General features: G+C 43.0%; 4 protein-coding genes across 4 annotated transcripts in view; 3 read left to right on the forward strand and 1 right to left on the reverse strand.

The window, feature by feature from the left end:
• Positions 1–1729, forward strand: part of LOC128474289 (transmembrane O-methyltransferase homolog) — a 3527-nt gene extending 1798 nt beyond the window's left edge. Inside the window, exons 3-4 of the mRNA XM_053456592.1 lie at positions 218–414; positions 1386–1729. Of these exons, the coding sequence (XP_053312567.1) occupies positions 218–414; positions 1386–1706 (518 nt within the window). The 3' untranslated portion in view covers positions 1707–1729. The remainder of the gene's footprint in view (positions 1–217; positions 415–1385) is intronic.
• A 4482-nt stretch (positions 1730–6211) lies between these two features.
• On the forward strand, positions 6212–11409 carry LOC128474299 (folate receptor alpha-like). Its single transcript, XM_053456604.1, has 5 exons — positions 6212–6291; positions 8374–8509; positions 8764–8952; positions 9290–9425; positions 10375–11409. The coding sequence occupies exons 2-5, from the start codon at positions 8378–8380 to the stop codon at positions 10659–10661; spliced, it is 744 nt and encodes a 247-aa protein (XP_053312579.1). The 5' UTR covers positions 6212–6291; positions 8374–8377; the 3' UTR covers positions 10662–11409.
• Positions 11410–15101: 3692 nt separating this feature from the next.
• On the forward strand, positions 15102–50106 carry INPPL1 (inositol polyphosphate phosphatase like 1). The gene is made up of 28 exons (XM_053456603.1): positions 15102–16523; positions 27786–27849; positions 32174–32324; positions 34163–34268; positions 35344–35484; positions 35634–35724; positions 35805–35894; positions 37616–37714; positions 37893–38037; positions 38277–38383; positions 38481–38583; positions 39349–39545; positions 39962–40079; positions 40359–40455; positions 41611–41749; positions 42409–42508; positions 42848–42936; positions 43152–43233; positions 43456–43545; positions 43659–43772; positions 44403–44491; positions 44936–45023; positions 45501–45656; positions 45792–45876; positions 46227–46373; positions 46587–47346; positions 47538–47671; positions 48507–50106. Exons 1-28 carry the CDS (start codon positions 16348–16350, stop codon positions 48595–48597), a joined length of 3849 nt encoding a protein of 1282 aa, XP_053312578.1. The 5' UTR covers positions 15102–16347; the 3' UTR covers positions 48598–50106.
• Positions 50107–54799: 4693 nt separating this feature from the next.
• PHOX2A (paired like homeobox 2A) lies at positions 54800–58391 on the reverse strand. Its single transcript, XM_053456605.1, has 3 exons — positions 57946–58391; positions 55862–56049; positions 54800–55285 (listed from the first exon to the last, which is right to left on the reverse strand). The coding sequence occupies exons 1-3, from the start codon at positions 58166–58168 to the stop codon at positions 54851–54853; spliced, it is 846 nt and encodes a 281-aa protein (XP_053312580.1). The 5' UTR covers positions 58169–58391; the 3' UTR covers positions 54800–54850.
• Positions 58392–67320: the final 8929 nt, after the last annotated feature.

The following is a 67320-nucleotide window of genomic DNA, read 5'->3' on the forward strand; positions in this document are numbered from 1 at the left end:
TTTATAAAGAAGATCCTACTGAATGTAGAAACACAGACATATTCTAGATTGTAAGCTCTTTGAGCCGGGCCCTCCTCACCTGTTGTCTCTGTGAGTCAAATTGTTATGTTACATACTACTTGTTATGTCCTGTCTACCCATTGTACAGCGCTACGGAATATGATAGCACTATATATAATAACAATAATCACATGGGAATATTTCTTTATGAACCCAGGGAAAATTCTGGACCGTCTGATTTATGAAAACGCCCCACTTAATGTACTGGAGTTAGGCACATACTGTGGATACGCCACCATAATCATCGCCCAGGCTTTGCCCCTAGGCGCGCGGCTCTATACCGTCGACGCCAATCCCAGGAAGGCGGCTGTGGCTGAAAAGGTCATCCGATTGGCCGGCTTTGATGACGACACGGTACGTTATTTTAAAAGGGGTGATGCCAATGATGTCATGAGTGAAGAGACTGTATTCATACTGAAATGTTATAAAAAAAGACAAGATAACTCACAGACACAGCCAAAAATATATTCATTAAATTAAAATAACAATCATTAAGAGATATGATCAGCAATTACAAGCCAAAAATGTGGCCAATTTTATTTAGCTGAGATAATTGCAGACCTTAACGATAATGCAAATCTACCTGTGCGCAGACAGGAAAAACCTTACATTTTAATGCTTGAAAACATGAATGCTTGAAAACAGGAAAAAATATTAATTGCTCTGTATTATTAAAGGAATGTGTTTCTTCTTAACTTACCCGTTGTACAGCACTGCGGAATATGATGGCGCAGTGTATGCACAGGTGTACTAAATTATGGGTGTACTAAATTTTTGTTGTTGGACGTTCAGGTTTTATTACTGAAAGAAACCAGAGAATAGTAACAAAGCAGGGCAATAAATGTCACAGGCAGACGTTTTATGTCTAGTGATACTAGTAAAGTAAACAGGAAAGTTGGTTTGTTATTAGATACAAAACGTGGACCTCTAAGGGGAGATATATTTATCTCGTGGACCTCTAAGGGGAGATATATTGATCTCGTGGACCTCTAAGGGGAGATATATTGATCTCGTGGACCTCTAAGGGGAGATAATGATATATTTATCTCGTGGACCTCTAAGGGGAGATATATTTATCTTGTGGACCTCTAAGGGGAGATATATTTATCTCCTAACTGGGAAAATGAGAAGAGACCAACAGAAAACAGACGGGAGATGTTCCGCGGTGAGAGCTGTAAAACTGTGGAATCCACTGCCTGGAGAAGACGCGACTACGTAGCGATAAATAGAGATAAATGATTGAATTTGCACTTTTTGTTAGGGTATACACCAATTGTGTGTCACGTTATATAGCATAACCCTGTATACTATGCCATTATCTGCAGGTGGAGCTGCTGGTTGGTCTCGCAGAGGAGATTATACCCCAGCTGAAAGACAAACATGGGGTGCAGAAGCTGGACTTTATCTTCATGGACCACGGAAAACGCTGTTACCTCAGAGACCTTCAGCTTTTAGAGGAAGTGGGACTTCTTCAGGAAGGGACCATCATCCTGGCGGACAACGTGCTGTTCCCGGGAGCCCCCCACTTCCTGCAGTATGTGAAGACCTCCGGAAAATACCAATGCAAAATACACCGAGGCAATCTGGAGTATTTCCGCTACATCCGGGACGGGATGGCAGAGCTGACTTACACCAAACTGACATGAGACCCCGAAATAAAGACTTTTCACGTAAACCCGCCTTTTCATTGAGCTTGTCGGTGATCCCAAAAACCATACAGCTAGAGATTGGGGTATAAATTGCCGAAACCACAAACATGGCAGTGTTGCCAATAGGGGTCTTGGCATCTTCCTAAAGTTTTGCCCATTACTGCCCCGTTCCTTTCTATCTCTGCCCAGAATCCCCCTATTCATTCCCCTACATTGAATTTAGTGACAAATTTAATTTCCCGCCCTTTCAGTTCAGACAAAATTCGAAGGGCTTTTTTTTTATTCGGAAATAAAATTTGTTACCCAAAAATGAGTCAGCGTGTGAGAGAGAGTGCAGCTGCGCGTCTGACAGGAACGAGGGGGAGCGAGCACGCCGTGCCTTCAATGGACGCTGCCCTAAATTATAATATAATCCTTGCTTGTTTGTAGAGGTAAAAAGAATGCGGGAGCCAAAAACCTATCCCCTATCACTTCGGCTGGGAAGCTGTTCCACTTATCCACCACTCTCTCAGTAAAGTAAATCTTCCTGACATTAAATAAAACCTTAAAATACAAGTAAGAAAATCTCAGGGGTTCTGTGGACCTCAATTTTCAAAATGTTATTCTGCGCTACTGCTGGCTCGACTAGAAGACTAACGTTGCCTCACTCAAATATAATAGAATCCTCGTCTGACCACAGGTGTTAAAGTATGAGACGAAGCTGTGAAGCCGTCACGGGGAAATGCGTGATGAGCGCCCCCCGCAGGCTGATTACAGGTAATGTGTAATGAACAGCGATCGGGATCAATTTGAAACAAATAATTCAAAAAATACTTAAGAAAAAAAATATTTTTTTAAAGAGTTAAAAAAAAGACTAACTAAAATTAAAATATAATAAATAGACTCCAGTGATGTCACCGTGACATCATAAGGGGTACTGTCCAGTTTCAAGAGAGATTCCTGAAGTTTTTAAAGACTTAAAAAGGGATCTCTACAAAAAAGTGTAATAATAAAATAGATTTTTTGTTAAAAATTAAGAACATTTAAAAAAAAAAAAAATAGGTGCCGAACCACCTCATGCCCCTTCCACTAGAAATATACCTTTTAAAAAAAAAAATTTGCACATAAATGGGGGGGAATATCAGTGGGACCTAATTTGTGGAAGAAATCCTAAGTAAATTTGTAAAAATGTGGTGTTTTCTCTATTTTTTGCTGTTTTTTAAACTATACAAAATAAAAGTTGTATAACGAGAAAGCCCCATCTGTCAGAGAAAGCAATATATAATTTGTGTGGCTACACTAAACACAGAAAAAAGGGAACCATGGGTGAACAAATATATGCTAAAAATGGCAAAAAAGCTCCCGTCGCAAAAAAGTGTCACGAAGGGGTTAAATCTTGTATTTTAGTGCACAGATTTTTTTTTATCAGCAGGAAATAAAACATGGCCGGAGACCCCCTTATAAATAAAGTGTAATGTCAGATCATTTCTTGTGAGGGGTTAATAATAATAACAATTAAAATAAATCTAAATAAATAAAATCATCAGAGAACACCGAGGCCTCTAAAAAGAAAAACCTTTAAAAAAACTTTTTAGAAATTTAGAAATCTAGAAAAAGATGGAAGGGGGCAGTTTTGACGAGGAGGCAAAGTGGGTAATGTAACGGAGATTACACTGATTTTTCACCTTCCTGAAGATCTCTCCATCCGGCCCATGCTCCCTACTGCCCACAAAAGCAGGACGGGGGGGCCTTACAAAAAATTACTGCAGTTTTTCTGAAGTAATACTGCAGTTTTTTGGACATGAAAAAACTGCAATACTGCACTTTTACTGCAGTATTACTGCACATTTACTGCACTTTTTTTTTATATTGCAAACCTACAGTTGTACTTCAATGTGCTGCAGCTTTATTGCATTTGTACTTCCGTACAAAAATAACTGCAGTACAACTGCAGTACAGTGAAGTACAAATGCAGTAAAACTGCAGTAAATGTGCAGTAATACTGCAGTAAAAGTGCGGTATTGCAGTTTTTTCATGTCCAAAAAACTGCAGTATTACTTCAGAAAAACTGCAGTAATTTTTTCGTAAGGGGGGGGTCAGCTATAAGGGACAGTGCCTAAAAATCAGGACTGTCCTGCGAAACCAAGGACCTTTGGGAGGTATGTTCTTGGCACCAAGAGACTCTATATAAAGAGTCAGAGGTTTGCCAGTGCCTTAGTTACTGTCAGTTAGGTTATCTTGGTATTTTTCTAGTGGCGGCATAGCTTTGGTGGAGTGCAAGGCATTCCGGTGCTCGTTGGGTTAAAGGGAAACATGTTGGTACCGAGCCACAGAACTGCTTATCTCGCTTAACAAAAAGTTACTCTGCCCCCTGAGAACACCGCTCCGTCCAAAGGTACAAGCCGCGCACTAACCGCAGCGCACCGACAACCCGCGCTACCGAGTGACACGAATCAGCCGGCAGCCACCGGGTACGCAACCAAGCCGTATATATATCTCCCTGAAACGCTGCACCGACCCCTAAACTAACAGGCAGGGCCATAACCAGGGGGCGAGAGGGGCAGCCGGTGAGGGCCGTGCTTGAGATTCTCCCGTACCTTCTTCAGGAGGTAGATGAAGGGCGACCATATTTTACTTCTGCCACATACATAAAAAAACACTTTATATTATTTTATATTAATTACTAGGACGCCCAATCTATTACCAGACATGAGCAGATTCAGAGGATTAACCCCTCTATTACCAGACATGAGCAGATTCAGATGATTAACCCCTCTATTACCAGACATGAGCAGATTCAGAGAATTAACCCCTCTATTACCAGACATGAGCAGATTCGGAGGATTAACCCCTCTATTACCAGACATGAGCAGATTCAGAGAACACACATTCTCTCTTTCTCCTTACACTGAGCTCTGGTGTGAAGGAGAGACTACCAGGAGAGGCTTCTGAACTCTCAGCCAATCAGGAGACCTCCTTCACTCACCTGGAGCATAAAGTTTGTGGGACCCTAGGTGATCACCCTCGGTGGATGAGACACCAATGCAGGATAAAACCTCTGTCAATGCCCCTGGTTACGGCTCTGATGCCAGATCATGAAAAAAAAAGACGATTTGGAACTTTTAGGTGAATTGTTATGTCAAAAACAATACATTTGGGACCCGTGTAAGAGGTGGAAGCAGCAAACCCAGCTGGAGTGAAAATCACGTCTGCAGGTTTGCGCAAGATCTTCTTCTCAGAAAACATTTCTCCGGTTAGAAATCCTTATCTCTCCAAACCTCATAAACCCTGTCTGTTCCGCTGAAGAATTGATGACTGTGCCCTTTCCGGATCATTCTATCACCATCGGCGCCCATAAGAATAAAAATAATAATATTATCAACCCTGCTTGGATGGACTTTATCATCGTTATTATCACGCAGGGTCAGCTTAGCTCCTTCCACAGCAGAAGCTCAATGGGGTGGTTCCCTTGACGATGCATACTAAAATCAGCGAGAGCTGAAATGGTCTCCTCTTTGCATTCTCTCTCTTTAGTGAATAAAGCCCAAGGATGTTTATTCACTAAGGCAGGAGCTGGTAGGAGAGTTTGCAGGATAGCTGTGGATTTAACCCATTTCATTGCGAAACATCTTGAAGGTCCATCCCTGGCAGGTTTCTTGTGACATGGCCCTGAATAATGCATGATTCAATCGGGAAAGTAAAATTGGCACATTTCACTATGCCTTATACAGCGCCAACAAAGCCTTTCTTGCCGCAGACGCTTGTACCTTCCTAGCGTATAGTGATATTAGTCGAATCCAAACTCTCCTGCCATCTTTAGTGAATAAAGCCCCATGTTGTAGTTTACTTACAGCCTCGACGTGCTGTTTTGGCCCTTCATCAGCAAACTATCCGATCTTTTAAAAAAGAGGGACTGCCACTCCTAAACAGGGACACTTGGCGAACAGGTGCAACAGGTGTGAAAATATTCTGCAAAAAAACTCATTATATATATATATATATATATATACTATATATATATTTGCTATATTGAGTGATGTTATTCCTTGATTATGGGAGGGGGAGCTTTAAATCCTGCACACAGGTGATAAACGAATCCCCATAGGCAGCTCCATACAGACGATTAAGAGTCCTCGGGATCACCAGGTAATCTCCACCAAATAAAAATATATAGAATTTTAATTATAAATACAAATAATGGAAGTTACCGAGCCGCCAGACCAAACACATGGTAACAGCGCTACGGAATCTGCAGGTGCTATATAAATAAATGTAACGGCTATAACCAAGTCTGCTAGACTTGGTTATAAGTGCTAAAGTTTTGGGACAAATTTATATATATTTAATATCTATTATAACCCAGTGAGGGGTCTAATCTGAATAAATGCCATATCGGGTTAGAATGATATAATATATAAGTATAGATTGTCTGCGTTTCACTCATGGTCGGGGTTGTTCCTTAATTGGAATCATCTAATGATTAATAGAGAGCCCATCGAGACCTTTGCTCTTGCCTAGAGGTGTAAAAGTCAAGCATTTAACCGGTTTAAAGCCCTTTCGCTCCTAAACGGCTTCACGGTGAAACCGCGGCGTCTTGGACACGGTAAGCGCCAACTTTTGGGGTAAAAAGCATGGAAAAAAACATGTAACAGATGTGTGGTTGTCACCACAGTCAGGAGCCATATGCCTGTCCCATGCATGTTTACATTTATTCGCTGTGTTAACCTCTACCACTTCTTCTGGGAAACTGTTCCACTTATCTATCAAATTGAAGTTGTTGTTTAATTGTTTCAGAGGGTGAATAGAGTACATATCTAATAGATTACTATTTTGTGCGAGTAGGTTGTACCGCGCCGGCCCGGACTGGGCATCTGTATACTGGGGAACTCTCTGGATTTTACCCCGGAGGCTTTGGGTGAAGCGCTGCGTCTCCGGGTCACTAAGGGGAAACTCTGGGTCAAGGGAGCGGCGTAGAGGCACTCCCTGCCGCCATTAAAAATAGTGTGCCCAACGTCAGCTGGGACCCCCTTGCATCCTGCAAGGTGGGGTAAGAGAAGTTCCTAGGAAACAAAGTTCCTAGCTCCATTCCCAAAGCTTTTTTTTCTTCTCCAACTTACCACCTCTTCTGATAGAAAGTGACCTGAAGCAGGGAATACTTTATCTTCTGAATGGAATAGCATGGAGATCGGCCATTAAACTGGTTCTTTTAAACTTAATTTTGGAGTTTGAAGGAGGACTGCGGCTTCAACTCCCTCCATTCGCTAGTCATCATGAAGCGCTCACAATGGTGGGTTTCTCCACGACGTAGGTCTGATCTGGCCCTGTATAATGTATATTTCAATGTGTAATAAGCCATTGAAGAACTCTCTGTGAATTACCTATACATTATACAGGGCCGACCAAGCTCTTCCTGCAGCAGAAGCTCATTGGGGTTGGCTCTTCATGATGTAGCGAAGTATAACGTACGTTACTGTGTTACCCGGTCAAAGGTGTGTGCGCACTTCGTGTTATTCATCGGCTCCTTCCGTAAGAAATGCCTATGTAAGCAATTTTGGGGACCTGTGGCAAAGAAACGCACAACAGTTATATAAGAGTTTATATAACACGAACATTCACAAAACAATAAAATGCTTTTCTCCCAACAATACCCCAAATATAAGGCACAATCGCACCATTGATGTGTTGAGTACGGGCTAAAAAAAGGGAAACAATAATCTTGTATTTAAAACAGAAGCATCTTGTATCTCCTTATTGCCTGCTGGTATCTGTGACTCCGAGAGGGAGCCTGGCGGTCCTGACATCTCTGAGCTGATCGGTTCCTTTAGGCTCCTTTTGTATTAGGGGCAGTTGAAAGGATGTCCTGCCTCATTGGGGTGGAATTTGGAGGTCTTCCTCCGGTCAGAGTCCTCCTCATTTTCCCTTAAGAGCCTTGATGCAGGGATGGCTGGTCCCCGTTGTCCTCATATTCAGGTTCCTAATGTTCAATCCCTACATTCTTCTTGTTAAGGACAAATGATTTTCTGCCGGTATCAAGGTTATTGTTCTTAGGATAACCACTGGTAACTGAGTGTCCAGGTACTGGTTTTCTAGTCAAGGTTGCAACAATGGCCAGTAAGTCTACATCTAAACACTATTGTTTGCCCATTCATCCAGTAGAGCGTTTGTGAGGTCAGGCACTGATGTTGGACGAGACGCCCGGCTAAAAATCTCCGTTTCTGTTCATCCCAAAGGTGTTCGATGGGGTTGAGGTCAGGGCTCTGTGCGGCCGCTCAAATTCTTCCACCCCAAACTCGTCCAACCATGTCTTTATGAGCCTTGCTTTGTGTGCTGGAATAGAAAAGGGTCTTCCCCAAACTGTTCCCACAAAGTTGGAAGCAGAGCATTGTCCAAAATGTCTTATGTTTTGGATCTTACAAACGCTCTACTGGATGAATGGGTAACAATTCCCACAGAAACTCTCCAAGATCTTGTGGAAATCCTTCCCAGAAGAGTGGATATAGCAGCAAAGGGGGACCGACTACGTATTAATGTCTATGTGTTGTGTTAGAATATGATGTCATCAAAAATCACTGTTGGTGTAATGGTAAGGTGTCCATATAGTGTGTGTGTATATTATTATAAATGGCATATATAGTATTTTTCTGTGTGTTTCAGTAATAATTCTCATCTTATTTTCTACTTGTAGAGCCATGCTGCGGTGGTTCGTCCGAATGGTCTGTGTGCTGGGGGCTGCCTATGCAGCTAATCAATATCTGGATGTCTGTATGGATGCGAAACATCACAAGTCTGAACCAGGTCCTGAGGACGCGTTACATGGACAGGTGATACTAAAGCTTTCTGTACCTTTGTTAGATAAATGACTTCTTGTGAGGTTAGAACCGACATCAAGTACCCCTCTCAGGGGCAGTTTGTAGAATCTTCACGGTCGGCTCCAGGCGGTGATTGAATGATATCCGAGGAGCCCGGTGGGTGCTTTATACATAACTTTTATCTTACCTGGATTTAATGTTGGTGGGGATCTGTACCCCATGGACCTTCGGTGTAGTTTTAGGTGAATGTTTTCCTCTACCTTTAGTGTACTCCTTGGAAGGAGAAGTCCTGCTGTACGGTCAACGTCAGCGAAGAGGCTCACAACGATCAGTCCTATCTGTACAACTTCAACTGGAACCACTGTGGGGCCATGTCTCCAGAATGCAAGAAGCACTTCATACAGGACACCTGTTTCTATGAATGCTCACCTAATCTAGGACCCTGGATCCAGCAGGTGAGCCATGTGGGCTGTGGACTATGCAGCAGATACAGGACATTTAAATAAATCGCCACCATAGGTCACATGGAGGTCACATGATGGTTGGGTGTCTACATGCTTTTGGTCATGTAGTGTGATTTGTGTGACTTTCCCCAGCTCAAACGCCAGACTGAGCTGATGCTTCATTAGCATTGCCATAAAGTCCGTTACTCCATAGACTTTCATTAGTCAGCATGTCCAGTTGGGTGATTGAGACTGAGCCATTCTACCAGTTTGAGGCTCAAATACCATATTGAGAACTCGGACAAATGGCTGATACGCAATGTTTCTCGCTTCTGCGTTTCTCGCTCAGGTTGATAGTGGTTGGAGGAAAGAACGAATAGTAGATGTTCCCCTGTGCAAAGAGGACTGTGAGACTTGGTTTGATGATTGTAAGATGGACCACACCTGTATGACAAACTGGCACAAAGGCTGGAACTGGACAACAGGTGAGTCTGCCAGATACTCGAGCTTTATATGGACCACCCCAGTATGGAAGAAACTCGGCCTACAGGTGGGATATGGTTGTGATTCGGGGATGAGGACTGGTTGTGGGGTTAGTTCCGGTTACATGTTGGGGGTGGTAAGTAGACAGTAGTGGTCTGAACCAGGGCAGGGAGTGGATATGACCAAGTGATGCTGTCCTGCATGAAGATGCAATCCCAGGGTTCCGGAAAAGCGGTGCTTCACCCCCGGTCTATGCTGGCCAGTATAAAAGTTCAGCTGTGCGGATGGAACTGACCAGTGGCCTTAAAGTACCGGAGTCATCAAGTTATCCCCAATCTGGTCCTGGAATTGTGTACTGAGACCCCCCACCACCATTAATAGACTTGGAAAGGGTGATATGGGATGAGGACAGAACCCTCCAGCTCACCATGGATAAACTTTATTTTCCCATGAACAAATCCTGACAGTGTTTTAAAAAAAAAATAATAATAATAAAAAAAAAAAAAGTTTGTGTAGCTAACAGGACAGGATGATATGGAATGCTGTGGAGGTTAAAATCAGTCGCACTTACTTCAGGAGGCCACTGGACATAAACTGCCAGAGCCAACCTGTCAATGGTCAAGCCCTGGTATCCCCTCATGATGAACCCTTTAAGCTGCTTTTTTTTCTTTTTTTTTTTAAAGAAAAAACGTTTTATTGACGGTTTAATATTTTTAAACTCTGCTTATACTGTTTCTATGCACATTATCGGGGCTTTTAGGATTGTAGAACCCTGCGGTACCCTCATAGCCAGCAAATATCCCGAGCTCCTAGAAAAGAGGGGCGTCAGGGGAGGAAAGTGGAACAGAGAGATTTGGGTCATTATGTTATGTTAGGGTATGTTATATGATGACGTCTTGTCTTTCAATCTCAAGTCATGTTTTTTTGTTGTTGTTTTTTTTTTTTTAACAGGGGCAAACCAGTGCCCGTTAGGGACACAGTGCAAGAAAATTGGAGAAGTCTTCAAAACGGCCAAAGATTTTTGTGAGAATATCTGGAGTAATTCCTACAAGCACACAACGTACACGAGAGGCAGCGGCTTGTGTCTGCAGCTTTGGTTTACTCCAGCAGAAGGGAACCCCAATGTGAAGGTGACCCAGTATTACGCCAAGCTCAAGGGCTCTGCCGACATGGCCGAGCGAAGCCTACTGCTGCCCTTTGCTCTGCTCGCTTCTCTAGGCATTCTAAACATGCAATGAACTTCTCTTTGAGCTTAAAGTAACACCAGCAGAGAGTCTTCGCTATTCCCGAGTGACGTTCGTTTCGCTGCAACAATCAGAAGAACTGAAGAAGCTCTCACAGCTTTATGGAGATGCTGAATCTGGAAGCCCATTGACCCAATGTCCAGTTTTTGGACCTTCTGCCACTACCAGAACTTTGTGTCCACTGTGGAAGTAGGATTAGCCATTCCTCATTCTATACGTACTGACCTGGACTACTAAACTTATCAAAATAAGATCAGCTCTGTGCATATAATATATGTAATAGTTGTATCCTCTTCACCAAGGGTCTTCTGACTCAATATTCACCTTCACGCCTTTTCCCATTCTCTCCAACTAGGTAGATTAATTGGGGATCTCTCCATAGAGGGAAGAATTCACTAGTTATAGGGTCACGAATCCAGTATTTATACACTATAGATGGGGCAGCACCATGTTTTTTTTATTATTATAATATCATCTCTGCTTCTAGCAGGAGTTCATTTGCATATGGGGCTAAGAAGGGAACCTTTATGCATTGGCATTATATTCTGCTGACACCACACAGATAATGTTTATTTTTTTATGGCCTCTGTCCCAATCAACGTGCACAAACTGCTTGTGGGATCACTAGTATGCATGCAGGTTACTGTCACTTATTAACCCGCCTGTGATCACCAGTGAAGAGTAATTAAATAAATACAGGCTGGAAACGTGAGAATTGATAATAAAGTAAATAAGTGTGTCATTTCTGGTCTCTCCGTTGATTAACCCGATTTTGCTCAAGAGCTGATTTTTTGGTCCTTTAAAAGAAACTGTCAGGTCATTCATTTCTTGCTCGCGCTTTGCCAAGAGTCCTTGTTTATGGGGACGGTGTTTTGGCCTTTGTCTTGGGTAACGGCCCCTCTGTCTTGCCTCTGTTGGGTCAGGTAACCATATAATCAATGGGGTTCTGTGCTGAGCGCCTCAAGGTGACTGTCCAGGGCCGTGGCCATGACCTGGCTGCACCCGCTTCCACCGCCAGTCACATCGGCCTCTTGACGTCCCCATTTCGACTCCTGAAATGTTGGGGGGGGTTGTCACTGTGTTCTATAGCAAATGTTTATTTCCATTTTAAGCAAACTCTGAGGGACAATGGGCTCTGGTTCAATCTAGCTGCTACGGCTACTGGTCAATACAATGAACCTTTAACCGCAGACGCTCATGCACAACGTATATCACAAGGTTCCAGTTTAAATTCCTCCTGCTGCCCTGCACGATGCATTTTTTTAATATGCGTCACTGGTTAAACAAGGAACATAGTCAGCCTGGTAGCAGTGAGAAGCTGCCTCAGCTCTTTGACCCCTTCAATAGCAGAACAGAACTCTCTGGAGGCTAGAACTCCAACTCTGTGACTGTCTCTAACGGGGCAACACTGCCAGCTAGTGGCTGAACAACATGCATGGAAACAAGGGCAGAGCAATGCTGGTTGGGGTCCTGGGGTAACACCGTTACAAGGGCCCCTTCAATATATATATATATATATTCACACACATCACATAACATGTGCACTAGCAGGCCCTTGGCCCTGGGACAATCATGCATACATGATTCCACCGACCTCTCTACAATGGTTCTATAATTATGGTTCTAAGCAAGTCCAAGTAAACGGGAAATTTGCCTTGTCAGCCAAAAGTTCTGTTGTCTGTGTCGTCTCAGAAAATGCATGATTTTATGGTTGCTATTTGAGCAGCTATGCTCATGTGCGCTATGGAATATGATGGCGCTATATAAACCAATAAATAATAATGTGATCAAATTGGGATCCTCGCACTTCTCTCTAGGAATTCATTTAAAGGCTCAGTCGTCTAGCAAAACCAACTGGAAGTTTTGATTAACTGGAGAAACGATGGGTAACGGTTCCTTAAAGGGGACCTCCCGTCCATCGTTTTCCTGTGTTTGCCATATTAATATTGCCAGTCGGGTACATTTAAATAATTTGTAGCTTGCAAAACATACGTTCAGTCTTCTTTTATTTATGCCTAATGATGGATTAAATATATAAAATATGGCCTCCAAAAAAGCCAAGCTTGTCCTTTAATAAAATGATATAAAATTTGTGCGGTAAAATGAGAAAATAGCTGTTGAATGAACACACAACAAAAGTGCCGAAAAAAATTGCTCTTTTAGAGTTGGTTGGTGCAAAATATCCTTGGTCATGAAGGGGTTAATTGAGATGCCCGCACTCAAGCCGGGATATTAAAAAAAATGTGGCCCTCGAGGACTGGGGGGTGTGCAGCCTTGAAGTAGCCAATGCACAGCAGATTTTGGTAAGAATTTGCCCCTCTATCACATAACCGGGTGCAGATTGGGCGATCAGGGACCCCCAGACCACCGCTTCTCCTCGGACCGGTCAGGTGATCTCTGTAGAAGCACTATGGGTCTGAACTCCCGCAGACTACAGGGGGCAGCACTGGTTAACCTGTGACGGTGTTGGATGTAGATCCCTTTAGTGAGGGTGGTGGTGGAACGGTCTTCTGAGGACTATGGAGCTGGGGTTAGGTGGAAAAGGATATGAAGTCCAAGGAGACCTGGGGAGTGAGGACACCATGGCAGTGACGGCTGGGGATTAATGTTCCTCCTCAAGACTGCGATGGAGTATCTACCTGAGCCTGTGACGGTCTCGGACAGTGATCTGTTCCCTGCCTGGGATCAGGTGGTTCCTAGGATACCACAAAACGTCCATCAGCAGAGCCATTGTTTTCCCAGTCACACCATCTATCACACTAACACTTACACAATGGTGCAGAACATGGATTGTAAAACTACCCCGTGCTCTGTATGATATTTCTATAACTCATTGATATTCCGGCTGTGGAACCTCATTACCATACCTGAGAACTTTCTAAACGAAACTCTTGGAATATTAACCCTTTGATAGCCCATTGTCAAGATTCCATGTAGTTGCTCCCCAAATTACTCTAATACCGGTCCTCATGGAAACCTTGACTTATCATTATATGAACATGCGCTTAATTAAGTCACCTGCATTCAAGCAGGGCTCTCATGTATACCATACTGGTGGCAAAAGCACCAACTGCGAGTCTCATATATGATCACAGGAGTCATGTGTAAATGGTGTCACCCTGAGATCGGGGCAATAAAACGTGGAAGCGTGAGAGTTCCCAAATATGCTAATTTCTTCCCAGCTCTATATCCCATAATCCTTTGCGCCGTGCTTAGTATTTTCCTATTACTTATTTCAATGTTTTTCTCTTTTTACTAATGCTGGTTCGGGGGCCATATTATCGGTAGGTAGTAATGTGGGATATTTCTCTGCAGTTGCCTAAAGAATATCCTATATATAGAGAGAAATGGCCGCTTTTTGGGCGCAGCTGGCCGGCACAGCTGTTGACCGTACGTTCTGTTCCGTGACCCCTCACATGGCACAACAAGCCTCTTGTCATACGCAGGACTCGGCTATCACACGTAGAAAGGATGAATCATATATGTGTAACTGTAACCCTTAGCGTGTGTTTATATATGTATCATCTATATGTATATGTGGATTATTATATATATATTGTTTTATAAAGCGCCAAAATATCTAAATGGCCAAAAACAGGCACTTTTTGGGTTAGGGGATTGCCGTTAGAAGTGGGGCTACAGGACCGAGAAGACGAAATGTGTTTTATTCACACAATGTCAATGGGGGACGCGCTAGGAAGGACTAGGTAGTCCTGGCACTTTAAGGCCGGCAGCATCTGATCCCCCCAGGAGAGGCAGATCGAGGGGTATAGGTTGTTGTCTGCCAGCAGCCCCCCGGGGCGTTCGCCGGACCCGGACTACATGGCCAGTTCAAGCCGGACAGCAACAATTCCATCCCTGGGATCTTTCCATATGAGCTGACTCTTCGTTAACTCTTTAAGATCCCATTGCTATAACGAAGACCAGCAGGTAAATATATTGACAACGAAGGTATTTCAACTGATGATACAGCGGTAATGGAAACATTGCTCAGCGACCCGGTCATATAACTATCCATGAAAGATGTATGTATCTACGGCTCTGACCGCCAGAATTCCGACCCTCTGTATGCTATAATACAAGTATTTCTTGATATATATCTGTGTACGGCACGCGCCCTTTTAAGCAGATATAGCACACTTTTGTTATTGAACCACCGCTGCTTGACATCTTTTCCAGGTATCTACCACTCATATGTTCCGATGCGGTAGAAAGAATGAGCGGCTTTCGTTAAAGGTCACTGCTTTCCAATAACAGAAATATATACAAAAGGAGTTCACGGGTATTCTGAATAACAACGAGTTACTACGTAGCCGTGTTATTTTTATTACTTTGCGGTGTAGCCGGCTAAGTTACAATATACTTTACGCCGAAACATTGTTTGACGTAAAAAGTATTTCACGGTAACGAATATAACGTCCTGCGGCGGCGGCGGGCAGTTTCTAAAGTTGTGCTAGTTAAAGGGGACATGCCGCGCGGCTTTGTTTTGGGAAGGCTAGTGTCTGGGGAGTGCGCTGTCCCTTTAAGAAGGGCATGTGTGTGCAAATGGCTGCAGCAGAGGGCTGGATTGTGAGATAGAGCTGGTGGAGCAGCTGGGCAGGGAGAGAAGGAGGAGTGCAGAGGGAGGAGAGACACAGAGTTTCCTCTTTCACTGCAAATTCAAAAAAAAAAAAAAGAAGAAAAAAAAGGGACAGATCTTCTCTATTAACATGGGGATTCCTCCGCGATCCGCGCAGCGTTCGGGGGCTTCATTCCACCCACTGGCCGGGAGAGCTTGGAGTTTTGCTGAACTGGTTCTGGAGCGGGCTCCCAACACCCACTAAAACTGCCTGAGAGAGGAAAGGGTTAAGGGATCCCCCCCCCCTTAGGCGCTGGATTGTCCCGTGCCACACACCAGATCCCGCTGGTTACATTGTTGCACTGCTGTGTTCTGATGTCTTGGGAGACGCTCCGGGAGAGCTGTGGGAGAGCTTTGGCCCGAAGCTGGGTTTGTTTCTTTTTTTTTTTTTTTTTTTTACTTGGAGTGTTTCTCAAGTCACAGCGATCACTCCCAGGAAAAGCATTGGTCTGCTGAGTGCATGATCTAAAAGTGATCAGCAGATCCCTCCTGCGGCTCGTGTGCCGGTTACCAACCCGGGAATCTGGAAGTGACTGGAATTACTTTGGGTGGCATCGGCCCCTTGGACTGGCCACCCTAAAAGTTCAGGAACTCTCCTTTTTATGCTTTTTTTTTTTTATGAGGTCAGATGCTGGAGATTTTACTCATCAAAGGGAACGTCCCGCAAGACGGCAAATTCCTTTATCTGAAGATAAAAAAAGCCAAGAATTGCACATTTTGGATTTGTTGAGACGTGCCTTTATTTAACGCGCCGCAGGAGTCACAGGGAACATACTTTTTAGTTCAATTCAGCGGATCTGAGCCAAAAAAAACCCAAACAAAACAGTTTACGGTTCATAAATTTCAAGAAGGGACTTTTAAAAATACATTTTTTTATAGCTGTTCTAAGATATTATTATTTGAGTCGTATATATTTTGGCTTAAGTTTTTTTATATTGTTTCGTAATCTGATTTAATATGATTTACTCCAAACGGCTCCCGGGCATTAAGTTATAAAGCTGTTCCTCCATAGTTTTTTTTTATACATATATAAATTGGGATTGTTTCATCTGCCGACCGGACATGGCGTCAGGATGCGGCGGAGCGTCGGCAGCTGCCGGCAACATGGCCTTGCCCTGGTACCACCGGGATCTTAGCCGGGCAGCCGCTGAAGAACTGCTCGCCAAGGCTGGTAGAGATGGCAGCTTCCTGGTGCGGGACAGCGAGAGTGTCTCCGGGGCCTACGCGCTCTGTGTTCTGTAAGTACCGCTCTCTATCACTTATCCTTACTGGTCGTTGGGCTCCGACATGTGTAGAAAAGAACAATTAATAGTGATATTTAGCATAAAAGTATAAAAAATGGTGCCACCACAGACCGTAGCGCTGTTCTAATATGGCAGGGAAAATGTCTCCCTGTTCTTTAGAAAACCTTGTAGAAGTAGGCGCTCTGCGCGTTGATAAATGTGTGTAGATCTATCATCGGGAGGAGAGCTGGAGACGGCACTCAATGAGTGGAGATTCCACAGCGTCCGCATCGCTGATGGTTCTCATTAGTGGTGAGCACTAACTATATGGGGCCAAGTTACTTTACGGTAACTCGGTGATGTTCGCGGTTATCTTCTGTGGCTCACTGTACCGGGTCCATGGTTTTTCTCAGAGGTGCGCTACACCTTGCCTGCGGTTATCCTCGGGGGCGTGCTGTACCGGGATGCGGTTATCCTCGGGGGCGTGCTGTACCGGGCCCGCGGTTATCCTCGGGGGCGTGCTGTACCGAGCACAGGGTTATCCTCGTGGGCGTACTCTACCGGGACCGTGGTTATTCTCGGGGGAGTGCTGTACCAGGCCTGCGGTTATCCTCGGGGGGTGTGCTGTACCGGGACCGTGGCTTTCCTCAGACGTGTACTCTACAAGGCCCACGGTTATCCTCGGGGGCCCACTGCACCGGACCCACGGTTATCCTCAAGGGCGCAGTGTACCAAACCCGCAGATATCCCTGGGGGGAGCACGATACCCGGCCCCGTGATCCTCCAGAGCGCACTGTGCTGTTCCCTATTCCCCTTTGTGTAAATTATTTACATTTTTAGCTTTTAGATTTAATTTGGGCAGCAGGCACAAAAAATGCTTCTATTATTGCTCTTTTTTAATTATCTGATAGTTACAAAGCACGGCGGGAAAATGTTACGTGATGTATAACCAAGCCCTATGCAGACCTCATAACACGGTTGTGCGTCGGGTGACCACGTCGGCCGCGTTTCCAGCCACATGTGAAAATGATGCGCGTCCTTGGGAAACATGGCTGGCGTCGTCACCCTGGTTCCGCATCGCATTGGGCTCTGTTAGCCCCGGAGCCCCGTTAACGGTAACCTCCCGCTAGCAACGCCTGGATACGCACGATTTGGGTTTAGAAATAATGGAAATACACTGACGGCAGTAACGGGATCTTTGGCTGTTTGTTGCCATATCAGCGCATTTAGCATTGTCCTCTTGATGGGATGGGTCGCCCAGTCACATTACGCAGATACCTAAAAACGTGTTCAAAACTTTTTTTCAAACCACCTTCAGTATTTATGCCACCTCTACCTAAAGGATGTCCCATGCGTTAACTACACCAATAATTGGTGGCTGTGATTAAAATAACTTATTTTCCAGGGTGAGTTACGTTTAAGTTCACCGAGCCTCTCGTGCTCCATTAGTTAAGCTGCCTGTACACTTTCATTTGCATAGTGAATGAGATCTATTTCCGTAAATCCTCCATATTAAATCCCCTGACTTTCCTCCCTTTTCGCCGCGAGCCCCTCCCAGGTGGGTCCTGGCTACTCTCCTTACCATCGCATCCTGCTGCTCTCCCTTTCCCTGTCATTGTTTACTTGGCTGGGCGTAATAATAACCTCCCTCCCTCCTCCTCTGACTTTGCCGGGCAGCGCTATATACAGGATGGAGGGGGAAAGAAAGAGAAGATTAAAGAAGGTTCCGTGGACTCGGAGAGTCTGGGATAAAAAAAAAAAAAAAAAAAGAGAACGGATCCCTGTATCCTGAAGACAAGCATTCCATGGCCACTGGGGACTGAAACTCCCATCATGCTCAGCTAGCCCTATGCGGGTCTAAATGACTCTGTTAACCGATTAGGAGTGCCATACATCCTAAATATCCCTCTGTCAGAGCCGAATCCTTGATTTACCTCTTTCTTCCCCTGATGCCCCCTTTCCACCCCTGATGCCTCTGTAGAAGCTCGGAATGTTTGCTGGGTAGGAGGGTATCGCAGGGTTCTACGGCCTTAAAAGCCCCGAGAATGTGTATAGACGCAGCAGGGAGTTGTGTTTCCACTGTGTAGCTTTATTTCTACGTATATCACGCGTTTCTCCTTCGTCCTCTAAATACTCCGTAAATAGCTTTCAGTAGCTCGCAAACTTTTCTTCCACTTTCACTGCAAAGTTTGATGAGTTTACCATCCCAGCACACAAATGGTCAAATGCTCTTCATTTATTTTTGTATTTTTTCCGTGTATACATGTAAAGCATTACATTTTTTTTATAAGGATTATCACACGTACTTTTTTGAATAGACTTTTGCCCCAAATAGCTTGTGAGTGCCACCTTTGCCACCAGGCAGCTTATCATCCTAACCCCCAAATAGCCTGCCTGTGCCATCTTTGCTGCAGCTTGCCAGTGCCTCCAAACAGCTTCTTTGCCATTATCGTTCCTTGCCCTTCATGGTGTCTCCCTTGGATGCAGAATCCCCCACTTTCATATGCATTCATTGTTCAGGGGGTACTCGGAACTGCCCCAGCCCTTACCATTTACTGAATGGTCTCATGGACTGGTATGCCAGTGGGACAATTGGGTCAATGCGAGTGTGTGTGAATGAGCACTTCCTATACCCAGCAGCCGATCATTCCGTAAACATCTGGAGACGGGGGGCATTTGCAGGCAAACCCTTAAAAATGAGGTATATTTGCTTAATTCGACACTTTTTAGAAGTAAATGTAGCTCTAGAAACACAATTTTCGAGGACTGTTAAATTTCCGGAAGTTTCCCAATAATAGTTCTTTAATCTCATAAAATGTTGCCTCGTTCAGATTTTTTTCCCCAGGAATACTTAATTGTCATGTGGCTCGTGAAGCAGGCACTGATAGGCTGTCTCCATGGAAACTGGAAAAACAAGCTTTCCGAAGGTTTCCGACACGGGAAAGAACAAAAAGACGAGTGTTCTAAGATCCGAAAACGAGAGCACGTTCGGTTAATGAATGAGTGGAACGGTAGAACAGACCGACTAATGAATGAGTGGAACGGCCTCTTTAACCGGTAGAACGGCCCGCGGATTGAATAGGCGAGGCCGGCCGGGTTAATGGTTCATTGAGATATAGGAGAAGCTGGCATTGGTTATCTGGATGAATTGGTTCTACCCAGAGGTCGGAGGTCGTTGGCCGGTCTGACCTCTCCCTGTGTTGGAATGTTGCTCCACTCGCAGAATGCCATGTGTGTTTGTGATTTTTAGTAAATATATCCAGGATGGGGGAAGAAAAGCATAGGAAAAGCTGATTTTATAACAACTTTAACTAACTGTAACGTTCTAAAAGCGTTGAGAAAAGTTTCCATCATCGTTGCGAGGTTTGGAGTCTGAAAGGACCGCCGTCTGCTGGGTTTGATGCTGCTGTTTGAAACATAAAACCCAGAACAGATCTTATGATCCCGCGCATGATTTCATTTGATTTGTGATCTCAGCTGCCTGGCTCCCATTGGTTGGTGGCGGGGGGGGGGCGCATTGGGGCTCTGCTCATTAACATACCAGGTTTTGCCCCAAGACTCTGGGTGAAGCGCCGCTCCTCCGGTTCTCCGGGTTAAGGGGGTGAGGTTTGGGAGCGTGACGAGTTCCTATAAGCAGCCAATCAGTTGTATGATTTGTCGAACCACAGAGGAGATATTCTGCTGCAGCTCTGGGGCTGCAGCTTCCCCATAAGGTAAACAAGGAACGGGAAGTTCCTTGGGACGTGTTCTCTGAATACATAGATTGCGGGCTCTAAACATACCGTCGGGGGCCCCGCTTACCGCGTCAGTGTCTGGAAGCGAATGCTTGTGACTCACCCTATCATCTCTTAGACAATGACCCTCGCTCTTATACCCCCTCGCCAGGGGTAGTACTTTTGGGAATTAAATTCTCCGCCTCAGCAGTCTGACTCACCCCCGTGCTGCCTGTAACCATTAACCCTTATGAGTCCATCTCCGTTACGGAGCATACGGTATTCAGAATAAAAGCCACTGATTAAATAACATTTTTTAGAAACTTTTATTTATTTTATTTTTTAAACCCACAAAACTTTTTCCTTCCCAAAAAATCTGCTTTTTACGGTTCCACACACTAAAGAGACCCGTATCTTAAAGGGACAGTTTACGCTTCGTGAGAGCTCCATAAAAGAAGAATGCGTATTAAAGTACTTTGTGCTATCGCTGGCATAAAACTGCTCCTATAGAAATAAATGGGAACACTTTCCGCACAGGGGCACGGGACTCGGGGCGGATCTCCAGCTTTTGCCCAGGAGCTGATAATTATCGCGCCAAACACACCTCCTGCGTGGGAAAATAGTTAAGGAGTGAGGAGGGGGAGGGCAAAAGCATATGGAGGGATTCATCCCCCCACCCCCCCATTTGCAAAAGGGGGACAACACAAAAATTTAAAGGGACAGTGCAGCTGTTATATGCATTAAAATGCATGCGACGGCTGGAGTGTCCTTTAACGTCCTTTTCTTTACCAAGGAAGGTTATACCAATTGATACATTTTCATAAAAAAATATATTTTACTTATTTGTGTATTTCATTTTTTTTTTACATTTTTTAATTTTTTTACGCACATCCCCAAAAAGGTCTTGTTAAAAATATATATATATATATATCTGCATTTTTTAAAATTTATCATGTGCATTTTTTTTTTTTTTACAAGACCTTTTAGGGGATATGCATTTAAAAAAAAAAAAAAAAAAAAAGTTAATCAAATTTAAAAAATATATATACCGTATATATATTTTACTTATTTGTGGTTTAATTCATTCTGCTCGCTATTTTGGCAATTTCGCAAAAACTATTTAATGAGAAAATGACTGTTTGCAAAACACCCCGATAAAGAGGGCCCTTTGTGTATCTGCCATCCTTCCTGTTTACAGTAAATTTCAAAGCCCTAAAGACTCCGGAGTCCATCGCCGTGTCGGCCTTCCTCTTTCTGATGATTTTTTTTTTTTTTACCGCCTCTGCTTTCCTGCGTCTTGGTTCAAAGAGGAACTGAACGTTTTTTTGGTTTCTCTTTTAACCTTTTAAAACCTCAGGAGTGCCGAGTCAAACGAGTCCCTTGGCCTTGTCTCAACACGGGAAGCATGGTGTATTGATTTGGCGCACCTCCTTAGCGTGTTCCCTGCTTCCCCCGTTTAGTTTTTGGAGGCTGTCCGTTAATCTGGGTATTCGCTTTAGGCCGGGCTTAGGAAATGAGGTACCGCGTCAGCCAATAGATCCAGCTGTCACTAAGTGTGGTGTAAACATAGACTTTAATGGCCCATCTAGTCTATTGTAAAGACTCGGACCTCAAACAGTCGTTGGTCTCGTCTTAGGAGCCGTATGCCTATCCTATTCCCTCACTGTATTGGCCTTTGACACTTCTGCCGGGAGGCTGTTCCACTTATCTACCACCCTCTCAGTAAAGTAAAGCTTCCTTACATTCTATCTAATCCTTTGATCCCGCGATCGGAGGAATTTTCCGAAGGCGGCCTGGAGGAGGAGGAGGCCTGGGGTTCCCAGATATGGAAGTGATGACCTTTAAATAAGGAACCAGGTTGTTCTGCCCCATACTAGCCCTGCACTGGCGGCAGTTATCCACAGGGCCGTACCGGAGAGAACGAGGCGGCCCTGGCACTTTAAAGCCGACGGCCGCCTAATGGTGTAAGCGCGTCCGATAGATGGATATGGCAGGCTGCGCTTTATGCTCACATATCCCGCCGGCGATCTGTCACCGGATCGGGTGAATATGGGGTGCTTTCAGCCAGCAGCCCCCCAGACGTTTGCCCCCCGTGTGCCTCACGACCAGTCCGTTTATTCCATATTTATTTTTCCCAAGCTCGGTGCACACAAACGTTTAAAAAAAAAAAAAAAACAACTCTTGATAGTAACGTAGTGACCGCGTTTACCTTCAGAAATATAACCTGAGGGCGTTTTTGTCATGCGAGGCAGAAATCTTCATGTTTTTGCTCTGTAGCTTTCAGCAATTTAGGATTATGTAATCCGTTTAACCCCTAAGGGCACAAAATGCAAGGGTTTCTGAGAGTCTGATAATGTTTTAAACACCGTGTGTGTGTAATTATACAGTAATGTGCAAACATTTGGGGTCACTGAGCGGTTTTCATGAAAAACAAGGAAATTTCTTGCTTTAACATAATTACAAAAGGGTTTTCTAACCATCAATTAGCCTTTTCAACTTGGATCAATGAACACAACGTGCCATTGGAACACAGGAGTGATGGGAGTGATAAAGGGCCACTGGAACACAGGAGTGATGGGAGTGATAAAGGGCCATTGGAACACAGGAGTGATGGGAGTGATAAAGGGCCATTGAAACACAAGAGTAATGGGAGTGATAAAGGGCCATTGGAACACAGGAGTGATGGGAGTGATAAAGGGCCATTGGAACACAGGAGTGATGGGAGTGATAAAGGGCCATCGGAACACAGGAGTGATGGGAGTGATAAAGGGCCATTGGAACACAGGAGTGATGGGAGTGATAAAGGGCCATTGGAACACAGGAGTGATGGGAGTGATAAAAGGCCATTGGAACACAGGAGTGATGGGAGTGATAAAGGGCCATTGGAACACAGGAGTGATGGGAGTGATAAAGGGCCATTGGAACACAGGAGTGATGGGAGTGATAAAGTGCCATTGGAACACAGGAGTGATGGGAGTGATAAAGGGCCATTGGAACACAGAAGTGATGGGAGTGATAAAGGGCCATTGGAACACAGGAGTGATAGGAGTGATAAAGGGCCTCTGAACGCCTGTGAAGAGATTCCATTAAAAATCAGCCGTCTCCAGCTACAATTGTCATTTACAGCATTAACCCCATCTGCGCTGGGTTTCTGATTCATTTCATATTATGTTAAAATTTGCTTTTCATTAAAAAACAAGGACATTTATAAGTCCAAACTTTTGAACGGAGTGTGTGTATATAAAGCACTGGGCAAAACTTTTTAGGGAGGTGTGAAAAAATGCTGTAAAGTAAGAATGTTTTCAAAAATAGAAACTGCAGTTTATGTTTTAACTCGGCAGGTAGTTTGTTCCAAACATTTTTGAGAACCGACCGCAGTTGTTCTGCGGGTTTAGGCTTCGCAGTCGCTTCTCTCTTCACGTGATCCCAGACAGATTTGATGATGTTGAGATCAGAGCTCTCTGGGGGGCAAAACCACGACTTCCAGGACTCCTTGTTCTTCTGAAGATAGTTCTTAGTGGTTTTGGCTGTATGTTTTGGGGTCGTTGTCAATCAGATGTCTCGCTGATGGTATACTATCATGGATGAGTATCTGCTTGTACTTCTCAGCATTGAGGAGACCATTAATTCTGACTGAATCTAGCCCCACACTCGCAGGGAACCGTCACCATGCTTCACCGTTACCTGCAAACACTCTCGTGTACCGCTTTCCGGCCCTTCTGTGAACAAACTGCCTTCTGCCACAGCCAAATATTTCAAGTTTTAGCTCATCCGTCCAGAGCACCTGCTGCTGTTTTTCTGCACCCCGGATCATGTGTTTTCGTGAAAAGTTGAGTCACTTGGCTTCGTTTCCACGTCGGGGTTATGGGCTTTTAGCTGAAAGTCTTCAATAGAGACCACTTCTGACCAGAGTTCTCCGGACATTAGATGGGTGTACAATCTAACTTTTCTGCCAATGCTGGGCTGGTGGCACTGCTGGACACCTTCCAATTGAGAAGCAAAGTAAGCATGATGTGTCTTATCTGCCGCACTAAGTTTCCTTGGCCAGCCACCATGCCTACGGCCCTCAGCATGGCCCATTCCTTTGTTTTTCTTCAAAAGAGCTTGCCGAGAACATCTGGAAACCCCTTGGAATTTCTGCCTAGACGTGCAGAAGAGGTATAGCTACCTTGTGGGTTGTTGCTGTGCTGAGTCTTGCCACGGTGTATGACTTTTGCCATTAAACTGTCTTTAGCACCCTCACCTCATTAGTGAGTCTGTTCCTCGCCCAGTATTATTCCTCCTACACAGCTGTTTCAGTTAATGATTGTGTTTCATCCTACATATTTAATTGATCATTAGCACCTGTTTGGTATAATTGCTTAATCATACACCTGACTATTTGCCTACGAAATCCCTGACGTTGTGCGAGTGTAACTTCTGCAAGGCAAGGAGCACGGGTTAAGAAGTGTTTGTTTCACATGGATACTTGGCTATCGTTGGTGTTACAGTGTATAAAGGTCCCCGTGTCCGAGCAGCATTTCCCATGCGCGAATTCTGGAGTCTTTGCATACACGCTCTGACCTGCCAATGCTCTTGCCCTATTCATGTGCCTGCCGACGGTCTCTTGCGGTTTCTGGTCTCTCTTTATGTCCCTTTCTGATATTACTGAGTACTGTAGTTGAATTGGAATGAATAATAAATATGGCGGGTAAATAATTAACTAGGCGGAAGTCAAAGGGAGAAAGCAAACGTTTAATCTGCGGTTCTTTGTATTCCTGCCTTGAGATTTCTATCAACAACATTTTCATTTTTTTTCTTGTATTTACCAACAATGAATACTACCAAGCGCACCACTCTCTGAGGGGCAAAACGATTGTGAATGGGGTATATGTTCTTAAAATTGAGACCTTGGTCTGGCATTGCCATAACTACCTTAATTATTTTGGTGTTGAATATCCATTTTTGCCCATTGAAAGTCTTCTCCTCAACCCCGATGGGGATTGGAGTCTTGCTTTTGGGTCTTTGGTTCCAAGCTATATCGTCCCCCGACCTGAATAGGTTAAAGTGTGGACTTTTTAGGACCAGGTGGTTTATTTTAACTCTTCGCGGTGTTACAGTAGATTAGTGGTTTAGATGATCTACGTAGTCTACCAGTCCATGTCCCTGGATCTCTCTTACTTCTATACCCACCGGATGTCCCTCTCTTACTTTCTCTGATGACCTCAAAATCTGGCTCTATAAAATATTCTTAATATTTTTAACCCAAAAAATTACAAAATTCTACAACTAATTCGTGCATATATCAGGGGCCATGTTTTTACTTAAAGAATTGCTGACATCAAATATAACAAGCCTTATGAAGCAAAATTCTGCATGGTGAAGCAGGATGTTTACAGTGGTTACCATGACAACTGCTTTGCTTTTAGAACTTTGCCCTAGCAAAAAATGGTCCGATGTTCCATTGGGTTCCCTTTAATCTGGAGCCCCACAGCTGTTTTTTTTTTTTGGGGGGGGGACTACAAATCCCATCATGCTTATAACATTTCAAATGGCCATGGAGGGATATTTTGGTCTATGGGATGTGGTTCAGGGCGGCATTTATGGAGACATTTATGTCATCTATAATTACTGTTTGGGTATCCGACTTTTATTTATAGCCCATACCCTGCTGTTTATTCATGTTTTATACATAATAACATGGCCTTCGGGGCTGTAGAACCCTGCGATACCATCATATCCATCAAACAATCTGAGCTCCTAGAAAAGAGGAGAAAATAGGGACTATCCCTCTCAAACAGGGACAGCTGGGAGGTATTCATACTCATTGAGCATCATGAGAGTTTTGTTGTTGAAGAGGGCTTTAGGTCGCTCTTGGTTTTTGTGCAATTACCCGATGGGGCACTTGGTTAATTAGTGATGGGACTTAGTGTTCCATACGTTCTGAGAACTGTTTATTTATACAGTAAGCCCCGCCTTCTTCTATGTGATGAAAGACAGCTGTTGGACACTCGGTTGCTATTAACACCCTAAGGGAGGTGACCTCATAAGGCAGAAACTAACCTGAAATACTACATCTGTCATTAAACATTATTAACCCAGCGTGCACACTTTTATTTAACGCTTACAGATTACTGGACCTTTCCCCTCTGTCATACAGAACCATAGCATCTGCCGGCAGATCGGCCCCATTCGGCCCCCGTCTAGTCTGCCCGTTTCTCCTGCTGTAAAGACTCAAACCTTAATCAGTCGTTGGTCTCGTAGACCGTATGCCTATCTCATGCATGTTTAAATCCCATCGCTACATTAGCCTCTACCACTTCTGCTGGGAGGCAGTTTTTTTATTTATTTTAATTTTTTTGCCCATTTTGATCATTTGACATTGATTTGCCTTTTCCCTTGTTGTTGCTCCACTTCTTCTGAAATGTTATCCCTGTAAGTAGAGTTTGTTTAAACCAAAAACAGACCTCCGCTTACAAATCAAACAGGCTGTAAACACCAAAGTAAAGCGTCAGGTTTGATTTATTTATTTGGGTGAATTCCTAGATTTGTCCGCTTTTTTTTACATGTGATGTTTTTACAGAAGTCCAGCAATTTCTCAGCGTATTAAAAGTGTCCGTAATGGAGTGATTACAGTAGGTAATGTTTCACTGTGGGAGGAGTGGCCAATGGATGTGTGGGAGGGGTTACTGATTGCTTAGTGGGTGGGGTCATCAGAGAGCAAAATGGCGTTTTTCAAATGTCCATTTCATGAATAGATGAGACTGCTTACTCTCTTTAACCCTTTAATGCCCAGAAATCAGGCATGCATTATAAACTGCCCTGATCCTCTAAGAGTTAAGACACGTCATACATGACCTTTCGACCTGCCTCCAGGTCTATGGCGTGTTGCATACAAAACATGTTTGTTGTGGGTCTGCCAGACACTCGGCGATGTGTATTTAAACAATGTATTGGGAGGAGGTTTGGTCGGCCACAGTCTGCCCAGGGCAGGTGCTGGGGAGGAAAAAACTAGAAAATCAAGGTGTATTTCCACCCCAGGGTGACCGCATGTGCTGCGTTTTTCAGGAGACACATCATTGGTGCATCATGTTGACCGGCGCATTTTAAGTGCTGCCCCCTGCAGTATAAACATGGAAGGGAATCGGATACAAACATTGAATCTGCCGGCAGATCGGCCCCATTTGGCCCCAGTCTACTCTTCCCCGTTTTTCCAGCTGTAAAGACTCAAACCGTAATCAGTCGTTGGTCTCGTCTTAGAGTCAGGAACCAGCGACAACCAGCAACTTTGTAAGAGGAGAGACTACTTCATGGGGAGGAATAATCCTCATTTCGTGAAAATGAGATTTTTTTTTAGTATGTGTGTAAATTGTAGGATTTGGAAGATTGACGTACATGTACGCGCTCACAATGCATTGTTTTTAATGGGTTGAGGTGTCGGTCACCAGATTAACCCATTCTGTGCGCAGTGGGACATCTCAATGGATACGCCGCATTCTAAGCTCCAAATGCGGCCTCGCTCTGATATGTTGGAGTATATCGCTGCCTGTTGCGCACAGCTAACAATCTAATTTCCCTCTTGCAGGTTCCAGAAGCACGTTCACACGTACCGGATCCTGCCCGACGAGGACGACTTTCTGGCTGTACAGGTACGCTTTAACTTGTATGAGGGGCATTGGCGCATCTGCAAAGTGTCCCGTTTTAAGTAATACAGTCCTGTTTTTTGCCACCGATGTCCTACCTTTGCAGCTACCACATGGCCACCATACCTGGGAAGTGGTTAGCGCAAGAGCAGCATTCTGACACGCCCCACTCCCCACCCATTTCCTTCTTAAACAGGGGCGTGTCCCACAAGGTCAATGGAACTTCCTGCGATATGATGTCATACCCTAGCATTCTACTTAAATACACATTATAACGTCACTGGACCCATAAGGCAGCCATGCTGCCATCTCCACCTCTAACCATTCCCTGCCCCCACTGAAGGTGTCTTATCTTTAACCCCTTTTCCTGACCTTATGAGAACACATGTTAAATGTATTGGGGAAAACATCTACCTTCTAATCTATTATAATTTCCCAAATTCTGCTACTTTTACTAAAAAATGTATTCTCTTAAGCATTGGGGCGGGGTCTTCGGTGTCGGGTACCTACAGCAAGCAAGTTTATCAAACTCATTGAAAGGAGACAGACTTCACATGAATGCCATGGGGGCAGCCATCTTAACTTCCTCAGGACTGCTCATCCTCCTCAAGATATTACTTCCTGTTCCTCATCAAAGGAAGGGAGAAGGAAATGGAGTCCGTTACAGGAAACTAACTACTGCTTTTGCCACCATTTGCCAAACACGTCTTAACAAAAAATACATCCTACAGTACAGACAGCTTTAATACAAGAGTTTAATTATTCTGAAAACTGTCAATGTATACAGTAATTATTATTATTGTTTTATATAGAGCCATCAAATTCCGTAGCGCTGTAATATACCCCCTGGCGCTGTATACAGTAATATACCCCACCCCCGGCGCTGTATACAGTAATCCCCCCCCCAGCTGCTGTATACAGCAATGTAGATCGGCATTGACACAAGCCTGTTTTTATCTGCAGACCTGCGGTGCCATTGTTGTCAGTCATGTGATATTTTGGGTGACTTAAACACTATGCTGAGCTGATGCTTTATGGCAATGCTAATGAAGTCTGTTCCATAGACATTTATTAGTCAGGGTGACTGACTTGGTGATTAAGACGGAGGCATACTGTTTACCACAGACAGTATAAATCAGGATGTTTGGGCAATATTTTTGCTAACATTTTATCTGATCTCCTTTAAGGTTCTGTGGTCTGTGAGTTATGGGAGTTATGGGTTCAGTTCCGCTGACCCTTTAACAGACTCGCTGCTCTCTGCGGCAGTGCTGGCTCATCACGGTTCATATGTCTGTAGGCAGAGGGATTTAATCCCCTCACCTGCTCTTCCCCCTCGTTTTGTTCATACCTCTCTACGCTCTGGTTGTCACTCGCCGTTAACTCTGTCAGTGCCGGTTGGGCTGTGGGTATACAGAGAGGCATGTTGTGCAGCGCTGGGTTGTGGCAGGGGGCAGGCGCTGCTGATGGATGTTAGCAGCTGCTGTATGTTGGATCCCGGCGCTCTCTTTTCATCCGATGTATCAGTCTAGACAGCGGGGCAGCTGCAGCGACAGGTGTCTCGCGTCTGTCAGTCTGTCCTGTACAAAGAGATCTTATGCAAAACCCGCAGACAGCTGGACACGGGATCCAGCAGGAATATTTGCGTATCCTACGTGTGTATTTACTACCTGCCGCAGGTCTGTCACACACTCATGCCTGGCGACTAGCGCCGTGTATAGCACTGTATCGCGAGTAGCACTGTGTCTACCGACAGCCACTCGCGTCCAGCGACTAGCACTGTGTCTACCGACAGCCACTCGCGCCCAGCGACTAGCACTGTGTCTACCGACAGCCACTCGCGCCCAGCGACTAGCACTGTGTCTACCGACAGCCACTCGCGCCCAGCGACTAGCACTGTGTCTACCGACAGCCACTCGCGCCCAGCGACTAGCACTGTGTCTACCGACAGCCACTCGCGCCCAGCGACTAGCACTGTGTCTACCGACAGCCACTCGCGCCCAGCGACTAGCACTGTGTCTACCGACAGCCACTCGTGCCCAGCGACTAGCGCCGTGTATACTGACAGCCGCTCGTGCTCGGCAACTAAAACCAACAGATGAACCGATAAATTAGGTAACGAGGGCTCGGCTCGCAGGCTTACAATCTTTTGACTTGTTCATCCGTTATTCAAAGATGGTGGGAAATGTAACTTTTCCTGAATCCTACAATTTATCAATATATATAATAAAGTGTTTGCAAAAAACAATAATTGATATATACCCAACTCTCAGGGTTTTTGCCCCAATCTCAGGGTGAGACGACTCCTTCCTTTTTTGCCCCACCATGATCATATATAAGACTCCCAACTGGTGCATTTGCTTCCAGTATGTTCTGGTTTATATCCCTGCTTGAATGCAGGTGACTCAAGGTTTCCATGACGATCGGTATTGGAGCCATTTGAGTAACACATTTGGGGAGTCCCTGATGGGATATTAAATGGCTAATAGGGTCAGCTAATTTATACAGATCCCGGGTATTAATATATATGACTATAAACCCCTCTAATGTGAACCTCCAGGGGCAGCCCCCCTCCAGCTCTCCCTCTCAGAGTTCACATTTATATGTTGTATACCCTGCAAGCAGCCGTCTCAACTGCCTGCTTCTAGGATCTGCTTAATTATTCCTCCCCATTAGGTTATCGCTCTCCTGTTTCTCATTGGCTATCATTTGTGAGGGTAGTGGATAGGAAATTGATTAGAAAATGCTTGTGCTGTCTCTTTTTGCAACAGGTCTTACCTTCCCCCGGGGTACACTTTTCTTCTTTTAACCCCTAAAACCGCATGGACATACATATACGTCCTCAAAAAACTGGGTCAAGATGACCCTTAGGACGTATATGTAAGTCCAGCCTTTTTTTTTTTTTGCAGACACAAGTATTTTAAAAATACAATATCGGGTAATATGTAAAGTATGTGGCCCTATAGGGCATACAAACACATATATATATGGGGTATTAATATAATGTTGCCCAAAAAGTGGGGGGTTTTGGGTTGTTTTTTTTCTGTTTTTACTTATTTAATTAATTTTTTTGTGCTGGTTCGTCAATCATGGAAAAAGGGAAGCATGATTTTTAAAAAAAACACGGACTTCTAGGAAAAACCCTTAGTCCTGGAGGGATTAACATCATTTGAGGGCTACAATTAAACACCTTCAGCACAGGGGGGGGCAGAGTAAACAGATGACTTACTGGGGAGGAAAAACTCAGGATCCCTTAGGAGCAAGTCTGAAGCCTCTAAGTAAACATCCTTTTGTGTTATATGCCAAGTGTTTTGCTTCCGATCTCTGGCCAGGACGTGGATAAAAACAGCCTATTGTTCAGTGAAGACAAGATCCCTTTTAAATTAAACTCGGATAAACTGTAATTATTAACCAAAGCCAAGCGGCAGTCAAGCAATCGCATCCAGTCATGGAAACGGCAAGCTACGCGAGGTCACATTCATCATAGATTCAGGAAATAAGCAAAGATATTAGTATTGCAGCCGCTTCACATTATAAAGCCTGCGGGGACACAATATCTTTATACGGTCCTAACATAGAATGGAGCCCAGCCAGGTAGAGATAGATCTCCCACAAATATATATTTTTTTTTTTCTGATCAAAAATACCTTTTCAAAAATATTGTGCTTTTTTTTGCCCCGTAATATAATGTTTTTGGACCCTGACTCACTACCATACTGCCTGTGAGAAAGAATAGAAAAGCTCAGTCTTAATCACCCAGAGGGACCATCTGGCTAATTAGTGTCTATGGGGAAAGGACTTCATTAGCATTGCCATAAAGCATTGGCTCAGTGTGGTGTCTGAGCCGGGAAAGTCACTCAAATGTCACATGACTGACAGCAATGGCGGCTCCAGGTCTACAGGTAAAGGGAGTTTATTAGGGGGGGTGGGGAATATTGTTTTTACAATTACCCAAATTTGAGATTTTTTTTTGTCCTTTTGGAATATTTTGTTTCATATTATAGGTTTATCATTTAAAATCCATATTCCTAACATGTATCCTAATCAAAAATGTCCAGAATATACATTTTTTTTTTTTGCTTAAAAGAAATTAATTTTAATCTTCTGAGATTTACAAAAAGTGGGGTTTCTTGGAAAGGAGATTCCAAAATCCATGGAACCAATAATACATTTTTTATGTTCATATTTAAAAATGCCATTCGAGAACTTTTAGTATGCTTAAAAAAATGGGGAAATATTACTAAAACAGGATGAAAAGCATAGTTTCCACCGAAATGGATTTTCTTAGTATGAAAAATCTGATTTCAATCTTTTTTATTCCCCCCCCCCCCAGACGTCCCAAGGGGTCCAGGTGCGGCGTTTCAAGAAGTTGGGGGACCTGATCGCGCTCTACCTGCAGCCCAATCAGGGCATGGTGTGCACCCTACTCTACCCCGTAGAGCGAGAGAAAGAAAAGGATAATCCGGAAGACCGGGATTACTCGGGTACGCTTGCGAGCTCCCCCAAATGTCTGCACTTCAGATATTTCCCGTGATGGGGCGGAAGCGCTCTTGCGCGTGTTAGGGGGAATACAGCCCCCAGATACAGAAATCCGCGCTTTCTTTGTTCCGTGTACATAAATCACATAGATCTTCGCCAACATTCCCATCCTGGGGGAAAGGGGGCGTGTCCTCAGGGGCGGAGTCACACCCTCGGCCTGACCCCGCAGCGTTCAGCTCTGTACGGATACCGGGTAGTTTGGAGCTCGTGTTTAGTCCGCGTGTGTCTGACACATACATACAACACAGTACTGTCTGTACACCGTGTAACGACCTCTGCACGGGGAGTATTTTTATGCCGGGACAGACCCGAATTTGACAGGACAGGACCCCCCCCAAAAAAAAACAAAAAACCAGCACCGTCCTGGGAAATTTGGGACTATCCAATAAGAATATGAGTATTCAGATATTACAAGTTTAAGGTCTTCTTTCTTTCTTTCTTTCTTTCTTTCTTTTCTCTCTCTTTCTCTCTCCTTTCTCTTTCTCTCTCCTTTCTCTTTCGCTCTCTTTCTCTCTCCTTTCTCTTTTGCTCTCTTTCTCTCTCCTTTCTCTTTTGCTCTCTTTCTCTCTCCTTTCTCTTTCTCTCTCCTTTCTCTTTTGCTCTCTTTCTCTCTCCTTTCTCTTTTGCTCTCTTTCTCTCTCCTTTCTCTTTCTCTCTCCTTTCTCTTTTGCTCTCTTTCGCTCTCCTTTCTCTTTTGCTCTCTTTCTCTCTCCTTTCTCTTTTGCTCTCTTTCGCTCTCCTTTCTCTTTTGCTCTCTTTCGCTCTCCTTTCTCTTTTGCTCTCTTTCTCTCTCTCCTTTCTCTTTTGCTCTCTTTCTCTCTCCTTTCTCTTTTGCTCTCTTTCTCTCTCTCCTTTCTCTTTTGCTCTCTTTCCCTCTCCTTTCTCTTTTGCTCTCTTTCTCTCTCCTTTCTCTTTTGCTCTCTTTCTCTCTCCTTTCTCTTTCGCTCTCTTTCTCTCTCCTTTCTCTTTTGCTCTCTTTCTCTCTCCTTTCTCTTTTGCTCTCCTTCTCTCTCCTTTCTCTTTCTCTCTCCTTTCTCTTTTGCTCTCTTTCTCTCTCCTTTCTCTTTTGCTCTCTTTCTCTCTCCTTTCTCTTTCTCTCTCCTTTCTCTTTTGCTCTCTTTCGCTCTCCTTTCTCTTTTGCTCTCTTTCGCTCTCCTTTCTCTTTTGCTCTCTTTCTCTCTCCTTTCTCTTTTGCTCTCTTTCGCTCTCCTTTCTCTTTTGCTCTCTTTCTCTCTCTCCTTTCTCTTTTGCTCTCTTTCTCTCTCCTTTCTCTTTTGCTCTCTTTCTCTCTCTCCTTTCTCTTTTGCTCTCTTTCCCTCTCCTTTCTCTTTTGCTCTCTTTCTCTCTCCTTTCTCTTTCGCTCTCCTTTCTCTTTTGCTCTCTTTCTCTCTCCTTTCTCTTTTGCTCTCTTTCTCTCTCCTTTCTCTTTTGCTCTCTTTCTCTCTCCTTTCTCTTTCGCTCTCCTTTCTCTTTCGCTCTCTTTCTCTCTCCTTTCTCTTTTGCTCTCTCTCTTTCTTTCTTCCCAAAAATAAATCTCGTCCCTATTCTTGCAGAATGAGCCGTTTTCTCCTCTGTTTTTGGCTTTTAGCACAATAAATGATTATGTTCCTCTGTGTAATTTGATGTCAGTATTAATTGCTAGTCCAGCCACCTAATAATATATAATGTATATTCTAATATATAATATTACCAGTATTAGTTGGCAGGGGGTCAGTGAATTTGTTCTGTGTTACTTATGCCGTGTTTCGTCAGTCTGCCGCCATCTCATTTTTTGTCTTTGTAGATGGGGAAGACGAGAAGCCCCCGTTACCCCCGCGCTCTGCCTCCGCCGGCTGTTCCATGGGGCAGAGCTTGGTACCCTGTGGGCAGGACATCAGCATCCCAGAAAGGTATTGATTGTTTGGTGGGGGGGGAATAACTTATTCTAGTGCTTGTTTGTGGGGCAGATTTGTATCACAGGAAATCTGCGTTATTATTATTTAGCGATTTATATGGCATTGTTGTATGGAATATCCTTAACATATACAGCGCCCAGGGTTCTGGCCAGTGCGGATTGGGCCGCAGAAATTAGACATAGAAAAAGCAGGGTAGGGAAGGCAGCGACTCGTAGTCCTGTTGCTAATATTTAACTTGTGTCCCGCCGTTATAGATAGGAGGATAACAATGGTCACAGTGATTGCGTGCGCGGCACTGAGTACACTGCTGGTCATGTGCCTGGGCTCGTGGTAGCCTTTATCTTTAATAGTGACTTGGTGGGGCATTTCTTGGTTTTAGTGGCAGGATCTTTGAGCAGGTGGCAGATTCTTACATGTAGATGCTGCTAGTTATACGCTGATGCTAGAGGTTCCGTTCCACGTAGATTTCCCCCCAAAATTTATAGTTTTGTACATTTTTATGTACTATCATGGAATGCACCTTAAATAAGCGTATTCCTTTTTTTATATAACATACGGTTTTTGCTGTATTGTCTTGTTGAAAACATCCCAGCGTCTATATCCTGTCTGTCTTCACTGCTCAGCCTGACATCGTGAAGTCCCGCGGACATCGGTGGGTGGCCCCGCTGATATCCGCCGCCGTTCCCGCTGATATCCGCTGCCGTTCCCGCTGATGTCGCGGGACACGCCGCTGTTTAAGGGGGAAGTGAGTGAGGAGTGGGGCGTCTCAGAACCCACTCCTGTGACCCGGAGTGACACTGGCATGAGTAGCTGAGAGCATGACTCCTCGTGGGCGGGTCCCTGATAAGTGGCAAGCAGTGTGCCCACCCAGTCTGCACTCCCCGAGACCCCCGCCAGTCATCAGGATTAGCTAGCAAGTTTAGGCTAATAAGTAGCTTTACGTACTAATTTACTGTTTGTCACAAGGGTCAATAACACTGTGGCGCTCTATCTCCATGCCCCTGTGTCTAATGACCATACTGACGCCGTACCCGCCATGCTAATTTTCCTTCTTTTTCTGCTCGCTTAGCTCGACCAACGGACTGAGCACGCTGTCCCACGAGTATCTCAAGGGGAATTACGCCCTGGATCTGGAGGCCGTGAAATCTGGGGCTACGACCCTTCCCCATCTCAACAAGACGCTGGTCCTCTCCTGCAAGAGACTACATGGGTAAAAAAAACCTAAAGATCCAAATCATTGTAATAAAACCCACAGAGGCGCAGTACATAAAAACCTTAAACGTACTGGAATATTGCCTTTTTTTAATATTAAAATTCCAATTTCTTTCTTTCTTCCTTTTTTTGTTTTGTTTGTTATAGGGAGGTGGATAAAGTGTTGTCGGGGCTAGAAATTCTCTCCAAGATATTCGATCAGCAAGGTCCCCCGATGCTGTCAAAAATAACCCAGCAGGTGAGAAGATGAAATGTGTCGGAATGCGGTGGGTTTTATCTTTTTTGCAACCCAAATTTCCCTGCTTTTTTTTTTCTCAGACCGCCAACCAAGCTGGTGAACAAGAACTCGAAAACCTGGTGGTTAAGCTTTCCGTGCTGAAGGATTTCCTGTCCAACATCGAGAAGAAGGTAAGGGTCTTAATAACCAGGTCCCACTCGCCGCGCACGTTTAAATCGCCGTAGATTCTGAGCTAACAGATGATAAGAAACCGAACGGTCTGAAGAATTATTAGAACGTGGCGGTTGTGCAATATCAGCAGAGGAAGTTACCGGGGAAGTGACTGTCTGAAAAATTGTGACAGTCGGCATGTTTGGCTCTCATTTCAATTTCTCCTCACTGTCTTTTCACTGCTAGAAAGATTAATAAATTTTAAAAAGATTAAAATACTTTTTTTCCTTGAGCATAACCCCCAGCGCTGTATACAGTAATATAACCCCCAGCGCTGTATACAGTAATATAACCCCCCAGCGCTGTATACAGTAATATAACCCCCCGCACTATATACAGTAATATAACCCCCAGCGCTGTATACAGTAATATAACCCCCAGCGCTGTATACAGTAATATAACCCCCAGCGCTGTATACAGTAATATAACCCCCAGCGCTGTATACAGTAATATAACCCCCAGCGCTGTATACAGTAATATAACCCCCAGCGCTGTATACAGTAATATAACCCCCCAGCGCTGTATACAGTAATATAACCCCCAGCGCTGTATACAGTAATATAACCCCCCAGCACTGTATACAGTAATATAACCCCCAGCGCTGTATACAGTAATATAACCCCCAGCGCTGTATACAGTAATATAACCCCCCAGCGCTGTATACAGTAATATAACCCCCCGCACTATATACAGTAATATAACCCCCAGCGCTGTATACAGTAATATAACCCCCAGCGCTGTATACAGTAATATAACCCCCAGCGCTGTATACAGTAATATAACCCCCAGCGCTGTATACAGTAATATAACCCCCAGCGCTGTATACAGTAATATAACCCCCCAGCGCTGTATACAGTAATATAAACCCCCCAGCGCTGTATACAGTAATATAACCCCCAGCGCTGTATACAGTAATATAACCCCCAGCGCTGTATACAGTAATATAACCCCCCAGCGCTGTATACAGTAATATAACCCCCCAGCGCTGTAAACAGTAATATAACCCCCCAGCGCTGTATACAGTAATATAACCCCAGCGCTGTATACAGTAATATAACCCCCCCAGCGCTGTATACAGTAATATAACCCCCCCAGTGCTGTATACAGTAATATAACCCCCCAGCGCTGTATACAGTAATATAACCCCCCCGGCGCTGTATACAGTAATATAACCCCCAGCACTGTATACAGTAATATAACCCCCCAGCGCTGTATACAGTAATATAACCCCCACAGCGCTGTATACAGTAATATAACCCCCCAGCGCTGTATACAGTAATATAACCCCCCCAGCGCTGTATACAGTAATATAACCCCCTAGCGCTGTATACAGTAATATAACCCCCCAGCGCTGTATACAGTAATATAACCCCCCAGCGCTGTATACAGTAATATAACCCCCTAGCGCTGTATACAGATAAAAAAACCCTGGTTTAATCTCATTTTGTCCCAATAAACTCCCTTTATCTGCAGACCTTCTGCTGCCGTTGCTGTCAGTCATGTGATATTTTGGTTGAGTTTCCCGGCTCAAACACCACACTGAGCTGATGCTTTATGGCAATGCTAATGAGTCTGTTCTTCCATGTACATTTATTAGTCAGAGTGATTGAGACTGAGCATTTCTATTGTTGCCCTCCTGTTTTGCACACCTGCCCCATGTCATACGTTTGTTTGTCTCCAGGCTCTGAAGGCTTTGCAGGATATGAGTAATTCAGCCCAGTCTGCACCAATCCCACAGTCCTGTAGGAAGACCAAAACCATTCCAGTGCAGACCTTCGAGGTAAGAGCAACTTGGCCCCAATGGCTAAATAAGCTTTAAAAAAAATGTGTAATTCTGGAATTATTATTCAGATTTTTATTTTATTTTCTGCTCTATTAGAAGGATATAGGTGAGCCTGGCTTTTTTTGTTTATTATTATTATTAACTGGGAGCTTTTGTCTCACATTTTGTATTAAAGGTAAAGTTAGACATGGCTGACCTCACCAAGATTGTCAAATCCCAGAAGTACACGTTGAGCGTAGACGTGGAAGGGGGAAAACTCATCGTCACCAAGAAAGTGAAGGAGTCTCAGGAGGACTGGAACACGTTCTCGCACGACAAAAGTAAGGGCGCGCGGGGTCCATGCGAAATGATCTCCGGTACCGGTATACGCTGTATGGAACTGGGGTGTGTGGAATATTCCTTTTACATTTATGGACCCTCGGAGGTGGGTTAAATCAGCATTAGGAGAAAAATGGCTGATCAAATGTGTAAAGAACGATCATTTAAATGAAACAAAAAGGGTTTGTAGGAGCTCGTATTGTCTTGTGAGATAAAGCCTCTCTGTGTTCATCCCGTTTAGTCCGACAGCTGATAAAGTCCCAGCGCGTCCCCTACAAACTGGGCATCGTGTTCGAGAAAGAGAAGGACAAAACCCAACGCAAGGACTTCATTTTTGTCAGTGCCAGGGTAAGCGTTGTGCCTTGGCAGCACTCGGCCCAGGGGCGGCTACGGAGAGACCGCCGGCCTGATTTTTTAGATTTGTCTCTCTCTCTGTCTGTTTTAGAAGCGGGAGGCCTTTTGTCAGCTGCTCCAGCTAATGAAAAACAAACACTCGAACCAAGATGAGCCGGACATGATCTCGGTCTTCATCGGGACGTGGAACATGGGTGAGAACGGGAAACGAAACCCAATGTGACCGCTTGTACCATAGAGAGGAGCTACCTCGGAGGAATAGAGAGACGCCTTATGCCGGGTGCTCTGTTCCAGCATAACTTGAATATTAGTTAAGAAGTAGAAAAACAATGTATCAGAGTTCAAACCAGCAAGTATCTACTGTATGTAGGCTTACAAAAGTGCAAAAAAATTTTTGGGGGGAAAACTTACGCAGTAGCCAACAACCTTTTGATATGTTATTTTTTTAAAATTATTTTTTAGCTTCCTTTTTAAGGGTGAAGTGGGTGAAATATATAAATCCCGCTCTCAGCTTGCGATAAGCCATTGTTGTCTTGGTTCGGTGACATTGTCTTTCAGTTAGGACTCAGCTCTCGCGGCGGGCCTGAACATGGCGGGGTGACCCCTTTGGGCTTTGGCCAAAAAACAGCATGGTTATTTAACGTATATTTTTTTAGGAATGGATGTGCGCGCTGGTAATTTGTTTAGGAATAGCAGGTTTTACCATTACAATGAATACAATGTATCTAAAAAATGGATTATGATTGTTAGGAGATGTTTATTAGCCGAGTGTGATGTATGATGTGTCCTACACTCGGCCGATGATCTAGAAGGCTACGACGCTGTTAACGTGCTTCAACCGCAGTCCAAAAAATGTACCGACTACACTCTGAAGACGTTATCCCAGTTCCTCGTTGTTGTTATACTTCCGTATCGGTGTACCTGGCGGTTCCCTCATCTCGTGGTGTCGCCTTTTACAGGAAGTGTCCCGCCGCAGAAGAACCTCACTTCTTGGTTCAGTTCCAAGGGTCTGGGGAAGACCATGGACGAGATGACGGTCACCATCCCTCACGATATCTACGTGTTTGGAACCCAGGAGAACTCGGTAGCAGACAAAGAGTGGGTGGACTTCCTGCGAGGGATGCTTAAAGACTATACCGAGGTGGATTACCGGCCGGTAGGTGTGAGAAGCATAGAATTTGGCGGCAGATCGGCCCCATTTGGCCCCCGTCTAGTCGCCCATTTTTCCAGCTGTAAAGACTTACAACCTTGATCAGTCGTTGGTCTCGTCTTCAGGAGCCGTATGTCTATCCCATGCATGTTTAAGCTGCCTTACTTATGCCCATATCTTATAATAATAACTCTGTATTCCTGACAAGTTGTTTAATTGCTTATATAAGGTTTGGGATGGAATAAAAACTCATTTTGAGAGTGGATTCTGTGCTTAAGCTTTCCTGATTGGTCAGTGAATATTTAACATGGACTTTATATGATTTTGTTGCATCAGTCTATGTTACGTAAGCTGTTATTTAATGCTTTGTATGATGTTTATTGTTGATTAGCAGTCACGTGAATTCGGTTTTCTTTCTTCAGGTCGCCATGCAGTCCTTATGGAACATTAAAATTGCCGTGCTGGTCCGGCCGGAGCACGAGAACCGAATAAGTCATATAAGCACATCCAGCGTGAAGACGGGCATCGCCAACACCCTTGGTAAGACCTTCCCGAGACTATGTATAGGTTAAAGAATGAACCGTTCACAATGACACTGGGGCCTGTTCATTAAAGGGATACGGTGTGCACTTTAGTGCACGTGGTCACTGAGATGTCTCTTTCAATTTTGTTGTATTTGAGAGAGCTATAAATGATTTATATGTTTAGTTCTGGAGCCATGGGTTGTAGGTTATATAGCTATTCTATAATAAATTATAATTAGGATAGTTCCTGTGTAAGCTATACATGGTGACACATGTATTCATCGTTTATTCGCAGGCAATAAGGGTGCAGTCGGGATATCTTTCATGTTTAACGGGACCTCGTTTGGATTTGTCAACTGTCACCTGACCTCAGGCAATGAGAAGACGGCCAGGTAAGCAGTGTCTCTCGTCAATCATCCATACGGGGCAAGCCAGGGGCCAAAAAGGAGCAGGTGTTAAAGGCATCACCGGCTTCTTCTATGGATGGTCCTGCAAGAATTGTTTTTTAAGCAAATATAGGAGATCATCTTTTTTTTTGTCCTTGAGTATAAAATCCAGTGCCATATACATTACTGGAGAATGGGAATGGGAAAAACAAAATAGCACAAAAAAAAAGATTTTTGTCAGTGCTAACCTACATTTTTTCTCTTTTTGTTCCAATAAACTCCCTTTATCTGCAGACTTGGGTGACTTTCCTGGCTCAGACACCACACTGAGCTGATGCTTTATGGCAATGCTAATGAAGTCTGTTCCTCCATAGACGTTCATTAGTCAGAGAGTCCAGCTGGGTGATTAAGACTGAGCCGTTCTGTTGTTTACTGCGGGCAGTATGATAAGGAGTCGGGGGGTTTGTTTAGTAGATAGGGGCTCAGATAACAGAACGAGAACAAATGGCTGCTATGCAGCTTCCTGAAAACATTATATTATGTATAAATAAATTCTAAATTATATATTAAAACAATTATATTAAAAACAGGAACTGTTTTTTTTTGTTTTCTTTAAAGAAAACTGCACAATATTTTTTTTTATCTGATACTGGTAATAAAAGTAATGGTTGTGGTTGCCTTTGAAGTACATCAGTATCTTTCCCTGCTACCCGTACAGAAGTTCATACTGGGACATACTGGGGGTTAAAATCGGCCCTGGCACTTTAAGACCAGCGGCCGATAAACGACGTGTGTGACAGCATGCTGGATGCGCCCTGCTGCATTCTTACAAATATTAAAGCATGTGGCCTGGTGGATCCAACAGGTCGGGGCACGTCAGGATGGAATATGCCAATGGAGTGGCAGTGAAGGTACATGATAGGTGCCATGGGGCATTTGCCCGATGTGCCTGATGGCCGGTCCAAGCATGGATTCATATGGCCTGGGTATGCCAAAAACCGGCTGGCCTGGGACCTTCTGCTTTAAAAAATCAGCAAGCAGTATTAAAGAAATTCTAGAATTCTGAATCACATTCCATGTATCTGACGTGTTTTAATGGAAAATCCAAATTTCTGGATCAAGAAAACTAATATTTTGTTTACCTCTGCGCCTCTGCGTTAGACGGAATCAAAATTATCTGGATATCCTGAGGCTTCTCTCGCTGGGAGACAAACAGCTGAATTCGTTTGATATCTCCTTGCGTTTCACTCACCTCTTCTGGTTCGGAGATCTCAACTACCGGCTGGATATGGACGTCCAGGTGAGACGGTTTTATGGTTTTCTTCTTTTTTTAAAATTTTGCTTGCTTTTTTGCTTGCATTTTGCAAGATCGTGCACCCTCAGTCAAAAAGAAATATGATTCAATAATGGGGATACACCACTAAAAGCATGTGGTGTCTGTTATTTATATATGTGAACCACAAGAGCATGCACTCTACTCCTTAAATATGCTCCAGGAGGGTCACAATATTACATGGCTGCAAACAAGCAACAAAAGAAGCATTAGTGCTGATATTTTTATTATACGCCGTTATTTATCCGCAACTACATCTTCTACTATAAGTGCCCCAATGGCCATATGACCAACTGATGTTGCTTGTACTAACTAATTATTAACCCCGAGGATTCTGTTTTTGTTTTTTTATTTAAAAAAAAAAGGAGCCAATCCCACAATCCGGTCATTTTCAGGTTTCTTGGTCATTTTAAATGTTTTGTCTGAAAAATAAATATAAAAATAGACTCCTTTTTAATATCGTCCGCTGATACACGAAGAGTTAAATGTAGAGTTAATGCCGGGTGGCTATACGATGTTGGATTTCTGCGGCATGTATATAAATGCACAGTATTGGGAGGGGGGGAATTCGGCACCCTGTGGGGAAACGATATATTTTACTGATCCTCATCTCGTTGGACTCTTAGGAAATCCTGAATTACATCAGCCGTAAAGAGTTTGAGCCGCTGCTGAAGGTCGACCAACTGAACCTGGAGAAGGAGAAAAACAAAATCTTCCTGCGTTTTAGTAAGTGAGCCCCAAAAATATTCTCCTACGTTTATACTGGGAGATCCGGTCCTTCTCGGTACAGTACGGGGCAATCGGACCAGGCAATCAGACGGTACTATACAGGGAAAGCTGACCAGTGCCTGATGGATACAGTACAGAGATCTGGACGGCGGTTGATGTTGTTGTATAGGGGGATCTGCTTTGGTAATTGAGGACTCTGGGCAGAGTAATCTGATTATGTTCGGAAGGTCTGACCATGCGCTTGATTTTGTCCTAAAAGTGAAAGCTAGGGCAGTGTGAATGGTGGTCTGTTACACATCTGATGTCGTTCTGATGTCATTGTGATGTCCTCCGCAGATGAAGAAGAGATCATGTTTCCACCCACGTACCGCTATGAGAGAGGATCCAGGGATACCTACGTATGGCACAAACACAAACCCACTGGGGTAAGGAATAGAAGAAGACTCTGCCTCCTTCTGATCCGTGCGCCCCCTCTGATCCGTGCGCCTCCTTCTGATCCGTGCGCCCCCTCTGACCCGTGCGCCCCCTCTGACCCGTGCGCCCCCTCTGATCCGTGCAAGAATTCTTCTTGTGTATTTCTAAATCTATTTACCGGCAAAGCAATTAAATGTTGTGTTCTTTCGCAAACGCTGTCTCGCAGGTACGTACGAACGTTCCGTCATGGTGCGATCGAATCCTGTGGAAATCCTACCCTGAAACACACGTGATCTGCAACTCTTACGGTAAGAACATGCCTTATTTGATGTATAACGCTGAGACAACACTATGAACCTTCTTTTAACTTTCCCTTCTCCACGTGGGCACTTAATGTTTAGGATGTCTAATTAAAATCACATATTAAATACATTTTATTTACTTAAATACTAAATTAACTCATGATAAATTTGTTAGTTCCGTATTCTGTAAGAGTATAGATTATTTATTATACTTGTTTTTCTTTACAGGGTGCACCGATGACATCATGACCAGTGACCATTCTCCGGTGTTTGGATCGTTTGAAGTTGGAGTGACCTCACAGTTTGTTTCCAAGAAAGGTAACGCAGCTGTTTGAGCCACATATGGAAAGTTTCCGCCATGCCGGTACCGTTGGTGTTGGGTTACTGTGTTCATAGACTGTCATTTGAGTGGTTTTCTCCATTTGCCCCAGGTCTCCTGAAGGCATCAGACCAGGCTTACATAGAGTTTGAGAACATTGAAGCCATCGTGAAGACCGCCAGCAGGACCAAGTTTTTCATTGAGTTTTACTCTGGGTGTCTGGAAGGTGAGATGCCTCCCTTTCTAAGTTGGGACCGGCTCGTACATTTTGTTTTAATAGTTCTTAAGGAACTTAAAGGTAGGGGAGCGCTCGCCTAAGAAGTATAAAAATACAGGATTTGGGGTTCCTGGAATGACCTTTGTATATAGGAGCCTGCAAACACTCATTAAATGGGGGTTCAATTAAAAGATACAGCCGTGTATTGCTAGAACGACTTTAAAATATGCATTAATTATTGCATGAGTTACTGCTGCGAAACGCGTTGTACACAGTCGGCTCCTTTTTACGACTGTTTAAAGGTGCTGTTCTACTTAGGGAAAACATTCGGTGCCCCCTCTAGTATATTAAGCAAAAAACCGTAGCAGATCGGCCATTGTATTTTTTTCCTTGTGGGTTTAAGAAGTGTTTTGGGGTTTCTATGGCAACAGCCTATCCGTGTAAATGTTCTCGCTTGACATTTAAGTGTTCCTGGCAAAAGATAATGATTACAGCTCTCTGGAGAGCCTCGCGCAGAATGCCGCCATGATAGGTTTGATGTGACCAGCCAACGACGATGGCATGGAATGGCGTTACAGGTGTTGAGGGTTTAAAGGTCTTTCCAACATATAAACCTGCTTTGTGTCTTCCTTATTTCAGAGTTCATGAAGAGCAGCGAGAACGACAGTCAGAGCGTCGATAACGTCAACTTCTTGAAAGTACAGTGGTCGTCGCGGCAACTCCCAACGGTGAGTCAAAGAGATCGGCGTTCTAAAAACCAAAATCAGACAATTAGCTGGGACATCCACCTGTTGGGATTTACAGTCAGGAATGTTTGTAGCTAAATAATTACTGCAAGACATAGCCGGTAAAACAAGAGCTTTCCAGTCAAATATTACTATTTTGGTGTAAATCAGGACCCCAAAAAACTAAATTTCTAATATGAGCATTTTATTAAGCAGATGCTCACATCTGTACCAAAAATCAATGGCCCAATGATCCGCCGTTTTGTTCTTCTATGACTAGAGTGGGTCCTAGGATTTCTATTTTAAATAATCCACGCTAATCTCCTGTTTAAGTTTTAACCAAATAAAAGGTATTTAGGACAATGCAGTAATTTGTGTTAAACTCAGATTTTCTGTGATTTGCTTGGTCGTTAGGTGATTTAATCGGCGTTTCTGTCCTTTCTGCAGCTGAAGCCCATTCTGTCGGAGATTGAGTACCTGCAAGACCAGCACTTGCTGCTGACGGTCAAATCCGTGGATGGATACGAGTCGTATGGTAAAAAATAACAGCAGCTTGAGCAACTAATTAAGATGAATCATTATAGGGGGGCATTTAAAGTGATACTTGGTTATTTTATCATGAAAATTATTTAAAATGAAATTCTGCCACGTAGAAGGAATCTAGAAAATGATCTAGATTCCCTACGTGTGGAGCCATTTTGTTTGTAGAAGACACGCCCCTTCTTTCCCTCATAAATTCAGCTGTTGGTGATTGATATTCTCAGCATTTAAGTGATACATTTCTTCCCTATTGAAGATAAATATCGACCACGATGAACTGACTAAATATGGGGCTTCTCTTTGGAAGAATATATTTTTCAAAAATATACTTTTTTTAAACGGTATGAAATTTATTTATTTTTTAATCCATTTACACAGTTTCCATTAGAATTCCCTTAATGTTTTTATAAATTCCGGTACTTCCTCATTTAAAGGATTAAAATTCATGAATGCCCCTCAATTCCTCTCTTAGGGGAGTGCGTGATCGCCCTGAAGTCTATGATCGGGAGCACTTCTCAGCAGTTCCTCACTTACCTGTCTCACCGCGGAGAGGAAACGGGGAATATCCGTGGCTCCATGAAGGTGCGCGTGCCTGCGGAACGCATGGGGACCAGAGAGCGGCTGTACGGTAAGCAACCTGCATGGGGAGACACCGTCCTTACGTGAGAAATTCCATAAGGGGGTATTTAGAGGCAAACAACGGAGTCCCAAGATCACCCTTTACAGAGACCGGTGCCAAACATGTCACCCCTTTTCCCCGCAGAATGGATCAGCATTGACAAGGATGAGACCGGTGCCATCAAGGGAAAACCACCTTCAGTAGCGAGACCGAATCAAGACCAAACCAAGTAAAGTATCGCTCAGCTTATAACAAGTCATGTACTTGGGTTCTACAGCAAAAGGGTTGGTTCTGAGGAGTCTAGAGGGTTACGTGACCCCAAATGTATTGTATCATATGTAATTAACCATTTAACAACCCGGGCCATTTGTAAGTTTTTTTGGTTGGGGAAACAGTGTTTTCTAATCTCTTTACGTACAAGATGTCTCACCTTAGATGGAACGTTGGTTCGTTGGGAACCCCGGAAACGTTTGAATTCAGAGTAGGGTTGTTCATAGAAATGTCCGTGTTCACAGAAGAATATTTCCATCCCGTTCAATCTATGGGTAATATTATCAGCATAATTCATTCTTTCTTTAGATCTGCGAGTCGGAAACATCTGGGTACAGAGACACCGGGCCCCGCTCTCGGGAAGGTGTTTGAAGAGCCGGATAAAGGGTCTTCCCATGTAAACAGTCGCCCACCCATCGGTTTTCCAGTAACAAAGGAAGACCCTTCAGTGGCACGGTGAGTTCTTTCACAGATGGTGGTAGAAATGGGATGGGAATACATCTTTACCCTGTAACAGCATAAATTAATTTTTACTTTCGTTATTATTTCCATAATACACAATTCACACAATTATGAATTAACTATTCTTTGCGAATTTACCACCGACAGCAGATCTGAGGGAGCCGTTCTTATTTTTGCTTCAGATTTAATCTTCTTTGTCTCCTTTAGGTGTAAAGGGGAGGCGCAGGCAGAGGGTGAAGGCCTTGCCGTAAAGAACAGTTTCAACAATCCTGCGTACTATGTCTTGGAGGGGGTCCCCCATCACATGATGCCCCCTGAAGGACAGTTACCCTCTCCTGGAACGGCCAAGAATAAAGTGCAAATCACAGTGCCGTCTCTATACTCCGATAGGCGCAGACAGCAGCCGCACGCCATGCGCGGAGAGGAGACCTCCTCCGATGAAGATGTTGGGACCCTCAATCTTCCACCTCCCGACTTCCCACCGCCTCCTCTCCCGAAGTCTGCAGAGTTTGAGATGCTGGACAATCCTTTCTACGTCACCTCCGGGGAACTACATTCCCGTCAGGGAGAAGAAGCTCATCCGAGAGCCGTAACCGGCAAAGGCCGGGTAGGTGTCACCTTCAGTGATCCCCCCGAGACCAAGTTTCCATCCAAACCACACTCAAGGCCTCCCATGCCAGCTCCCCAGCCCTCCTACCTGGCAGAGCCTCATGGGAATGCCCAATCTCATGCCATGCAGGACGACCGTTCCTGTTCCGTGCTGCAGATGGCGCGTACTCTTAGCGAAGTGGACTATTCCGGCGGCAAGACGGACCCCCTGGGCAGGGACGCGCAGAGCCGAGGATCTCACGCGCTTTCAGGGAAGAGCAAAATGGACCTACCGCCGCTTTGCATGGACTATACTCGGCCTCTGGCCTTCTCGCAGCACTGTATCAGAGAGAGCATTCAGGAGGACCTTGCTGAGGAGGTAAGGTTTTAGTTCATAGGGGTCACCGTAAAATACGCACCATTCATTACGATGCCCATATTCCACCCGGCGGTCATTGGGAAATCCTTTCGAGATCCGCCATAACCTTCTGCAGCTGAAACAGAGTTATAAATACCGCTGCGACCGGATCATGGATTCCGCCGCCGGTTTATCTGTGGGTTTTGTTGCAGGCGCTGTACCAGGGCGGACACAATTCCTCCAGCTTGCGGGAGTCCAGCGTCGGAGAGTGGCTACGGGCCATTGGGCTTGAGAGATACGAGAACGGGCTAATCCACAATGGCTGGGATGACCTGGAGTTCCTCAGGTACCTGCTGATATTGCCGTAATATTTGTTTTACTTTATCAGTTAGTAATAATTTAATACCTTCGTAGAAATCCTTTCAGTTCAAGTTGCCACGGTCGGCAACCCACTGCACTCTAAATCCCACCATCCTCAGGAAACATCTGTCGGTAAATTCTGAGAAGTCTTACACTCTGAAAGCATACCTGGCAACTTTATGGCTCGGCTACCCGTAGCCCCCTCTTAGAGGATGCAGGGTTTAATAACCCGTAGCCCCCTCTTAGAGGATGCAGGGCTCTATATGACAAATAAGTGTTATCTTAACCAACCAGCAGAGGGGGCTATAAGACAGCAGATACCAATGTCAGCGATCACATGACTTTGGTAGTGACCCCTGGATACATTATTACACACATTGTCTGTAAAGAGCCCCCCAATATTTCTCATCTATCCCCATCCAGTCCACCAACAGCATCGTCTCCTCCTTGGAGTCATTCAGTTACTCAGCCAATGCCTAGGAAAGTTATTGAGATATCGCAGCTCACTGTTTAGTGAGTAACCCCCTTTTCGCTGCGTAGTGTCAGCCCTTAGATGTGTGTCTGGGGTGCTGGGCTGAAGGGGACACAGCCCTTTCTCCACCTTTATCACTAAGTGTACCCCAGAGAAGGCTCGGGTCTCTGCATGCAAACAGGTGTCGCGGTATTAGAACCCATACGGTGCTAAGTATGACTCAATTATGCAAAAGACATAACAAGCCTGTTTCATACAAGCCTAGAGGTGAGCAATAATCCTTTTTTATTGGTTAAAGCAGTGTGTTGATATATTTGGCCCTAAAAACTCTAATTTGTTTGTTTTTCAGTGATATCGGGGAGGAGGATTTGGAGGAGGCCGGGGTAATTGACCCAAACCACAAAAAGATGATATTGGACAGTCTTCAGCTAAGGAAATAGCTGGACTTCTCGAAAAGCCTTCCACTCGCGGCCTTAAGATGCCTTCCGTGGCCTTGTGTGCGTCTACAAGCCCGTATATCACGTGGCCCCCGGTAGCTCACGGGTCCGTTGAGGTCCATCTCCTAACCCGGGATAGAGCTGTCTCTGCGCCCGACGTGCCGCTGGGGCAATGGAGCCGTCTAGCCGGCCACTTTTGAGGCGTCATGTCTCGTTTTTAGTGTATTTCTGGAAAGGCAGAGGCAGCTCTGCGCAAGCACTGATTCTTATTGCTGTGTATTTATAAGCCAGAGCCTTCGTAGAGCATTCTGTTTTACTAATCTGACGTTTCTTATCGTTCCGACTAAAACATCCGCCGCGGCGGGCAGTGATTTGACGATCGCAAGGACAGCGGTCTTTTCTTCAACAAAAAAAACAAAATGGCTGCTGGCAACCATTTTCTATGCTTTTGTAATACTTCATCTGGTCTTTTGTGATTGTCACCTCAAGGAAGGTTCTACAGAAGCCGAGGATCGTAATTTCCATGAAGAAGCCTCCCTGCCCTCTCCTGAGATGTTTTTAATTGTCTAATATAAAAGATAATAAGGATTTTTATTTTTTTCCCACTTCATCTAAAATTCTTTGTAGTTGTTGTTGTTGCCGCCGACGATCTATAACCATCCGCCTCATAGAGTTTAATTGCAAATCCTATTATTCATTTCAGACCAGCAGGTGGCATCAACCACATCGAGATAACTTGCCAAAAACTCAACATATGTGTCAGGTTTAAGGGAGGTGACCGGCAAACGTGACCCCTCTGGCATGTCTAGTTTTAATATTCACCCCTGAACAGAAAGATATTAGATACTATATATATATATATATATAATCGGCACTTACAGGGACCTGTACCAGCCTAGATTGCAACTCCCATAAACTTCAGCCATCCTAAGCCTTTATATGATAAATAGTGGTGTATCGTGGCTGGGCACCGCCATAGGTCTGGCCTAGGGCAGCCCCATTACTTACTTTCACAGCCTGTGTTCTGCTTTATAGAAACATGGTGCAGGGTTCATTGTGGAGCCTTTGCCGGCTAGGCACGGTGCTTTATAATGTATACCAGCGGCTTACATGGGAGATCAGGATCTACTCAACCGGCCCGTGGATCATTGGTGCACTGGAGAACCTGGTCGGCTACCTGGGTGCGGTGCCCCGGGTCATGCCCCCCTGGCCCAAGCCAGAATAGGTTGCTGATCATATACACAGCCATACCTGTCCGCTTTCTGTGTGTAAATGTGCATCATATGCTCTTGTGGCATTTAAATGTAACCGTGAAACTCGTATACTCATTGATTTTCATCGTTATGGTTGTGCAGGGTTCCATCCGTCCATGCCCAGGTGTATGTGTTCGGACGCCATTGTGTTCTAGGGTCGAGTTTTTCCTCCTCTGAGCCGTACGAGCCGTGTGTATGTGTGCATTTACAGTGACTTAAAGGGAATTTTCATTCTTCTACCCAACTTCATGGCTCCTTCCCCTTGTCGATCCTGTTATGTTCCTTGCGACTAAATCACCTTTCCCCCTATTTTGCTTTATTCCTGGCACATGGTAGGGAGGTCGGTGGCACAATCTGTACAGGGAATTGCCCATATCTTCCAGGGCACCTCCAATGGGGGGGGGCCTTTTCCTCCATGTGATGTCTTATATGTCCTGATATATGTGTATTTATTTAAATGCCCCGCCGACTTATTTAGAGAACGCCTAACTGCATGAATTGGCAAATGGTCCTGTGTTTAAATGTATATTATGTGCCGAAAAGCATCACGCCATTCCATGCCCAATCCTGGTTTTCAATTTATCGTGAGCTCAGTATATATATATATATATATTATATATATATATATATATATATATATATATATATATATATATATATATATATATATATATATATATATATAATAACATTGTACAGCATTGCCTTATGTGTATTTATTACTAAAGTGGAATCCCATCCCTTGTAATGACAGCATATAGACAGCAGGGGGCATGACGTTCCTCTGTTTTCTGTGTGCGGGGGGGCTATGGTTATGCATTCTGTTTTTCCTTTAGCTTTTCTTACAGCGTATATCATTGATGTTTAACCCCATCAGAAGAGAAAGGGTCAATTTTGCTGCTCGTCAGGCGGTTTGCTGCCTGCCGGGAAGTAAGCGGTGTGTGGTTTTGACACCCAGCCCCTGCGGTGCTGAATCCAGGTAGCGGACCCGTACAAAGGGACAGAAGCCAAATTTCTACACCCGCTCCCCTTCCTTCCAGCCCTGATATAAAGAGCTTGGCTCTGGACATTCGTTCTTTGACTGGTAGTGAATATATGCCGATACCGCAAAGGACGCCACTAACCTTTGTTTTTAGTTCGGAGTAAAATAAAAAAAAAGTGTGACAATAAAACTTTAAGATGAAACCTTTTCCCGTGTATTGTGGGTACATGTTTGGCGGAATAAAAGTTTTTCATAAAATGTTCTTTCATTAAGAATTTTCTTTTGACATTTAATAGGAAGTTCTGAGTATTTATTCATCGTGTGCAGGTTTAGAAGATAGAGCCTTTTATTATTTGCTTCTACTTCTCGCATTATGGAGAACCGTCTCTTAACAGAAAGTAATTCCTGTATCTTAGAACTCCAGAATATCTGCCTTTTATACGATATTTTCTATTAGAAGCCAAGGCATATTATTTTAAAGAAAAAAAATAAAAAATTGGTATTTATTACGTGTGGAGTATCAGCGCAACTTAAAAGGATACATTATTACGCGGACATTCCAGACTGTAAAAATACTTTGTCGGAAGGTAAAAATATTTTTTTGAAAATAGAGATAGTAGGGATGTCTCTATGACCTCAGATAATAATAAAATGACCCCAAAAAACCCTGACGCATGCAAAAAATAGAAAATATCATGGTAAAAAGTGAGAATTGTGGCCCTCTAGTACACAAAAAAACCTATCAATGGGCCGTATTACTGTAATGTTTTGACTATAAAAAGGCTTATTAAAATTTTACATATTAGAACTAAAAAAATATTGTTTTATATGGCGCCATCAGATTCTGTAGCGCTGTACAAATGGTAGATAGGACATGAAAATGAGTATATAACATAACAAGATGACATACAGAAATTACAGGTGAGGAGGGCCTTAGCTTTTCATACGATTTCAAGGCCTTTCTTGCCCTAAAAAAACCCTGAATGTATAATTTATGCAGAGACACGAACATGGAAATGGGAAATCACGGTTTAACAAACGTGGTAAAAATAGCAAAAAATATCTTCATAACGAAGGGTTTTTTCAAACCCTAATGACCAAAGGGGATAAATTCCTACAGAACATCAGGAAACTCAAAAGCACTACCGCCACTGGCTGGACCACATTGACTGCGATGAGCTTCTGCTGTGGCACCTTTATATGCTTATGGCAATTAGAGGTTTTCCATCACGTATATTACCCGTGCAGTGGTTCGGACGTGACAACAGTGCACCAATTCTTTCTAAAACAAGTACGTTGATTGACAACCCAACACGCCAAACTACGGGTAGTTTAAATCCCTTCATTTAATGGGGGTGCGGGTTCAGACGCCGCTAACCCCTGGTAACAGATTGATGGGAATTTAGCGATAATCTGAGTAGTAATCATGAGCAAGAACTTCCGGCTTAAGCTATTAGTTATTTCTCTATCAACTCTCAAAACACTAAGCCAAGGACCCCCAGAGCGGTAGTGGCTTCTCCTTGCCGAGACCCCCATACGTGGGAAATTCAGGGCTAGTTTAGTGCATAAGGCTGAATGTGAAATGGGTAGAGAGCGGGGCTTCTATCCTATTCCCCGTTTCTGTTTGTTCCCAATGTTTTCCCCCAAAAGGTATTTTACCTAAAAGATAAATTATATTTCAATGTCTTTTACTTAAATCCCCTTAAATGTATTTATCATAGCAGCATTATAACATTTATTTTAATGAGTTAAACGTCACTTGTCACGTCTCAGACGCCGCATTTCATTCCTGATGACTCTTCTATTATTATAAATACTTTTCCGTTTGCGTTCCAGGCCTCGCTACTTTGGCATGTTGGATTTATCATAAATAAAGTAATACGCAACTTGTCCCGCCGATTTCAAAATCTTTAAACTGGAGGACCCCTTCCTCGCCCTCATGCCTGCCCTCTCCTGCCTTTGTCTCTTTTTCCTCCCCTGATTCCTAGGAGCTCGGAATGTTTGCTGGGTATGAGGATAACGCAGGATGTTAAATGAAGAAGAGAAATCTGAAAATAATCTTCAATAAATTAGTTTTATTTTGGATTAGCATAAATTGCAAATGTGTTCAATAAATTACAGGACGATTGAACAAAAAGCGACCTCTTACCAGTCCAATAACAACCTCATAATTATCCGTATACAACGTGACCCTCCGGGCGTCCTCGCGATATACAGAGGTATATATACTGTATATATAGATAGATATATGCATATAGGTATACCGTATTTGTATCAAACGCATAGTGTATCCAAATGAAACCAATACACCTATTGGCAAAGTAATACCCGGTGGCAGCCAATGACATTGCTGTACTTTATTTACTTTTTTCAATGGTTTTCAGGGGAAAAAAAGGACTATTTTTACAATCGAAAATGTTTATAGGGTTTGTAGGAAATGAAGCAAAAGGATGAGAATTATTTTTCCAAAACCCAGAAAACCCCAATGGTGACGGCTCAAATAGAGGCTCATCTGGCCATAGTTCCCGGTATATGCCGGTATTTGTTTTGTGATGTGCCACAGCTGGTGTTTTGGCTATAGCGGCTTCGGTTTACAGCTTTGGACCCGTTGTAGCTCCTGACTTTCCTAACACGAGTTGAGAAACTTGGCCAAGTTTCAGTTGTCCAAGTGCCGGCATCGTCCAGTCCCTCCCACAACCTTTTAGTCCTCATCACCCAGTTCTAGTCTACAACTGATGACGTTCTCAAGATTCTAAACGTTAAATCAAGTTCCGCAAGGTTCTCTGTTGGGTAACCGTGACCAAACCTCCTTTCGAGGCCAGGTTGGCAGGTTTGGCCAGGTCGTCCATTGTGTTGTCACCATGTTTTTTGTTTATGGGGTATTGAGTTGACTTTGGGAAACCTATAGATCCTTCCAGCCAAGTGACATTTTGAGGAAGAGATTAGGCTATCGGCTGTGGCTGAAGGACCTCTCATGAAGCCGTCCCGATCGGTCTGTGTACTCGACATAAGAGACTTTGTGAAGCTACGGGGTCAACATCCTTCCATAAAAAAGGTTCGGCGATCTCGACTCACTTTAACACACCTGTCACTGTGGTGGCCAAGGGGCCAAACCTTGTATATTAACCATTATGTAACATTAGGGTCATAACGACTCTCCGGCTAAGGCAATAGTTGAACATAATGATTCCTTAGATACTTTTAACCCCCCCCAATCTCCGTTACTATCCTATATAAGTACAAATATACACATATTTAACATAAGCAGATGCCTTTCGTCTATTCTCATAGAACAGAAAACTTCTTTGGCAAATAATTATCACTAATTGTATAAAATCATATTTCTGTTCAAAGTGGGGTCATCATTATTATTATTATTATTATTATTATTTCCACTTCTTATGTGAAATCCTCATCCCGGTAAGCATGTGTGGCACCCAGTAGAAAGATATGTTTTTCTTCAGTATATTACACGTTATTGATCAGTCAGCGTACAATAAGTGGCATAAATCACTTGTTCCCCCAAATCACCGAAGACATCCAATTTCAATTTTGTTTCTTACAAGGGTAATAGTTATTTAGGGGTTTTTGAACAAAAAAAAAAGTTAAGATAAAATAAAAACTAGTTAAATATAATAAATAATAAATAAATCAACCAAAAAAAAGAGAGGAACAACCAATTGTTAAGTTGATTTTGTGACCGGAGGGTTCTCGAGAGGAATGAGGCCAAGTCATTGTGTGAAGTCCCACCAACATCTCCATGTCATAAGGCATTGGCTCTCCTTCGAACCCCTCAAGTTCATTTGTTGTATTCAGAGCTACAGTTTTTGAGGTCCTTGTCCAAAAATGACTTTTCCACTTGTCCGTCTCATGCGTGGAGACACTCGGTTAAGGGGAGAAGTTGGCAGGTCCGCCATTTTCCCCAAACAGTATCTTAGGACACTCAAAGCAGTCTACAGATTCTCCTGTATTTGTCTATTTATGTTGATTTGTGATTTGTTACGATCTTGTCTTGTGTGACTTAAAACAAATTTGTCTTCAGGGTGTTCGGCTTCCTATGAAATGTGGATAAAACTCCGGCAAAGGGCCCAGGAACAGCATCAGCTGGTTGCCAAGCCTTGAGAAGGTCGGCCGTGGTGTTGCTGTTGCTGGTGGGAACACCAGGCCAAACGGGGGATTTGAGGGACTGGGCTGCATGATTAGGAACAAGGCCTGTACCTGTTCCAGGGCTGGGACTCAGGCTATCGCCTGGGCTGTTGAGGTTGGCCGCAGTGGTCAAAGAGGCCGTGCTGTCTGGGGTCGGACTACAGTTAGACTCTTTAGACTCGTCGTCTTCGGAAGAAGAACGCGGGTCAGACTTTTTGTTGCCCGATCCTCCGTTGGTGGCACTTCCATTTTTAGAATTGGCCGCTCTCTCCTGCTTACGAAACTTGGCCCGCCTGTTCTGGAACCAGACCTGTGGGACGAGGGACGAAGCAGAACCAAAAATGAAATGATGATTTAAGAAACCGCAAGAAACTATTTTCAGAAGTTAGGAAGCAAGTTTTGGAACAACCAATCTATGCAGATGATGGAGGGCTACTTTGCAAACAGGAGGGATCCTGTGTTCAGGGAACCCATGCTAAATGCTAACGGTCTCCATATCCCACCCTTTCATGTCCATGCGCCAACTGGGAAAAGGGGCCACCAACCTGACTCTACAATGTATTGTATCCTTCTCTAAATTACCTGCAGCCATTGTTGGCCTTGTTTTTCTGGAAGGCTCAGGCCAGCAATCTGCCTCATTCTGTAATTCTGGGTAAGGAACAATTCCTGTGACTCCTGATCTTTAATGTTGCACTGGGGCCTGACTGGGTAGGTTTGTATAAATCTGTACAAATGTGTGTGAAATGCGTCGGGAGGAGAATAGAGAAAATGATAGACAATTATAGTGACTTTCGTAGCTCTTTGTTCACAATTCCCTGTTTATAAAACTTCATATTACATTAACCCTCGCAAACCCCAACGCTTCTTGACGTTATTGAGAGCTTACCTGAACCCTGGCTTCGGTCAGATCTATCTTGAGGGCCAGCTCTTCTCTGGTGTAGATGTCTGGGTAATGCGTCTCGGCAAAGACCCGTTCGAGCTCCTTGAGTTGGGAACTGGTGAACGTTGTCCGGATCCTTCTCTGTTTCCTCTTCTCGTTGATGCTGGACGGGTCTGAGAAAAACTTGTACGGCACTGTGGAGCAAAAACCAAACGTCTGTAAATATCACTTGAACGTCACAAAATGAGTAATATTGCTCAAATTGGTCAAATAATCTCTTTCACCCTTCATCGGTTCTAGACCTGGGATTCTAAATATCCTCAGCCAGCAATGGCATCTCCAAATGATACTGCGGGTCCAAATGAACCCTATGGGTTCATAGGAAAAAAATAGTCTATGTATCATATATAGCTTATTATAAAATGAAATGTTTTACTTTTTTTAAAATATTAACGTAATATTAATAATATTTGTTAATAAGAGGTTTGTATTGACATTAATTGTCTGATATATTTGGAATATATTATATCATGGACCTACCTTCCTGTTCCTGACCATTAAATAAGTATATTTAAAGAGAAATATTTTTAAATAAGGATATTTCTTACTGGTGCAGGACTCAAGACAATAAACAGGAAAGATGTATACTTTTCCATGTGTAATTTGAATTAAAGTATTTCATTAAATGTATTATCTCTGACTTGTTTAGAAAATGTGCATATACTGTAGGCTTTTTATGCTTTAATAATAATTAACCACTTTTAGGATTGCTCCCCTTTCCTCTTTAATTTATTGCCTATAAAAAAAAAGTATGAAAAAATAAGTTTAAAAAGCAAACTTAAAATAAAACAGTGTAATGAACCATTAATTGCTGAGAATTGTAATGTAATTCAAGTAAAAAAATAAAAATTTTCCAATTCAGTGTTAATAACTTTTAATTTTATTGTTAAAGGATAATGACATGTATTATTACCGTATTTAAATAAGAAAATGAAATAACTGTTCATCATAATTATAATACCCTGGGTTATGTTCTTGTTTTAAGTACAAAAAACATAATCTTAATTTTCTTTAAAGTATGATAAACAGAGACCATTTAAGTGTAGTTAACCACTTATTTTTAGCTGTTTTATGAATATATTCATGTTCATGTTTGTTTGGAAAATTAGAAAATCTTATTCTGAAATATAGAAAGTGTGCAAGACTGTTATAATTACAATTATATCTTTATTTCATTTATTTAAAGAAAAACTAATTTTTACATTCAATGTGATAGATGATGAATATTATAAATGAGTGCCTCATATAAACAAAAAATACAATGTATTTTATAACAATTTAATAATGACAGTTTTAGATGAATTTTGAAGAAAATGCCTAAATCGCTTGTTTTTTTACAGAATATTTAAATCCTGTTTTACTGCATTTCTGACATATTTGTATAGGAAGAGAATGATATTTTCAGAAAAGAAAAAAATACAGCAGTCAGCTGAAATGGGCCTTTGGTTGGGTGTCTAATGCCAATTAGGTAACCACATGGCTATGTGCCAGGGTGGCGGTGGGTACAGCCCCAGGATACTGTGCCTGGGTGGCAGTGGATACAGTGCCAGGATACTGTGTATGGGTGGCAGTGGGTATTCACTGTACATTGACATTATGTCTTGATTTTATTGGAATATTGTGCGTGTGGTTGAAAATAATGCAGATCAATAATTAATATGTTTCCAAAACATGAATAAAAAAAAGTGGCTAAACTCCTCAAGAAAGGGTAAACACAAGCGAATTATTTAAAAAAACAACACCATTTGATGAGAGCCATAACTCAAAATCTGCTGTCATAGGGAATTTCAGTAACTCTGTATGCTTATATAATGTGTGCATTGCATTCAGATATTAACCTTTTGCATGCTGAAGGAATAGGCACTCAAGGAGTTAAACCGGAATTCCTCCCCCAAACCTAAATTGTGAATATATGGTTGACATGTCTGAAGGATGAAGCCTTGATGCTCCTGAAACCCTTCATTCTCCCCAGTATGTAGGTAGGGGGGTTACACTGTACGAAGTGGAGGTGCCTGGATAGAAAAGATTACCTGTTGAGTATGGAGATGGCTGGTGATCTCTCAAGGCCCCCAAGGTGCAGTTGGCCGTGGTCAGAGGTGGGCATCCAGGACTGGCTCCAAAACTGGTCCTGATGGGGTTATACTGAAAGGTATTGGCTTGGCTGCAAGAGTTAAAGTCTGCATAGGCTGATGCTTCCATGGCTGCCATGCAGGAGTCATAGGAATTAAGGTAGGAATAATCCATTTTGTACATAGAGAATGCCCTGGTAGGATGACTGGTGCTTGGAGAAAGCAGGGTTCTTCAGAGGAGATCAAGAAGTCTGGGTTCTTGAAGACTTGTGGCTTCCAGGTTCCAGGTTCTGCAGACTTGAGACCTTCTTAGATGGGCATTCTAGGTTCTTCGCCTTGTGCTTTACACCCAGTCAGCTCAGCAGTGACTCTTCCTTGGAACTTGGTCTGCAGAAGGTTGTGGCAGCAGCAGCCTCCTGTAGCCTCCCTGCCTCCAGCCTCTGAAAATGCTTTCCTGGGCTGATGGGGAGGTTATAATGTACTTGCTGGTATAGCACACAATAGCAAGGCGGTGGTCTCTTTGCATGACAATACAACAAAAATCTATTGGGGGCAGCAGAAACTACTTGGTCTCCACCTCCTAATGCATCATTAATTTCCCCCTTTAACCCTTTCATTCACAGACTACATCTGATGCTGTCAGTGAAAACCATGTTTTGCCTTTATGCATCAATATAAGTGCATTCTGCTTGTTTATATCCATTATTCACAATATAACTGTTTCCCTTTAAGATATATCTCTATTTCACATCAAGTTCTTTATGGCCGCCTTGAAGAAACTGGGGTGAAATAAATCGAGTTTTTTTTTTCTTCCTCTGATAAACCTAAGAGGATTCAGCAATTGCAGAGATTGGGGAAAAGGCAAATAATTGAATTTAGTGGGAATGATCATTTCTGACTCAGGATCATAAAGCTTCTGTGTTTATTTAATTTTCACACCAGTTTTTTTTCCCTATTAAATAAGCAATTTAATAATGGATATTTTTTTTCGTATAGAAATGATGGTATTTGAGGAGAGGACTTTATTATCAAGCTGTCTGATAGCTAGAAACATGAAACCTTTAGCTAAGAAATGGAATTGAATTTGCTACAATTAATCTAAACTCATTTCGGGAATATTTACCTGATTTCGGCTTTTCATTTCAGGCTAAAAACAAAATGAAAAAAATAAAACAAAATAATCTTTGGAAATAAGACATTTTCAGTACGTGAGGATGATGCAAGTTTATGGCTGAATTCATAGTATTTTTCCTGGTATTTTAAATACGCTCATTTTTAAAAAAAAATATGTCTATTAATATAAAATTTAAAGGACACTTTTAATAATTAAAATAATAATATTGAATTAAATTCGAATTTAATTAAATGGAACATATATACTGATTTTTATCAGTATAATTTAGAACATATAGAGATACATAAATATGTCTTGAAAATCATCTAAATGATCTATTTATTATTGTACAATAAAATTATCAATGTCCTATTTTAAGAACTAAATGGTATAAAAAGATATATGCAAATCTCAAAATATTTAATAGTAGTTAATATTTTAAGATTTGTTTTTTTTTTTAATAAATGATACTAAATGTTCTTAATTCTAAGAAAATAAAAAAGATTTACTTGGAATTACAGGATTTCGAAGGGATTAACCGGATTATTAGTTGTAACCCTGACCCGACAATTAACTGATCGGTTAATTGATGGAATATATCATTTTCCCTGTAATGTTACAAGTTAACAGGTAGACATGTTACATTGTATGTGCAAGACACAGACTGACAACTAAATGCACATGGATAATAATAATAATAATAATAATAATAATAATAATGTTCTCTCTATCTATAGTTCATACATTACATATATATACAGTAGTAGTATGTATTTATTTTATATATCTATCTATAGTGGTATATATATATATATATATATGGATTATTAAAACCATTAAACTTGTGCAGGGCTTGTCCATACTATATAAAGATATTCTACAAAATAACGTATTATTATTATTAATGATATTATAAAAAATTGTAAATAAGCTAAAGTGATGGCTTTATCCATTAATCGATATTTTAGCATGAATCAGAGCTACGTTATGATTCTGACAGTGTCATTTGTTCTGAAATCCCAAGTATGATCTCCCCAAATATTAGCCTCCGTAATATACATCCCATAGAGGGTCCCTGGGGGGAGATAATTATTAAATGTACCCGATCGTGTGCCATTTCTACATAGTTATGTATTTTATAGTGTATTTTTAGTGTATAATTAATTATGTGGTTATTACAATTACAAATGCAAATTATATTTGTTATGAAGTCTGGAAAACAATGATTTCTTTGTCTCCAGCTAATATAATGAGAGATAACAATAATAATAATTATAATCGAAAATATATCAATATTTTGTATGAACCAAACAGTTGGGTTTTTCCCTTCCTGTTTCTGTTAACAATATCCTGGATTTACCATTTTTGAACAGAATTTCGTTTTCAAACATTTATCAAATCATTAATCTGTACTAATAAACACTATTTGCAGATTAAATGAGTAAATATCTGATTATTGCTCATTAGTTAATATCTATTAGCATCAGTAATTAGGTGTGTACGCGAATCACCGTGTCATTTTTATTATTATTTTGTTTAATTTTCGGACCGTTTAAGTGGCTTTTAGGGCAATAATTCGCATTATGTGCACATTATAGCCCTGCCTGCCATGACAACACCAAATCCAGATCCAAACAAGCTAATATTCCACAATCAGTATATATAAATCCCAATCCAGCACCAGTACAATTTAACCCCTTAATTCACATGGGGTGTCGGACCCTTCTGGCATTCAGCTGGTTAATTGAATACCATAGTTCAGTCGGGTTTTTTTAGGTGTTTTTTTTAAAAAAAAAATAAAAAATAAAAATTTGAATTTTTTTACTGTTGCTATTAGTAAATAATATTAGCACATAAGTACATTTTTAACTCCATACCTTCCAGTAGCTTTCATATTTGGTAAAATACATGAAATATATTATTTTTCTCTCTAATAAATTATAAAATTATATATATATATAGATATATATATATTGGTGTATAGCTTTTTATTCTGAGAGCCAGAATTTGCCCCTCTGCACTTTAAAGGGTTAAAGGCATAGCCCATAAGACAAAGAGAGTTTTTTTTAAACCATTTACTGGTTAATGTTCCCATTAACTCCTTTTGAAAGCAAATCTTTCATTGTCTGTGTACAGCAGCCTCTCTTCCTCCTCCTCCCTAATTTAATCTCTCTCTCCCCCCTCCCCATCTCTGCTCTTTTCTAGACCTGAGGCTTTATCCTTAAGATCTGTTTCTAGCTCCTGGAGTGAAAGCAAAGTGACAGAGATTGACAGTCAGATATTGTATGGACAGACACAGATACAGGTGGACATGTGGTGCCATACACGCTCTAATCTTATTTCCAGCACAAAGCACACAGCGGATTCCATGATGCTATCATTTGTTGCCTGCAGTAGTTACTTACCGATCTGTAACCCGGCAGAGAGCTAAGATGAACAGAATTAACATATATTTGGAGATCTATTTGACTGATAGCCTAAAAATTTGGTGTTAAGATTTCTTTCTTTCGTTTTTATTTGTCTAAAGACATGGGCTGGGGATGTTGTGACGTTCATAGCGGTTCAATGTCCTGTTGCCAACAAAGCAGGCTTTAGATATTCCTGCTTGAACACAGATGAGTTTGTCTGCCCAGTTATTTTGATTGTGATCGGTCTATGTTCAAGCAGAGATATCCAGGTATCTCGACCTGTTTCTTGCCCTTGAAGTACGGAGCTGGACGCCCCTATGACCCTGGATTGTCCTTGTGGATGTAACCAGGTAAACAGAGAAGTCATCCTTCCCAAAAGCCACGGGGGTGAGGAGCAGAGTCCAAGCGACTCATGGAGAATATCAAATTCTAGTCGTTCAGGTCCGGAGACCCATTTCCGCATCTTCCGTGTCCGGAGACCCATTTTTTGTGGGTTAGACAATTACATATTCCGTGACACGCGTCATTCGTGGTCTGATTCTGAGTTATTGGGGAAATTCCAGAACTTCGCAGAATCCTAGTGGTTCTTGGAGCGAATATTCTTAAAATTAGTCTTTTCGCCCAAAGGGTAATGGATCCAGCGGCCTACTGAAGGCCAATGAGTCCCCATAGAGGCAGGGGTGCCACTTGGTCTCATGGGGGGGCTTCAAGACCTCTTGGTCCACAAGGGGGCAATATGTCGCCTGCATGTCCAAACCCTGTTCCACTTTCCATCATTCCTCACGCCGTGGAGTTTCCACGTCTACAAAACTATATATGTTTGTACCTTTTTGGGTAAAATACCTCAAGGATGTGAAGCCCAGTGAAAAAAGCTACTTTATATCTTCGACTGGGAACAAAAAGGCGTTCGGAACCCGTCAAGAGGTTGCCTTGGGCTTCATTTTAAGTGAATTTTCCCGAAAGCTTATACTTCCTTAAAAAAAACATCCAGAAACATATAGGGGTATATTAGATGACTATTAGATGACTATTAGATTGCAAGCTCACAGGGGTAGGACCCTTCTTCTCATTCTGTCTATAGCCAGTACTTGGATTCTTATGAGTCTTTATTGTTTTTAGCATTGTGGGACAAGACCGGCCACCATTTTGCCCCAGAGCACCGGAAATACTCGTATCTGAATGGAATTCTTTGAAGGGAGAAGCTGCTGAGTTGTGGAAATTCTGGTAAAGAAAGAGTATCTGTGGAGTAGAAGCTGCCGTGGAGTATGACCCTCAGAATGCTCAGCCAGCCAAGCCGTGGGCTTAACATCAGCTGTTGAGCCTACAGCTTGGCTGGCTGAGCATTCTGAGGGTCATACTCCACGGCAGCTTCTACTCTCCTGACCCCAACCAAAAATCTATGATGATGATGACTTTTATTATTTTATTATTATTATTATAATTATTACAATTATGAACCCACATTTAGTACATATCTTATACACCCCGGTCTCTACACAGCTGTATAACAGGCTGAAAATAAGTTCCTCTCTCTAGCGGTAAAGTTTACAGCGCTCTGGAATATGGTGGCGCTATATAAAACAATAAATAATAATAATGTTTAATTTATCCTGTTAATAGGGAGATTTAGGTTCTTAAATATTATCGGTGCTGTTCCACTTACTCTGCTGAATTTGGCATTTTTGTAACTAAATTTAGCATCAGAAACCCCATTCCTAGTTCTGTTTTTTTTTTGCTAGGAACACTTAATTGTCACAAAAACAGGCACTCTTAAGCTGTTGTCATAAAAACAAAAAAAATAAAAAAAAATGTGATTAAACCTTCAGAGGAAAGAATAAAACATATTTGTCTAAAAAAAAAGGTTGTTTTCATTAACAAAATAGAGAGGCTAATGATTGTTTAATTAGTCTAATTGGAACTGCATCTTTAAATCAACAAAAAAGAAAAAACTTCAAACATTTGGATTTCTATGTACGACAAATAGTTTTAATTATAAAAATTCTACTTTTTAGGCTCTACATATATATATTATTCAGGTTATTAACTATGATTAAACACAAAAAATTACTAAACGATGCAATAACGTAGATCCAAACGAAAAAGGTTTTTTTTAAAAAATATTTTTTAAATGTTGCTACCTGTTGCCCTTATCTCTGTATTTCTATCTCTGCGTAGAGTTTGGGACGATGGCTTAAGCCGCTCCAGACATGTTTAGGATAAACAGAGGCACACTTTTCAGAGGTGAGGGCGCTCGGCTTTAATGGATTATCACCTAAGGAGCTGATCAATTACCGAAACTTTTCCCATCGGCTTTTAGCAGGTTAATGCAGGTGACGCGGCAGCTGTTCATGTTATCAGTAGACAGACAGGGGGAGATAAGGGCGTCCTCCAGGTCTGAGTGCCCACTCGCAGGTGAATATTTCATTTTATTAACCCAGGAAAAGGCTCACTCTGATTGGTTGTTTTATTAACAGGAATAAAAAAAAATCATAGAATAATTATAAATAAAGTCATATAATAAATTAATATAAACACCACCTGACCTGACCTGACCATCGCTTACTTCTTAAAATGAAACAGTGATTAAAAAAATAAATACAATTAAAATAAAAATAAAAACATATATATATCTAAGCTTGTTTGAGCCGAGCCTTTCTTACCTGTGGCTTCTGTAAGTCGAACTGCTGTGTTATTTATTACTTGTTATGTCCTATTAAACCATTGTACAGCGCTGTGGAATATGATGGCGCTATATAAAACAATAACTAATAATATAATAATTCAAGCAGGGATTTCAGCTGTGACTTAGCAGGGAAAAGTGCACCAGGTATTGGGAAGCTCAGGTATCATCAAATCAAATCGAAAAATAAAGGAGTCGGCTCCAGATTATTTGACCCCAAAACTGTTCCCATTAACCCTAAGATTAGGGTAAAAACCCCGAGACTCAGAGGCAAAGTCTGACCATTGCCAGGTGTGATCACTGCATTATCAAGTGTATTCCGCAGGACAGCCTCTAATTATCCTTGAATAATATCCCCCAATAAGAGGGTAACAGTAACGAACTATGAGGTTATACATCATATATGGAGCATTGTAGATCCTCGCAGACCCGGGAAATCATAACTGATTCGACACCTAAATTTATCTGCCGAGTAATTAAACTTCAAGTAAATGAATGACAGATTCATGCATGCGCAGTTACATCACAATACCAACAGTATGATGTTTGCAGGGAAGGCCACATTCTATGGAACACCACTGCCCCCCAAAGAAGATATCCCGTTCCATGGAACCTCACTGCCCCCCAAAGAAGATATCCTGTTCCATGGAACACCACTGCCCCCCCAAAAAAGATATTGCATTCCATGGAACACCACTGCCCCCAAAGAAGATATCCCGTTCCATGGGTTGATGTAGGGAGGATGCCTCTATGCCAGCCCAGTGACTGCCAACCCGAGACTCTATTTATCGGGACTCCAATGAATGTAAGATGAGCCTCATCAGATCCCCGCTGTGCCTCCCTAAACACTGAGGGCCAAGTTAAACCCGACTCATTCACGCACATCACAGGAGGAATCCTGCCGGATTTAAGCCACTTTGAAAGATAAACACTTTCACTAAGAAGGATTTAAAAGTCTAATTGATGCAGAAAGTGGCTTTTGCTTTTGTGTTCTTTTTTCATGCCGGGGCTAACGGCTCATTTCCCCGGGAAAGCTGAGCTTTGAGGTGAAATGTGCCTTTTTTCCTTCATGCCACTTCAAAGCACACGGGGAATGTGTTGGGGGCTTTTGGCAACTCAGCCCGGAGTGTTTTTAGCCCTCATTGGAACGGGAATAACACAGAATACCGGGGTATAAATATTAATCTTACAATAAAATGCGTGCCGGTTTTGCATCACAATCAGCCGGTAACAGGCAAGTAATAAATAATAACAGAACCATTACAGTGATACATAGACTGTGACAGCAGATCGGCCCCATTCGGCCCGTCTAGTCGGCCCATTTCCCCTACTGTAAAGCCTGAAACCTTAATCAGTCGTTGGCCTCGTCTTAGATTCAGGAGCCGTATGCCTATCCCAGTTTAAATTCCCTTAATCTATTAGCCTCTACCACTTCTGCCGGGAAGCCATTCCATTTATCCACCAACTTTTCAGTAAATGAACGGAAAAGGAACTGACAACTTCCACCTGAAGGGTCAGAATGACTTTGCCAAGTTGGAGCCCATTTGGGACTGGAACGACAAAACACAAGTCAATTCAGTTGTTGGGGCTTCACCATCGCAACCCAACCCAAGTCGGTAGTCGAGTCGATGAGGCTTGGTTTTAGTTAATGTATAAGTTGCCCACTGACTCGGCATCTTTTACTTAAACTTGACTACCAACTTGGCTCCGGTTGACCTTGAGGGAATGGGCTCCATGTTCGCACGAGAAGTATCGTGGAGTAACACAGGAGGATGCATTTGCCGCCAAGCCAGTTGTGCCACAGAAGCTCTACATCCTCTACAATATGTCTGCCACACTATGGCCTGCTGGGGCATTCACCATTAATGAAAGCCCCTGCTGTCTCGTGGAGACCCCTGTTCTCCTATATCTTGAGCCAGATACCCAGGTTGTCCAGAGGGGAAGAGGGAGAGCCAGACCTCAGCTACAGCCTGAACCTCCATTAGTGCTTCTTCAGCTCTGTATTTGGCCTGCCATCATACCTGGTGGTTGAGCATTACTTTTTGCCCCAAATCTTAGGCTGAAGGGGTAGATTCTTAGGGTCACACAGTCTGGAGCTGCCCCTCCCCCACTGTGATCATATATAAGACTCCCAGCTGGTGCTTTTGCTACCTATGTGCTATAGTTAATATCCCTGCTTGAATGCAGGTGACTAAATTAAGTGAATCATTAAGTAATGACAAGTCAAGGTTTCCATGACGGCCAGCATTAGAGCCATTTGGAAAGTTTGCCCGCGCATGGTTCCCATATCTCTCCTGAAGGACCTGTAGCCCTTGCATCTACCCTCTACCCCATGTTGATCTCACCTGTCCCTCTCTCTAGCCCACTGAAGAATGTTCTCTCCTTTCTGCACTCCCCACCCCTCATTTGCCGTTAATAAATACAGAAGGGGTTATTTCATTATGATAATACATTTATTAGGCATGTAATATGAATATCTAATAATATCAATGTGTAATAATAATAATAACCGCGACCCTCGCCCTGTTCTGGAAGGTTCCCCCGGCCATTCTTTCCCGGCTCGAGTCCGTTTAAAAGGCGATTAGCGGCTCCTGGCCTTGGCAGGGTGACCCGCGGCTGCAGTTCAATGTGTCAGGGGGGGTATAGAGATATTTAAAGGGGATCGTGCCCCCAGCTGCTGGCCCAGGGCTGCTGCCTTCAGAGCGGAGCAGGTTTCCAAACAAGTTAATTAGATCAAGTAGATGGGAAAGTCTGGTGAATGAGAGAGTCCCAACTGTCAGACTTCTGGAGCTGTGAAGAATGGAGGAACTTAATTCAATTACATTTTTCTTTCCCTCTTTAAACTAATTAGACTGCAATCTGCCACAATAACTGCTTTCCCCGCATTTAAAGCAGAGGCTCCGGGTCCGAGGGCCGGGGGGGGGGGGAGTGATGGAGGATGCGTAGATTGTACATCTGGAGGCAGGTAATGCGATGCAAGCGGCGTAGTGCTTTACGCACCGAACGTTTAACACCGTGACTCCCATCATGCTTAGCCCGGCGATTTTTATTCAAGCCCGTCGTTGCACGGCAAAGTCTGCGTCAAGCTGCAGCTTCTCGGGCACGCTCCGTGGTTCAGCGTGCTTCAACTCCCA

The sequence above is a fragment of the Spea bombifrons genome, chromosome 2 (genome assembly GCF_027358695.1).
Source record: "Spea bombifrons isolate aSpeBom1 chromosome 2, aSpeBom1.2.pri, whole genome shotgun sequence".
Taxonomy (NCBI): domain Eukaryota; kingdom Metazoa; phylum Chordata; class Amphibia; order Anura; family Pelobatidae; genus Spea; species Spea bombifrons.

Coding starts and splice junctions, on each gene's coding strand:
- LOC128474299 (XM_053456604.1), top strand. CDS start 8,378: ATGCTGCGGTGGTTCGTCCGAATGGTCTGTGTGCTGGGGGCTGCCTAT. Junction 8,953..9,289: donor TAGGACCCTGGATCCAGCAG/GTGAGCCATGTG, acceptor TTTCTCGCTCAG/GTTGATAGTGGTTGGAGGAA. Junction 9,426..10,374: donor AGGCTGGAACTGGACAACAG/GTGAGTCTGCCA, acceptor TTTTTTTAACAG/GGGCAAACCAGTGCCCGTTA.
- PHOX2A (XM_053456605.1), bottom strand. CDS start 58,168: ATGTACAAAATGGATTATTCCTACCTTAATTCCTATGACTCCTGCATG. Junction 56,050..57,945: donor GCCATCTCCATACTCAACAG/GTAATCTTTTCT, acceptor TTTGCTCCACAG/TGCCGTACAAGTTTTTCTCA. Junction 55,286..55,861: donor TGACCGAAGCCAGGGTTCAG/GTAAGCTCTCAA, acceptor CTCGTCCCACAG/GTCTGGTTCCAGAACAGGCG.
- INPPL1 (XM_053456603.1), top strand. CDS start 16,348: ATGGCGTCAGGATGCGGCGGAGCGTCGGCAGCTGCCGGCAACATGGCC. Junction 16,524..27,785: donor GCCTACGCGCTCTGTGTTCT/GTAAGTACCGCT, acceptor TCCCTCTTGCAG/GTTCCAGAAGCACGTTCACA. Junction 47,347..47,537: donor AGGAGGACCTTGCTGAGGAG/GTAAGGTTTTAG, acceptor GTTTTGTTGCAG/GCGCTGTACCAGGGCGGACA.